The 60,948-nt window shown below is 40.8% G+C and overlaps 1 protein-coding gene across 2 annotated transcripts; it reads left to right on the top strand.

The window, feature by feature from the left end:
- Positions 1 to 296: 296 nt before the first annotated feature.
- GXYLT1 (glucoside xylosyltransferase 1) lies at positions 297 to 34,157 on the top strand. 2 transcript variants are annotated; one of them, XM_077338571.1, is made up of 8 exons: positions 297 to 678; positions 11,840 to 11,932; positions 15,675 to 15,849; positions 17,669 to 17,794; positions 18,556 to 18,807; positions 28,980 to 29,103; positions 29,224 to 29,396; positions 30,948 to 34,157. In XM_077338571.1, exons 1-8 carry the CDS (start codon positions 461 to 463, stop codon positions 31,107 to 31,109), a joined length of 1,323 nt encoding a protein of 440 aa, XP_077194686.1. In that variant the 5' UTR covers positions 297 to 460; the 3' UTR covers positions 31,110 to 34,157. The 2 variants fall into 2 exon arrangements, with proteins under 2 accessions (XP_077194686.1, XP_077194687.1); XM_077338572.1 differs by lacking the exon at positions 11,840 to 11,932 and having other exon boundaries at positions 300 to 678.
- The last annotated feature ends 26,791 nt before the right edge of the window (positions 34,158 to 60,948 follow it).

Raw genomic sequence — 60,948 nt, 5'->3', positions numbered from 1 at the left:
AAAAACTGGATGACACCGCGCGTCCGAGTCCTATTTCTTTTTTGCCCCTTACAGTCGCCCTGAGTTTCCAGCTCGGTTGCTCAAACTTGCGCCTCCAAGGAGGGGCCTTTCGCCAGTCTCGCGCCTCCCACGCCGCTCCAGCAACCCAGCCGTCCGCCGGGAGCCTTCCCGGCGACGCGCCGCCAACCGCGGCCCTCGGCGCCTCCATGCCGCTGGGGGCGCCGGGCTCCTCCCTAGCCGGCCCGGCCCGCCTCATTTTGGCCGCCCTCCTCTTGCTGGGCCGGCTCTCCTCCTCCTCCTCCTCCGCCCCTCTGAGGCGGCCGCGGCGGCGTCTTCCTGCCTTGCCTCAGCCACTGCTGGCGCGTCGTGCTGGGCCCGAGCGCACGCTGCGGCCACCGCCGGCATTTCCGCTCCCGGTTGGGCCCCGGCTGCAGCCTGCTGCTGCCGGGGCCGCGGGGCGATGCGGCGCCTGGTGCGAGTGGCGCTGCTCTGCCTGGGCTGCGGCTTGTGCTCATTGCTCTACGCCTTCAGTCAGCTGGCTCTGTCGCTGGAGCAGGAAGCGCCGCGACGGCGAGGAGACCCCACTTTCCCCGTCCGGAGGCAGCTCAGCGGCGGCGGCGGCGACTGGAGGGCCGTGGCGGGAACCACAGGCCGGCGACTGCCGTGGCCGTCCCAAGGGTATGTATGCGGGCCTTGTATGCGGAGGCACACAAGCCCCCCGCGTGTGCGGCAGGAGAGTCACTTTCAATTCATTGGGAGAACGAAGGAAAATTCGGCCTTTTTGGAGTAACTTCTGTCTTCCTACCTGTCTTCCTGCCTTTGTAGTGGCAAAAACAGGCAATATATTTTTGCACTTTGCGTGTAAAAAATATTTGGAAGAGTGGAGAAAATACCTCTTTCTGCTTTCCTCCACTCGTATGAATACCACCGAAACTAGAAACTAACTTATGCTGGTCAGTTATCAACGTCTTGAAATTCAGCAGGCTGTTTTACTGAGCAGGAGCAGTTTGTCTAAAGGCATGCTGAAGTTCACCGGGCACTTTCAGGTGACGCTGGAGAGTGGCTTGTGGTTTGCCATTTTAGCCTCTCTTGAAGCTATCTATCTTCTTTAAGATTTGTCCTGGCCCCTCGCTTATTATCTTGTCTGTTTCCATTTTCAGTTTGTTCTCCCCAAATACTTGACCATAGTGGATAAATGTTGTCCGAAAGCAAAGAGAGCAGGTTCTAGAAACTTAACATGAATAGATATATAGTTAGCTGTTGTTAGTATTTTGATGATGATACCTCATTCCAGCGCTTTGAGCTGTCTTTTTCAGTGGTTTTCCATAAATACTGAAAAGCATGTGTGGGTGAGCTCAGCTTGGTGCTCCCTGCCTCCCCTGCCACCCGCCTCTGCAGACCTGCCTAGGTCTCTTAAGGCTGTGGCGAGGCTGTTTGGGGTGGGGGCAAGCTTGGCCAGGTGCTGCCTGCCTCCCCCCACCTGCCTAGGGTCATTTATAAGATAGTTACCTTCATGGACCTTTTATATTAATAGACCCAAGTTATATGGCTTAAAATATAAGGTAGTGTGTTGAAGACTTTGTTAGTATCCCTGAAAAAAACCTATTAAGAAATAAGTTAACTGACAAAGTAAAATACGAAAATGAGGTTTTATACCTAGGAACTCGTTCTATTGTTTGAATAAACTTTTTGTCACTGCCAGCTTGGAAATGTATTTCTTATCTACTTCCCATGGCAGCAAGGCTAGTTGAGGCAGGGTGAGCTCAGGCAGTTGCTCCTTGCCTTCCTCCCTACTCATCCACCCACCCGGGCAGCCCCACCGAGGCGTAGCAGGGCTGCTCAGGCTGGGGCCATCTTACCCAACTGCTGCCATTTCTTGCATGAATGTGGAGGGGGAGGCAGTCAGGGACAGCATGTCCCCCACCTAATTGGTCCCACCTGATTGGTCCTCTGGTGGTGGAGTGCCCCCTGAGGAACAATCAGGGAGGTGTAGGTAGTTAGGGACAGGACATCCCCTGCCTGGTTGGTGCTCCACAGCGAGTGACTCCCCAGGGGCCCAGTCAGGTTTGTAAGTCCTAGCTCTTCCCACCATTCATGTCCAGTTTTATTTATGGTACAGATAAGGAAAGGGGCAGACAGGAATAAATATATTTTGTGAACAGGCAATAGAAGGGAGGTTAGAAGGAAGACAAGCAAAGTAAAACACTATGTGTGTATCCAGCATTTTCAAATGTTTCCTAATGAACAGTTAATTTGCTTAAGGGAATTTTAAAATAAACAAAATCCAGTGTCATATAGGTAATATTCCATGGTAATTAGTCTGTTATAATGCCTTTTATAAGCCATATTGGATTTATAAGTATTGGTGGAATTGCATAGCCTTATTATACTTGTTCCTTAAAAATTATTAATTTGCTTTACATGTTAGGTTAGTAATATTCAGTAACTCAGGAGCTGCATATGCCTTTTTGACATGCCACCTGTTGCTGTTCTGAGCACTGTCCCCCAATATAGCGCCTATCCTGTATTTCAACAAAAAAAGTGTAAGGTCTTATGGGACTCTACCTGTCAGGTGGATCCTACTTTGGAACATTTACATTGATGGAAGAGGTAAGCTACGAGGTTTCATAAGGTTCGGGCTCCTGCCAAAAGTGGAGACCAATCCGTATGAGGAAAAGCTGAGGGAACTTGGTCTGTTTAGCCTGGAGAGAAGACGACTAATAGGTGATATGATAACCCTCTTAAAATACTTGAAGGGCTATCATATAGAAGATGGAACATAGCTGTTTTCTGTTGCCCTAGAGCGCAGGCCATCAACCCCCGGTCTGCAGCCCGCTACCGGGCCGTGAAGGCCTCGGTGATGGGCTGCCACACCTGCCTCTCCCCCCCCCCGCAGAGAGAAGCTCACCAGGCTGTGAGAGAAGCGGCCGCTTCACTCGTGGCCCGGCTAGTTTTCTGCTGTGAGAGGGGAGGAAGAGGAAGGCGCAGCCGCCGGCATGCCGGCAGGCACAATCGCACATGCATGCACATTTTCACCACCAGGGGGTGCTAATGCACATGCACAGTGCCCAGGCCGCCGGCTCTTCGCCATCCCCGGAGGCAGTCCTCAATCTTAAAAAGGTTGGGGACTGTTACCCTAGAGGGTCAGACCAGAACCAGTGGGTTGAAAGTAATTCAAAATAATTTTTGGCTAAACATCCGGAAGAAGTTCCTGACAGAGTGGTTCCTCAGTGGAACAAGCTTACTTTGGGAGGTGGTGGTTTCTCTTTCTTTGGAAGTTTGTAAGCAGAGGCTGGATAGCCATCTGACAGATATGCTGATTTTGTGAGCTTAGGCAGATTGTGACTGGGTGGGCTGGAAGAGATATGCCAATGTTTGTCTCTTACGGCCCTTCCTTGCATACCGAGGGAATTGCTGATCGCCACTGTGGAATGGTAGGGAAATTTCCTCCAGGCCCGGCTGGATTCTGTAGAATTTTGGGTGGGGGGATCACTTGGCCCAGGAAATTGGGGTCACTGTGGATGTGCAGGTAGTTGTGAGTTCCTGCACTGTGCAGGGGGTTAGACTAGATGAATCTGGAGGTCCTTTCCAACTCTATGATCCTATGAATGTAAATAAGGCTCTTTTGGTGTATAGTAATAGTGATTGTAGCTGTCTGTAAACTATGGAGTGAGTATCACTATCCTAGGTAATAATATGATACTGTCATTTTCTGATATCTTTTTAAGTCTAGAGTGAAGAAGAAATTTGCTTAAACTGTTTGAGCTGTTGATGTCTGATGAGCAAAAAGTCTATGTAGGCATTTCGGACTTGACTCCTAAAAGTTTGGCTAGTGTATTGTTGCTGGAATCATAGCAAACTATACATGGGAGTAGATTCAAGTGGGTAGCCATGTTGGTCTGAAGTAGCACAACAAAATTAGAGTCCGGTAGCACCTTTAAGACTAACAAAGATTTATTCAAGGTGTGAGCTTTTGAGTGCAAGCACTCTTCCTCAGACTATGAACTACTTACCATAAGCTTGTGAATACTCATAGTGTTGTAAGCTGTATTTCTATGACTGTATGCTTGCCCCCTGTACAGAAGCCATTTCTTTTCCTTTGCTATATGCCTGAGTGACTTTACAAAAAATGAAAAAAATGGAAATTAAATATACCCCCCCAAAAGAAATAGAAGTTGTCATTATGTTATATCTGATTCAAGGCCAAAGTCATAACAGTTGATACTCAGACATTCACCACTACCTCTGCAAGGCATGGGAAAAAAACACACTTGGGTGTTGACTCAAGAAAATACAAGTGTTAGGAGTCAGTTGTTATCTGCTCCTGTGCTGTGCCTAGTTCTTCCCTCTTTTGGAACAGGAGTGTTTTTCAAAGTGACAGAGGAGGGAAGAGGGTATTGAACCTTTCCATCCTTGTACAGTTCAACTAATCAAAATAATTTTTCCTGTATTTCCAAGTTTTCCAAAAACTGGGGAAAGCCCAGGGTGTGGGAAATGTGGGTATGTGTATTTTCTGAGCCTTCATGTCTCTAGTATGAATCCATCTTTTCAGGATGTTGTGAAATAACATATCCTTGCGCTTTCAGAGGTGTATGGAGGATGTTTTAGTAAATCATGCCAGTATTGGGAATTCCTATTGAGACTGATAGTCTGTGCTCATGGGTTTAAGAGTAGCAGATTGGTAAATTAAATGAATGTCTAAAAAGTGCTTTTAAACATGATCTTAATTTAAACAATGTCTTTGTTTTTTGGTAGGAGCTACAGAAAAGAAATCTTTTCATGTAAATCAAAGACAACTTAATCCAGATTTGTAATGAGATTTCCCCTTCATAGTGAGGATTTTGTGATAACAGGTACTTGGCAGAAAAGGATAAAGTTTTCATGTCTCTGGTCTAGAAGAAAAAGCAGTTAAGGGAGGATATGATATTGTTCTGTAAAATCTGCTTGGTGTGAAGAAAATTGATAGAATAACTCAATCTCATAATACTAGGTCAGGACAAGCAATAAAATTGATAGGTTGTAGATTGATGGCAGATGAAAGAAATAACTTGTAAGGACGAGGGGATTTGGAGGGAGCATGTGATCTTATAACCTGATTCCAGTGTGTTAACAATAGTTAAAGGACAGCAGAATTATATTTAAGTTAACCCTTGGTTATCATTTAGAATGTTTCTACGTTTCCCTCCTCTTTTTGTTTTCCAAACAATAGTGCTCTTTTGGGGGACCCACGACCCAATGTTATGATCTAATAATCCTTTCCCCATCCTTAGAATTCTATTTACCAAACTTGCCTTGATGCAGACCAAGTCCAGTCTAATTGTATTACCACATTATTGGGACATAAAGATGGGCATTTTCACGGGGCCCTACCCACATCAATGCTATTTTCCTACTGGCAATCTCTTGCAGGCACTATATCCCCCATTGTAACACTCTAACAATTACCATTTATTTAAAATTAGTTTAAAATTTAAAGCCCTCTGGTGGCATGGCAGGCAAAAACACAGGGAATTGTCGTTACAGAGAAAAGTGTACAGACAACTCCTGTGTGGATGTTTCTGTGTTTATGCACATTCCTTTATATTTGCAGAGTGGTGACTGCAAAAAGGAGACTCTTTGTTTGTGGAAGCAGCCTGAGATGATATTTGAACAATGGACTTTGCAGTTTATCAGCATGTTCTTATCAATATGTTTTCTAGTCCTTTTAAAATAAGGTCATAATAAAATATAGTACTAATTAATATATTATGTAAATTGCACAAGAGCCTCTTGTAGCACAGGGTGGTAAGGCAGCAGAAATACTGTCTGAAGCTGTCTGCCCATGAGGCTGGGATTTCGATCCCAGCAGCCGGCTCAAGGTCGACTCAGCCTTCCATCCTTCCGAGGTCGGTAAAATGAGTACCCAGCTTGCTGGGGGGTAAACGGTCATGACTGGGGAAGGCACTGGCAAACCACCCCGTATTGAGTCTGCCATGAAAACACTAGAGGGCGTCACCCCAAGGGTCAGACATGACTCGGTGCTTGCACAGGGGATACTTTCACCTTCACAAATTGCACAACATGATTAAATTCTGCTTCATAGCTAAAATATGGGGTTTGGTAGAAATTAATGTGCCATGAGCAACTTCATGATATTTTGGGGGATCAGTTCTTTCCAATACTATTAGTCATGAGTCACTTCTTGCTGTCCTGTGATAACATGTTAGAATGTTAATGACTTCAGTGTAATGTATTTTGCATTTAAACATTTATAAATAAGGTAAGGATTGAGATTTAATTTGCTAAGATCTCTGGTCATGCCTATACCAATCTTTTCTGTTGCCTCAGTACTAGATGAAAGGTGTGATGCAATACTGTAACTGCAGTTAGTTATTTCAGCTGAAAGAATCTAATACAGAAGCATTACAATGATCACAGGAAACTTGCCTCAGGTGATTCTGACTTCATAGTTTGCTGTACAGAAAGCACACTTCTGCCTCTTCAGAAATCTGTTTTCAGTTGGCTTTGTATTGATTTGCCTGAACCCTGTAATTAGAATGGATGGAGGTTCAAATTTAAATAGGAAAGCTGCTGGTTTTTGTGACTCCCCCCTTCTTCCCCCTCCCCCAAAAAATAGAGTATGATTTCATTCACTTCTCCATGAGCTCAGCAACTTATAAGATTGGAAAAGAAACTTCAGCTCTGGCACAAGGCGTTGCCTTGGCTTCAGTACAAGGATTGCAGCAGCTATTCTTTGTAAAGGAGTTTCAATTTAATATACATTAACTGTCTGGTTACACATACATCTTAATTTGATGATCACCTTTCAATATATATAATTATTAAATTTCAGGAGGAACAGTAAGTCAGAGAAGGGTTTTTTGTGTGGAGATTTTTTTTGGGAAGTTACTGACTAGGCAGTGACATAGAAACACAGACTGTGTTTCTGTTACTGTAAAATAATAGAAGTAAACGGTGTAAAGTTGAGCTGAAAATTCATGTAGCATCTTTTCCCCTTTCAGTGTGCTCACAGTTGTGTTTAATATCAGTTGTTACAGTGTATATTCCTGTTAAACTGTTAGGACATTTTTGACTTGAATAACTAAATTCAGTTTCTCCATGTTAATACGATTGCCAACTTTGGGGTACCTATTAGTATTGATAGAGTGATTTCATGAGACATGGCTGCCTTGTAGTTAAAACAGATGACTAGTTTTCTATCAATTTAGAACTGCTGAGCATCTGCCTATTGTGTGGTTTTCATTACAGATTAAGTGCAAACATATTTTAACTGCTTTAAATTATTGAATTATAGAAGGCCTTGCAGTTAATTTTAAGACTTAATTTTAAAATATATTCTATATTTATAATTAGGAACTGTTCAACAGAGCGAGTCAGTGCTCATTATAGATGAATTTCCTAGCTCAGCCTCTATCTGCTTCCCTTCACAAATGCAGTCTACCAGTAATTGTGGTTCCTAGAGGGAAGAAGGCAATTTCAGGGAATATATTTATTATTTATTATATAGTCCACTTTCTCATTGAAACTTAGGGCAGTTACAAAAATTTAAAGAATTCAGCAGAAGTAGCAGAAGACATGATGTAAAAGAAAGGCAAAAAGTGTATTATAGGAGTTAAAACACAATGCAGTAAGAAAATACATAGTAAAAAGGGCCAGTAACTATAGCCCATTGTAAAAGTATCCTCCTGAATAATTCCTTTTTTCTCTTAATAAAAATTATAATAGTATTGGGAGCCTTCCTGACCTCCTCAGGGATGATATTCCACAAAGTAGGATCCACAATAAAGAATGATGGGGTGGGGACAGCTGCTGAAGATGAAGTGGGCTCAGGCTTACACACACACACACAAGCTCTGCTGGCTAGCAATTTTGTACTGGCAAAATATTAGAATAGAAGCAAAAAAAAAAAGAAAACCCAGAAGCAATAAGAGAAAATGACAGCAGAGAATTCAGTTTATTTTATGGAGCACCTAATAGTGATGTCAAAATGGTAGTTACATAGCTTTTTCTGACGCACATGAGAATACACTCTGAGTACAGAACTTAATGATAGCGAAGAGTGGTGACTTTAGGGACATAACATAGGAATTGGTCTCCAAAAAGGATATAATTTATACATATTGGTTGGTACAGTCCCCACTCAACCATTCAGCTACACATTATAGAGAGTACTATATTGTTGTTGTTGTTATGTGCGAAGTCGTGTCTGACCCATCGCGACCCCATGGACAATGATCCTCCAGGCCTTCCTGTCCTCTACCATTCCCCGGAGTCCATTTAAGTTTGCACCTACTGCTTCAGTGACTCCATCCAGCCACCTCATTCTCTGTCGTCCCCTTCTTCTTTTGCCCTCGATCGCTCCCAGCATTAGGCTCTTCTCCAGGGAGTCCTTCCTTCTCATGAGGTGGCCAAAGTATTTGAGTTTCATCTTCAGGATCTGGCCTTCTAAAGAGCAGTCAGGGCTGATCTCCTCTAGGACTGACCGGTTTGTTCGCCTTGCAGTCCAAGGGACTCGCAAGAGTCTTCTCCAGCACCAGAGTTCAAAAGCCTCAATTCTTTGACGCTCGGCCTTCCTTATGGTCCAACTTTCGCAGCCATACATTGCAACTGGGAATACCATAGCCTTGACTAAACGCACTTTTGTTGGCAGGGTGATGTCTCTGCTTTTTAGGATGCTGTCTAGATTTGCCATAGCTTTCCTCCCCAGGAGCAAGCGTCTTTTAATTTCTTTGCTGCAGTCCCCATCTGCAGTGATTTTGGAGCCCAGGAAAATAAAATCTGTTACTATCTCCATTTCTTCCCCATCTATTTGCCATGAATTGAGAGGGCTGGATGCCATGATCTTTGTTTTCTTGATGTTGAGTTTCAAGCCAACTTTTGCACTCTCCTCCTTCACCCGCATCAACAGGCTCTTTAGTTCCTCTTCACTTTCTGCCATTAGAGTGGTATCATCTGCATATCTGAGGTTGTTGATATTTCTCCCTGCAATCTTGATCCCAATTTGTGACTCCTCTAATCCCGCATTTCTCATGATGTGCTCTGCATAAATGTTAAATAGGCAAGGCGACAGTATACAGCCTTGCCGCACTCCTTTCTCAATTTTGAACCAGTTAGTGATTCCATGTTCAGTTCTCACTGTTGCTTCCTGACCTGCATATAAATTTCTCAAGAGACAAATAAGATGCTCTGGTATTCCCATCTCTTTAAGAATTTGCCACAATTTGTTGTGCTCCACACAATCAAAGGCTTTAGCATAGTCAATGAAGCAGAAGTAGATGTTCTTCTGGTACTCCCTAGCTTTCTCCATGATCCAGCGTATGTTGGCAATTTGATCTCTAGTTCCTCTGCCTCTTCGAAATCCTGCCTGTACTTCTGGAAGTTCTCGGTCCACATATTGCTGGAGCCTAGCTTGTAGGATTTTGAGCATAACTTTGCTAGCATGAGAAATTAGTGCAATGGTGCGGTAGTTTGAACATTCTTTGGCATTGCCCTTCTTTGGGATTGGAATGTAAACTGACCTTTTCCAATCCTGTGGCCATTGTTGAGTTTTCCAAATTTGTTGGCATATTGAGTGTAGCACTTTTACTGCATCGTCCTTTAAGATTTTGAATAGTTCAACTGGAATGCTGTCACCACCACTAGCTTTATTGTTGCTCAGACTTCCTAATGCCCATTTGACTTCACATTCCAGGATGTCTGGCTCCAGGTCAGTAACTACCCCATTGTGGTCATCAGGGATGTTAAGCTCGCTCTTGTATAGCTCTTCTGTATAATTTTGCCACCTTTGTTTAATCTCTTCTGCTTCTGTGAGGTCCCTACCATTTTGGTCCCTTATCATACCCATCTTTGCATGAAACGTTCTCTTCATATCTCCAATTTTCTTGAAAAGATCTCTGGTCCTCCCCATTCTATTGTTTTCTTCTATTTGTTTGCACTGTTCATTTAAGAAGGCATTCTTATCTCTTCTAGCTTTTCTCTGGAATTCTGCATTCAATTGGGTGTATCTTTCTCTTTCTCCCTTGCCTTTCACTTCCCTTCTCTCCTTAGCTATTTGTAAAGCTTCCTCAGACAGCCATTTTGATTTCTTGCATTTCTTTTTCTTTGGGATGGTTTTAGTTGCTACCTCTTGTACAATGTCGCGAACCTCCGTCCATAGTTCTTCAGGCACTCTGTCTATCAGATCTAATTCCTTAAATCTATTTGTCACCTCTACTGTGTATTCGTTGGGGATATGATTTAGTTCATACATGAGTGGCCTAGTGCTTTTCCCTACTTTCTTCAATTTAAGCAATTTTGCAACAAGAATCTCATGATCTGAACCACAATCAGCTCCTGGTCTTGTTTTTATTGACTGGATAGAACTTTTCCATCTTTGGCTGCAGAGCACATAGTCAATCTGATTTCTGTGTTGACCGTCTGGTGATGTCCATGTGTAGAGTCGTCTCTTGGGTTGTTGGAAAAGAGTGTTTGCTATGACCATTGTATTCTCTTGACAAAATTCTACCAGCCTGTGCCCTGCTCCATTTTGTACTCCAAGGCCAAACTTGCCTGTTATCCCGGTTATCTTTTGGCTTCCTACTTTAGCATTCCAATCCCCCATGATGATAAGCACATCATTTTTTGGCGTTGCTTCTAGAAGGTGTTGTAAGGCTTCATAGAACTGATCAACTTCATCCTCTTCAGCAGCAGTGGTTGGGGCATAGACCTGGATCACTGTGATGTTGAATGGTTTGCCTTGGATTCAAACTGAGATCATTCTGTCATTTTGGGGATTGTATCCCAAGACTGCTTTTCCTACTCTCTTATTGATTATGAAGGCTACTCCATTTCTTCTGCAAGATTCTTGTCCACAGTAGTATACCTGATGGTCATCTGAATTAAATTCACCCATTCCTGTCCATTTTAGTTCACTGATTCCTAAAATGTCGATGTTCAGTCTTGTCATTTCTTGTTTGACCACGTCCAGCTTGCCTTGATTCATGGATCTGACGTTCCAGGTTCCTATGGAATAAAAATCTTTACAGCATCGGACTGTCTTTTCGCCACCAGTTACTTCCACAACTGAGCGTCCTTTCGGCTTTGGCCCAGGAGTACTATATAGTGTGTTATTATAATTTTGACCACTGAGGAAGACCCAGAAGGGTCGAAACGCGTTTGGTCCTATGTGTTGTTAGTTCGGTATAGTTTTTAAGATGTTTTTATTCTGTTTTTAACTGTGCACTATAATAAATAATTAACAAGTTTTACATTATTTTTATTGTTTAGCTCAACTTTTGAGTTCCTTCCCAAAATGATAGTTGCAACCACAGCCAGTGATTGGGGATCTCTTTAAGTTAAGATGTCTTTAAGTAATTCAGCAGTATATGATGACAGTTTTGATTCAGAATTTGGACTTTGGAAAAGGTTTTAAGTATCTGACTTTTAGAAAATATTTTTAAGCTTGCTATTTTGTAGCCAACAAATAATCTGATATATTTAAGAAATTCTACTATGAGCCAACAATTAAATCATGTTTCAGTAGAATTAGGCTCCATGCTTAGGATTGCACTGTGAGAATCTTGAGCAGAGTTACACCCTTTTTAGTTAGTTGAAGTCAGTGAGTATTAAAAGGGTGTAATTCTGCTTAGGCTTGCACTGTTAGTTGTGTACAATTACTCTCTGGTTACAATTGTCCTGGAATGTAATAAACTTAAACTAATAATATACATTCTATGAAGTTCTTCCTTCAGCCACTAATGATTAATTAGTGACTTAATTTTTCTATGAGCAAGCAAAAATATTTCATTAGGGATTAGACCAATAATATTTACACAGGATTGTTTCTATCTTATCCTGTTAGGTGTAAGAATGTATCTGTATCTTACTGGAATTCCTATTGGATGCTGCCCTCTGATGTTTGTGGAATGAACTGCTTTTGGGAAGCTGCTTGTAGGTAGGCTTTGACAGAATCTTAATTGCTCAATTAGCTAATTTTAGCCATGCTAGTAACTATTGGAAAATTTAAGAAAATGTTGAAACAATGATGATTCTTTTCCTTTACATTTCTTATACCATATCCCTTAATCAGAGTGGATTTAGTTCCACTAATTTAGTTCCAATAATTCAAACTATTGACCACTACCACCACTAGAATGTAACATTTCCAGGAATGGAAGGCATGGAAGACTTAAAAGATGTATAAGTAAACAAGAGTTAACAAATGACACTTAAATCCAGTGGCAACCCCAAGGCCAAACAAGTTCAAGCAGGGAGGCTTAGCATATGCAGATACACACTCCTTCAGTTACATTGAAACAGTTTCCCTTAAATGTTGCATATAGGTGTGTGCGTGCCGGGGGGGGGGGTAGTTGCCAAGAAAGGCTAATTAAGAGTAAAGTTGGAATCAAAAGTAAAGTTGGAATCAAGCAATGAATACAGCTAATAATTGCACATTTAGTTATAGCAAATTGGCAATCTCATCTATAATCACCCTTAACTATGCATCTTGACTCTTGCTAGCCCTACCTATATGGAAGGGTTAAGATAATTCTGCTTCACTGTATCTGATGGAGTGTGCATACGGCACAAAAACTTATACCTTGAATAAAACTTTTTTTGTCTTAAAGGTGCCACTGAGCTCAAACTTTGCTGTGCTGCTTCAGACTAGGACTGTTTCTGCACTAGGGACTATTTGGATTTGCATTTTTAAAGGGTCAATTTTTTTGTCAATTTCCACACTGAAGTTTGCATTTTCAGGCAGATACCTGAATTGCACCCTCACTTGCCCCACAGCAAAGGAATCCCCATAAATCCATTTTTCACTTTTGAAGCAGGACCTAAGGGGGTCTATTTCAGTTCAGTGTGGAAATGCATGCATTAGTTTTTCATGGCGCTGCCATTTTGAATGTTTGGGCACACCCTGTTCCTTGTTGCTGGCTTTCTTCCCCCCTCCCTTAGTCCCCCTCCCATGGGAAAGGCCCTAGCACTCCCCTCCTCCATATGCCATGTCTCTTCCCCCCAATAGTGTACCTTCATTCCACATTCCCTTGTCTCTCCCCTTCCCCCAAATGTTATCATGTGACAATGCTGTGCTGTTGTAACAACCAAGACTGATTTTTTGTCCCTGGAGGATTGGAGAAGGCAGCAGGCTTCTCTGGTCTGCTCTCACTGTAGGAAATAATGAAGATTGGATTGAAACCCCTGGTCTAATCTTTTTGAAACTTTAGGGTTCTTTTGAGGAGAGGCTCCTGCAGCCACACTGTAAGTGTCATGCATCTATCTCAATCCCCCATCCCCAGAAAAGATGAAATGGGGGCAATTCCCATACATTTGAATGGCACCATTGGTTTCAATGGTGCCAAAACAATTTGGCTTTTTCCGAATTGATTCAGCCAAATCAAAACCCAGTATGGGTGATTCAGACAAACTCATTCAGTCTAAACAGAAAATGATCCGAATCTTCTTTTCTTTGCACATGCCTATTAGAAAAGCAGGTTTTGTTTTGATTGGTGATCATTAATCCAGAGATCTCTTCAAGAAAATTGGAGATATGAAGAGAACATTTCATGCAAAGATGGGTATGATAAAGGGCCGAAATGGTAGGGACCTCACAGAAGCAGAAGAGATTTTTAAAAGGTGGCAAAATTATACAGAAGAACTATACAAGAGCGAGCTTAACATCCCTGATAACCATGATGGGGTAGTCACTGACCTGGAGCCAGACATCCTGGAATGCACTTCTTGCACAGAAATAAAATCCAGTTGGTTTAAAGATCCAAATAGAGGTACCTGGGCAAATTGGACTTTGTCCTCCCCAACCCAAGCTAGAATTCTAAACTAGTTTGGGGAAAGCAAATAAGCTCCAACTCTAGCCATGTGCCTGAAGTGTGATAACAGAGTTAATTGGCCTTAGTTTAGCTTCTGAATATGGTCTGTAATTTTCATTTCAAAATGTTATTTGTATAGAAATATAAAAAATACCTGATTCAAACTTGTAAAAAATCAAAATTTGTTTAAACAAATATCAAGTTATCTTGTAAGTTAAACTAAATGGGATTCAGCAGCTACAGGTTTTGTATTTCTTTTATGGAAATAGAAAGGAATGTTTGCATGCTTTCTGTGCATATGTAGTAGTCTCTTTTACAACAGAATGTGAAGCTTCTGTGTGCATGCAACTCTGAAGTTATTAAGAGTAAAGAAGACATGCATATTTTGGTGTTACTGGATTGTTCTTTAATAGCGAGTCATATTATTTGTGAAAAACTAGTAAATATTGTTATTTTTACAGTGTCCTCTTCATTAACAAACCTTTGGCCATGCTAGTTATTTGAATACTCATTTTAATCTTTAACACTTGTCACTAATACTGTTCGCTTCAGCGCAGAGATGCTAGTTCAAACTGGTTAATAAACGGAACAATAATGCGACTTCCTTTGGCTGGGCCTTCAGTATATTTTAGATGTGTATATAGGGACAGTTCAGGAAAATCAGTGCAGTATCTGATTAGTATTATTTCCACTGTTCATGTCTTGTCGTTCTGATTATTAATACTCAGGTGAGATTTCCTAATTTCCTTTATACACAACGTTGAGGCAAATTGAAGTGGGATGGAAGAAAGCTGAACACAGTCCATCCTAGGTCTCATTAGCTCTCCCTCCTTTCCACTGAAGATTTAAAAAAAAAGAAATAGGAAACAAAAATGAACTGGGATCCTACTTGGGAGGAGTGATTTATTTATTACATTAATTCCTGCATCCAGAACTCCAGTTATCTGAACAGGCAAGATAGAGTTTAACTACTGATTTCATCCTAGGTTATGCCTTGTCATCCAGACGGATACCAGCACAGCTATAATGATCATTCCTGTCCATGCTAATATTGGATATTCAAGTTCATTATACTTATCCAGTTTACAAAGTAACCAAATACTTGATAGTGGTAGTACTATATTTGATAATAGGGTTGGAGACTGATTATCAGACCAGTCCAGTGTCTCTGCCAGCTTCCTGGTGTTCAAACACAGTGATATGACCTCTTATTTTCAAATTGGCTCCTTCCCACCTGTCGTTTTTGAACCCCAAAGGACTGGAAATAATCTTGTTGAGCTTAGTATTTGGGAGCCAGTGCACACAAAAGCACTTGCAAGTGGTGGTTATTTCATTAAAGTGGAACTTTCTTTTTCTGTCAGAGCATATATTGATGGCTGAACATAATTTAGGCTTACTGTTTGCATTGCCTTTTAATTTGAGCTGGTTTTGGCAGGCCAGAAAGAAAGTGGTAAAAGGTGAATGGGTTGAACATCTGTTAGGTAAAATCTGTCTTGACATACTTTAACTGAATAACTGTCCTATCAAAGGGACCTAGGCTGCAAAATAAAAATATATTTAAATACTCTCAGTGCATAAATGATGCCATCAGAAGGCCATTTGTATTACCACAGTTAAATTATCAGCTGAAAATATCAGATTTCCTTTTTCTGTCTAATCATAATACTACATCCCTTGAATTCCTTTCAAATCACATTCCTAGTAGTTCAATATTCATGTGCTGTAAATATTGTCTGGCAAATTGTTTTCTTGCATAAGTATTTTACTACATAAAATATTTACAACAGTAACAAAAATGTTTCTTTTTTGGACAAAATGTTCATCTTTAGCATGATAGGAACTATTACTACCTGTATTCTTTTGTATTAGATATGATTCTATGAACAGTCGGTCTTCTGATAAGATACACTTGGCAGTGGTAGCCTGTGGTGAAAGATTGGAGGAGACAATTACTATGTTGAAATCAGCCGTTATTTTTAGCATCAAGCATCTAGTGTTTCATATCTTTGCAGAGGACCCACTACATAGAAACTTCCAAGCAATGGTAAGTAGATGCTGTGTGTTAACTGCTAACATGAGCGGTTAAAGGTGACTTTTCCCTTGTATGAATCTGTTGTTGATCTTTAGGTCTCTCAAACCTGTTTTATTTTTGGTAATAGGATTAAATTACAGTATGAGTTATAGATTAGTGAAAAACATGTTTTCTTTAATTCATTGAGCATATCTTCAGTGCTCTTATTTTTAAAAGCTGTAATATTGAAATGGAGGGAGGACTTTAAAATTTATCCTTCAGTGTTTTTAGTAACTGTTAAAGTTGAATTTTACTTAGTGAAAGCCTTGCACCTGTTTATACAACATTACTTAGCTTTCAGGGAGATGTTGATGTAAAAAAACTCCAAAACAACAGCTTCCTTCTAGTCTGTTCTCAGCATTGCAATTATAAGTAGCATTACATGCTGTTGATTTATTATGAAACTGGAATTAAAGCCAGTTGTAAATGGGTGCTAGAGTGGAGGGAAGGGGGGAGGGGAAATAGCAAAGAGAGAGAGAGAGAGAGAGAGAGAGAGAGAGAGAGAGAGAGGTAGAAAGAGAGATAAAGAGAGAAAGGATAGAAAAAGAGTGATAATAAGAAATATAGTTAGAAGGAAAGAAAGTAAGAAAGAGAAATAGAAAGAACAGACACAAATAAAGAGAGGGAGGGAGAGAAAGACAGAGAGAATTACAGAGAAAGAGAAAGAAAGAGATAAAGAGTGAGAGGGATGGAAAGAGAGGAAAAAAGAGAAAGATAGAAGGAAAAATGTAGAAAGAGAGAGGAGAGAGTGAAAAAGTGGGGAAGTCCTGTTGTGGTATCTCCCAGGCTGGCTGGGGCTTTTTGTGCCTGGTGAGCCTAGGAGAGGTGGCAGCAGGTGGCAGCCCTCCCCGCCCACCCTGATTGGAGGGTCAAAAAGCCCACAGGTGGGCTCTATGAGGCAGTGGCAGGGCTTTTTGGCCCAGGGGGGAATGTAGGTGGGAACTCCATGCCTCCCGCTCCGCAGCACCACCAACGTCTGTCCGCGGCGGCAGGCAGGGGCATATAGGAGCTAATAGTGCCGGAGTGCCCCTGGCTGGGTTGGTGGGGCCAGGAGCAACCAGTCTGCGGGCCAATTGGGACATGCTGCACGCATCCCAATTGGCCCGCAGACTGGAAAGTAAAGTCTGGACAGGGCTCACGTAGGAGGGGCCCTGCTCAATTACATAGGCGAAAGCTGTTACAGTTTATCCTTGCTTCCTAAATTGTGGTAAACTGTGGGATTTGATCTGTATAATTAAAATGTAACCAGTTAATTTTTTATATTTTATCCATCTCTTGTCTAAGTTTACAGTTACAATAAGTCCTTGTCAATATAGTAATTTTGGTTGATCAGAAAATTTGTCCCAAACTTATTCTTGTTAAGTCACTCATGTCCACATACAGCTAAGTCAGTCATGCTCTTAAAAGAAGGAGAAAACAAAGCTACAACATAAAAACTGCTTTGAAAATACGCTTGCTTCAGTGCCTTACATGTTAATTTATTGTGTTGTAGCCTTTTGTATTTATTTTGTTTTATCATATTTCTGAAAAAGCATTTTGCAGAAATCTGACTGTTTACAAATTATTGTTCTAAGAGCACAAGATATCCCTACAATGCCATAAATAGTACATATGTTGAGGCCCTTTGCTGATGATATTAGCAAATCTTTAAACATGCTTGCAATTTTTAAAAACACTTTTCTATTTAGTGAAGAAACAGGGAAACATAAGCTGATGCCGTACTGAAAATTATTTACTTGAACAGTTGCTTATAGAATTTCTTTTGACATGAAATGTTATTTGCTTTTTTCAGCTTGACAGTATGGCATATCAAGGAAAATTTAATTATACTTTGTATCCCATCTCATTTCCAACTGAAAATGCAGCAGAATGGAAGAAACTATTCAAGCCCTGTGCATCTCAAAGACTTTTCTTGCCTGTAAGTGGGTGTTACCTGTGGCAAAATTCTTAATATTCTTTTTAGAGTAATGTAGTGTGCTCCATTAAAGGTACATACAGTTAGGGCTCCCAGCAGCTGAAAACTTTAACTGCTTCGCTAAACAGAAATTCTTCTGAACGATGAACGCTTAGCAGTTTATATTCAATTTGTTTATATACAGAAATTTTTCCCTCTCGTATTCAAGTGAGAGAAAAGTCAGGTCTTGGTTACACATTGGGCCTCTGGGGTCTCTATGCAAGGAAAACGTGCATGCCGGTATGTAAGGCATATGCTGAATACTGTCTGCACTCAATATGAAAACAAACTTCTGTTGATTTATTTAGCAATACAAATGTGTCTCTGAATGGTTTATAATAATACAAATTATAGAAGAGTGAAGCAATAACATTTCACAATAAGAAATAAGTAACCTGAACATATCAAATATTGTTAGCATTGTATAAGATCGATAAAACAATTATCATTCTGGGAAATGTTAAACTTTTGTACATGGTTAATATCCCAAATTATGCTTTGTATTTGTTATCCTTTGAATTTGCATGCAGCAGCATTGTTGTGAAAAACAAATAATTGAAAGCTTTCTGTTGTGATGAATGCATGTTGCACTTCTACAATAACTGGGCAAAATGGGTTTCAGAAATTTATTTATTTACTTATTTATTTATTTAGATTTATATACCGCCCTCCCCGAAGGCTCAGGTTTAACCTAATACATGTTTCTGAACATCTTTTGTTTACAGTTAATTCTCAAAGATGTGGACTCTTTGTTGTACGTTGATACAGACATCTTGTTCTTAAGACCTGTTGATGATATTTGGTCTATTTTGAAAAATTTTAATTCTTCTCAAATTGCTGCAATGGCTCCAGAGCATGAGGAGCCTCGTATTGGATGGTATAATCGCTTTGCTAGGCATCCATATTATGGAAAAACTGGAATAAATTCTGGAGTAATGTTAATGAATATGACCCGTATAAGAAGAAAATATTTCAAGGTATGTATACACTATCATTACCATTTAATATTCAGGCTAAAAAGGTATGTTAACTATCACTTTAACTATATTCTCTTTCATTGAACACTCATAGTTAGGAAAGGAGCATGCTGTGTGATTGTGCATTAAATAAGACTGATGTAACATGGATTATATCCAGTCCCTTCAGATCCTCTTGGTAGAACTGCCATCATTTTGGAAGAGAAGGCTTGATTATCTGCCCCAGAACATATCTGAGCAGCTACACTGTGAGGTGTATAAAGGTAAAGGTGTTTGATCCTTGGGGTGACACCCTCTAGTGTTTTCATGGCAGATTCAATACAGGGTGGCCTTGCCAGTGCCTTCCCCAGTCATTACCGTTTACCCCCCAGCAAGCTGGGTACTCATTTTACCACCCTCGGAAGTATGGAAGGCTGAGTCAACCTTGAGCCGGCTGCTGGGATCAAACTCCCAACTCATGGACAGACAGCTTCAGACAGCATTTCTGCCACTTACCATTCTGCGCCACAAGAAGCTCTGTGAGGTGTATAGGACGTCCCTTTTCTGCCATGAAGGGAAAATCAATAAGATGTCTTCCATATATATTCAGTACTGTGGGCTAAGCAGCCAGCTTGTAAGGGAACTTTAGCTTAAGTGAAGAACTAGGATACAGTTTCATAAAGATTATACTAAGTACACACACATATAGTCAAATAGGAAACCGAAATCAGAACTTTGAAAATAAACTTAACTATACATTTATTTATGCCCTGACCTGGCTAACCTAGGCGCTCTGATCTCATCAGATCTTGACAGCTAAGCAGGGTCAACCTCTGGATAGTATTTCGATGGGAGACCACCAAAGAATACCAGGGCTGAGATGTGGATTCAGGCAACAGCAAACTAACTAACGGCTCTTGCCTTGAAATCTTTATGGGGTTGCCATAACTCAGCTGTAATTTGCCAGCAAAAAAAAACGCAACAACAAACACATACTAAGAAAATCTAATCTTTCCCCCTAGTCCCCAGTCTTCTGCATGCTAGTCAGTCTCCTCTGTGAAGCTCCTTTGCTTGTGGGGTAAATGTAGATGACAAAAAGACCAGAAGGTGGCACTACTGGACCACTTACTACAAATCTTCAATTTCTCAAAAAAACAAAACTATGCTGTAAAGTGTGTGAAACTTTTCAAAATTCTTATTCAGTCAGTTCAAATAATCTATTCATAACCCAGCATTTAAATTATGAGAACTATGCTTATTCCCTGTAGTAGTCATTTATAATACTTCACATACTGAAATTTCTAAGAATATGCAAGACCCATATAGTTCCTGATTATTATATTCGAACTGGTAGTTGGCTTATAACATCACAGGAACTTTTGCAGGGGAAAGCAAGAAAAGTGCCAAGCATTACATTTTCATATATTGCTGCTTATAATCTGTATCATGATTTAATGACATTTTCTGTCATTTGAAATAAGCAATTCCAGATGAAGTCTATCACCTAGTAAGAACAGTGTATCCAATCATATTTATTAATCATCTGCTGATTACTCTTAAGCACAATCAGTGATTCAGTTCTCCCTGAAAAAATCCTGTTTTGTTATATAAACCAAAATTTTATTTAGACATTCTACCTAAATTACATTATTTTAGTTTCTTCTGTTTCATCATTTCTTTACACGTTAACTGTCTATCTTCCTTTTAATTTCTTGCTATTTGACAACTGTAAACTTAAAAGTGATCAAGCAGCTTTAGAACAGAATGAATACCCTCCTTAGCCATTACCTCATGAAATACACTATAATACCTTATATTCTTTATTTCTGTGTGTACAGAAATTATTGCTTCAAACTGAGGTTAGTTGGCCAATGTGTGAAATGGTGGTAGAACTGCCTTTATAGGTCTTCTTGAACCAATAGTCATTTCTTTTTGTTACCTGGAATAGAAAACAATCAAAGATTAACTTTGGTTTTAGTAGAGTACCTTAAGTTGCTGCAGGAGTTTCTTTGTCATGTTAACCTAATTCTCAGCAGTGCATCACCAGCTAGATTTATTCTTTTTAAAAAATAAACAAATCCTATTTCTGGCAGAGGGACCTGTTTAAAACAATGTGGAAAATTAGTTGTGTAACCAATATAATGGAACCCTGTAAAACCTAGAAGGTAGAATCTTTAACAAATTCCTAAAATGAGATAGTGACTATCTTCTAATCTAATGTAGTGACAATTCCAGAGACATAGTTCTCCTTCGGTGGGGGAAGTCATCCAAACTGGTTAGGTCATGCCTCCATCCAGTCTGGTAGGTGCACATCTTGAAAGGACCTGTATTGGAGAGATTGTAGATGACCCTTTGAGTAGCTTTACTTCTTTGCTAGGATGTTTAGGCTTTGCACAATGCCAAAATTTTGGAAAACATTAAAATATATATTTTAAAAAGCTTTTGAATTTTTGACCACCTTTAAGACCAACAAAGATATATTCAAGGTGTGAGTTTTCAAGTGCAAGCACTCTCCCTCAGACTATCATCATGACAGTGGGAAGGCTTTAAAACCTGGAAATCTACATTATGGAGACAGAGCAAATATGGCTGCCAAGAAATCAACCACTGTGGCAAGCAGGAAAAAGAAGGAAGCCATGGAGAGGCCACCACTGCCTGAAGCTGGGGGTCTGGAAAAACTCCTGGAAGAGTTAGTCCAGTGACACCAGGAGAGCAACCTGAAGTTTCAAGCTTCAACCTCCCCCCCCCCCCATGCAGAATAAGGAAGGCCAGATACGCCATTCCAACCAGCCCATCTGCTGCAGCAGGATACACAGGATACATAGGATGCAAGCAGTGCCATCCAGCCTAGCAGCCTCCCATCACCACAGTGTGGCATTGCAGAAAACAGGAGACCATCACAGGTTGAATGCCAGGCTAGAAGGCACTTTGTAGTTAGGAACTGGGGAAACGCAGTCAAACCAATACTGAATTTCCTCCAGGGGCAAAGGGAAGCTCAGGAATAAATCTCCCATGGAACCTGGCAAGCTTCCTTTCCTCTAGATATATGGCTATGCAGGCAGACTGAAACATGGTGCTCAGCCATGGATGAGCCAACCCAAGCATGGCACTGGGGCTGGTTTCCCCCCCCCCCATGCTGTTCCTATCAGGCACAGGGCAAATGATGCTGACTCCTTTGGCCAAATTCTTGTGGAACAAGGCAATTGGCCCCACTTGTTAGGCACAGGTTTCCCACTTGTAGCTTCTCAACAGTGCTGCAAGCTATCATGAAAGCCCCTTTGAACCATTAAAATCAGTAGAGCTTAGGTTTCTGTCATGGAAGTTCACCTTCTTGGTAGTGTTAGACAGAAATGTGTCAGAAATGGCAGCACTCATCCAGTAAAGAATTCTACATTTTCCGGAAACGACTGAAGATGGCGCCGTAACAGCTGGGCTTCTGTCCGGCTCTTAAGCCATGCTGAGGGTCAGGAGCAACTGCACCTGGCAGACCTGAGCAGATATGCAAATCTACTCACCGGTCGCCCCAGGAACCGGGTACGGCATCCTGAGGGTCCTACAGATCCGTGGAGAGGGAGGGAGACGAAGCTCTCCGGATCAACCGCGGCATGTGCTTAAGGTCATGATGGCGCCCTTGTCGTAAATAACTTTCTAAGCCTGAAATGACCAGCTGACCCTACATTCTTCCCAGATCATCTTTTACTAGACTGACAGGAGCTGAAGTCTACAACAGTAAGGATTGAAAGCTTTCTGGCTTTTCCTTTTCTTTCCCCACAAGGTCTCCCCCCCCAACCAATTTACAAGTGAATTCCTTCTTTCGTCGAGTGAGAGGCTCCCAGCTAATTATACCCACTAACCAAACAAAGAGAGAGCTTAAGAAAAGAGAGACTTTAAAGTTTTGCTGGAGAGAGTTCAGTGGGGGAAGCTGACTTGATACGGAGATCGACAAACTGATAATTTGGGATCGCTCGTGCTCCCGCGAGACCTCACGAGACTCTGTTTATACTTTGTGACTGCCTAGAACTATGGAAGAATTAACTAAGGCACAGCTTTTCCATTTGTTATGCGAAGGGAACTCAAAGATACTGAAAGCAGTCAATAAGGTGGAAAAGGAAATCCGAGGGACTAAGGGGGAGCTTTTGGACGGAGCCGACGGTCTGGAGAGAGCAGCTGATGAGGACACAGCTCAGTTAACAATACAAACGAGAATTCAATGTCTGGAAGTTAATCAACAGGAGGGGGAGAGAGTTAGGGACGTAAAAATCCAAAGCACCTTGGAAGAACTTGGGAAAACAGATTTAAGGAAGGAAAGCACCGAAAACCTGGAAGTCTATTTAGAGCAGGAAGTGATTTGGATCAGCAAAATAAAAAGAGTCTATTCAAAGGCGACAGCACGCAAAAAGCTATCAGGAGATATCTCTGTGCGACCAGAGGAAGAGATCCAGATTGATAAAGTATACAGAGCCTACTTAAAGGCGACTGCAAGCAAGAATCAAGCAAGAGACTTCTTTGGCCCTGACAGAAGGACAATCAGAAATACTCCACTATAGAAAAAAACACAATTTCATTTTCTGTGACCACCTGAAGGATGTGTTGAACAGTGGAGCATTCTCCTGGTTTCCTGTGGGGAAGACAGCGGCAGTAACTCTTAGGACAGGACCAATATATGAAGGGAACTGACTTTATATCATCTAAGACAATAATAGAATATATTCTTATAATAGATTATACTCTTATATGTATCAACAATTACTCTGCTAAGAAAGATGGTAATAACTTCTAGATCAGGATCAATATGTGATGGGAACTGAATATGTATGCCAATATGTATGCTAAAAGAAGATGACAAACTATACTTCATATGTATTAACAAGACAGCAGCAGTAACTCTTAGGTCAGGGCCAATTTATGAAGGGACTGACCGTATATCACTTAAGATAATAATAGAATATATTCTTATAATAGATCATACTCTCATATGTATTAACAATCATTTTGCTAAGAAAAAAGGTAAGAACTTCTAGATTAGGATTAATATGTGATGGGAACTGAATATGTATGTTAAAAGAGGATGGCAAACCATATCAGCTGGTCGCTTTTTTCTCTTTACTTTTCTGTAAATGCTTCATATAATAATAAATAATAAAATTATATAAAAAAAAGAATTCTACATTTTCCCTAAAGATTCTGTGTCTGTAAGAACAGACATTTCTTTTGTATTCAAAATTAACTCAACATTCCATATCAGTTACTGATACTACCATCCTTTGCAAACCCAAGGCATCCAAAGGAGAAAGTGTGGTACAAACTTGAAGTGTGCAGAGTTATGTGCATTAACCTGAAGAGAACAGTTGCTTTCAGACTCTGGTTCCATATTTGTCTCTTGTAGTAGCCAACATTTGTTTTAAAAAGTGGCAAAATCTGCTCTACCCTAATGGGTAAAGTAGTGCATATTCATACATGAAGCATATGTCTTAACACTGGTCAGGGTGGTCACCACTCATTCAGTTACAACCGCAGCAACATCTTCACAAGAACCTCAGTGGAAATCTGTAGAGCAGCCAGTTGGACATCCTTCTATACCTTCCTCAAACATTACAGGATCGACTAGATGGATTCAGCAGAAGCAGCCTTTGGCAGAAGGGTTCTTTAACAGGTAGTGGAACCTTTGACATTTTAGGAACCCACACTATAGCTTGGACAAAGATAACCTGCATGGATGACTTCCTCTACTGAAGGAGAATGAAACATTGGGACCTACCTGAAGGTTTCTTCTCTTCAGTGGAGCAAAGCCATCTACTTCCCAGCTCCCCCCAAAAGAGAGAGAGAACAATGAAGAATATAATAGCAATAAAGGAAAAAGGAAAGGAAAATACCCATGAAGGTCATATGGAGCAGGGCTTGCACACAACTGGATGGTCCAATGCAGTATCTTGTAGGATTTGCATAGCCCCACGAGAGCAAGTGGAAGCATGACTTAACCAGGTTGGATGACTTCATTGCACTGAAGGCACGTCCCCATCTGGTAGAATGAGCTCCTGGAGATCATCGGGACCTTGACGGAGCTAGCACAGTTCCTCAGGGCCTAGAAGATAGAGATCTTCCAGCAGGCATCCAGTTGAGTCCAGTGTGCCTGGAAGATCAGAACACCCTCTGTGGCTCCCTGACTGGTTGGGATTTCCTCCCACATTTCCCCTTTATGGGGAACCAACAAGCAAAGATTCTGCAGGGATCTAATGGTAGCTTTCAGCAATTTTAATGTATTTATATGTTTTTTACTGGATTTATTTATTAGAGGCAAAGCCCACTGTGATAGGATCTCCAGGTGGGGAAGGAGAAAGGGGTAAAGGAGGGGGAAGGAAGATGGGAGGGAGGAAGGAAAGGAAAGAAAGGGGTAAAGAAGGGAAGGGGGAGGGATGAAAGAGGCGGGAGGCTCGAAGATGGCGCAAGCAAGATTGGGTCTGTTCCCTCCTTCCCGGCCACCAGTGCAGCCACCCAAACAGGAGGCTCAAAGGCAGCACGGGCAAGGCCTGGGCTGTACCCCCTCCTTCTGCCCACTGGCACACCTGCCCCAGTCACTGGCTGGGTGACCGCAGTCCTAGGCCCCTCCCTCCCAGCTTGTACTCATTGGCTGGTTTACCATTCATCGTCAGTCCAGTAGAGCAGGCTGGCACTCTTCCATGTGGAAGAAGTTGGAGGGGGATATAGCCTGGGTTGGGACCACAGCATACATGATTGGCCATTAATTGGATGGACAGCCAATCAGGTACGCGATGAGTCCCAACTCCTCTCACCACTCCAGTCCGCTTTTAGTTGTATTACAGATGTCCACTTTTAGTTGTATTTAGTTGTATTACAGATGTTCTGCACCACCCTGAGTCTATGGGCTCAATAGGGGTGGCCTGTAATCTGTAATAATCTTTTTATCCGTCCGTGATAAAAACTCTGAGGGGCGAATCAAGAGCCACTTTGCGGCTCCTGATTTGCTGCTCCGAGTGTCACCTGCGGTCCAAGGAGTCTATTGCCTGCTTGGCCCATCCTCCCGTCTGCGCTCCGCCGAGCTGGCCAGAAAGCCTCCCGACTTGCCCCCCCACCCACAACCGAGCCTGCCGCGCTTTCCCCCTCTGACAATCGTCCCTCCAATTCCCTCTTATGCCACCCCCCCAGAACTCCCCCGCCCGCGGACCCCTCATGGCCACACCCCTTCAGCCGGCGACGCCCATTCCTCCGCCCCTCTGCCGGGAACACCAGCTGCGTTGCCGTGTCCAGGAGCCGCGGGTCCTGCCTCCTCCCCCTCTGCCTACTCTCCGGTAAGCTGCCAGGAGGGGGGCCGCCCTCTGCCCTTTCCCCCTTTCAAAGCCCATTTTTATAAATGGGCTTTGAGACTAGTTTAAATAAATGACACATCCAGTGTTTCATTTCCTAATGCAGAGTGCTCTGGTCCACATTCTCATCAATTCAGCATATTGAAATAGTGCATACACATCACCAAAAGGAGACAGAGTTCATACTGTATTACAGCATGCTACTCTTACATCATGTAGTTAATAAGCACAAATCAATTACGCCCAGAAAATTAGAATATAATATAATATACATGCACAAGAACTAGCCTTGCGTATTCATAACAAATTACTCTCACCAGGGTACAGGCCGGTACAGACATTTACTAATAGTTTCTTGATAGTGTTTCAGGGCACTTCTGCATAAAGGCATTATGTAATTAGTTATCAGACATTATCAAAATCTGTGATGGTAGCCAGATTTCTGTTCTCCAAGAAAAAGCTGCTATAGCAGACCAGGTGTAGCTGATCAAAAATTGTTGTGGGCTGAAGCCAATAGTTGAAAATCTTGTAGGAATAAGTCTCAGGTCACCTCCAAGCTATAAATTTAGTCTTTCAATGTGTCTTATACTGTCAAGGATAGGTGCAGCTCTTCTGCAGATCTACAATAATTAAATACCTACAACATGTAATGCAGGGCTTTACAAATTTTCTTTGGATCTGGGAGCCTGCCCAAGCATTCAAGAGCTAGACCTATTGGTAACAATGTTTACATTTTCATGAGTCACCTTGAGCAGGTCTCTGAAGAGGGGGGAATGTATGCTTACTGAAACTGCCTTGAAGTCATCCTGAATGACAAGATGCAAGCCTTGGTGGGGGGAAAAATTGGTCAAAAATCCATTATTAATTATAATACTAGAACTGTGGACTGTATAGGAAAACAAAGAGAAATATTCTTAATCTCTCCACTTTAACTATTTCAACTAGTGTGGCATAGCAGACAGTGTGACTTGGGATCACTTACATTGAGCCACAGGCACAGGCTGGCCTTGGATCAGTCCTCTCTTAACTGACCTCATGGATATAGTGGGGATGAAGAGACCCTGTCTGCTCTCTTGAGCTCCTTGACTGAAGGGTGTATGAAAAATATAGTAATTACATCTGAAGAAATAAGCTCTGACTCACTAAAGCTCATGCTGGAATAACTGTTGCTATCTTTGCTCCTACTTATCATTGCTTTCCCCTTCCTGGCTGCTCTGGTTTTGGCAGGAGGCAATCAGGAAGCTGGATATCCAGTAACTGCCAAGCCAGAGCAGCCAGGGAAGGGCTACCACAGACCAGAAGCATGCTTTATCATTGCTGTGACGAGCCCAAGGTCACCCAACTGGTGGGGCAGTGGGGAATCAAACCTGTCTTGCCAGATTAGAAGTCTGCACTCCTAACCACTACAGCAAACTGGTTATCTGTTTGTGCCCTTGAAGTATTTTCTCATGCAGATTGGAATTTGCACTTGGGAACAACAAATGGATCCCTGCTTTCTTGTGGGAAAAATGAGGGAGAACCATATTTTCTGTAGTGGTCCAATAGGATGTAGAGTGATTTAGAGGATGTGGGGCATTAGAATTAGAAAGGTTTTGGTCTTCGAGGCCCCACAGCAATTACTGGATTACTTGATGGCGTGCAACTTGCATGACTCACCCAGCCCCAATTGCTTGTTACTGTTTAAAAGCAGCATCCTCGTTCAAATGAATATGGTATAGTGGCTAGAGTTGCAAACTAGGACCCTGAATCCCCATTCTGCCATGGAATCTTACTGGATTACCTTGGGCAAGTTATACATTTTCCAGCCTGATTTCTCTCACATGCAGGTCAGATTGGCCATTAAAAGCAGTGGGATTTTTCCTCCTACAACCTGAGCCTGCAAAAGAAGGGCTAAGTTCTGTGCAAGGCAAGGTAGCAAGGGTATCTAGCCCATCCAGAGCAGGGAAGGCATTGGCAGGGAGCCTCCACAGGCATCCCCCCACACCGCCTTTCTCCTGCTAGCACCTGCTACATTTTTGCATGCCACAGGCTTAAGTACTTGTTTGTAATATTTCTGAATTGCTGAAGAAAGGCTCTTTCCTTATGTCATCAGAAATGCAAAACGTGCTTTCAAACTCCTGTTATTTAGCTCATGTAACTGAATTCTGAATATTGTCATGCTTGTTTTATTTGGTGCTTTAAAGGTAAAGGTAAAGGTATCCCCCTGTGCAAGCACTGAGTCATGTCTGACCCTTGGGGTGAAGCCCTCTAGCGTTTTCATGGCAGACTCAATACAGGGTGGTTTGCCAGTGCCTTCCCTAGTCATTACCGTTTACCCCCCAGCAAGCTTGGGTACTCATTTTACCGACCTCAGAAGGATGGAAGGCTGAGTCAACCTTGAGCCGGCTGCTGGGACTGAACTCCCAGCCTCATGGGCAAAGCTTTCAGACAGCTGCCTTACGACACTGCACCACTAATTTTATATATGGAATCCATACAGTTCACTACTTACCTGGGACATATTACTGGTGCTTGTAGGAAGTAGTTTGTTTAGCCATTACTCAAAACAACATGTGACATAAAATTCTATTGTGAATGGATGACTGGTAACCTTACTTGTTCTTCTGCATGAGGTAGTTCTTAAATAGCCAGGATGTGCTTAGGTGTTCTGAATTTTAATTATAGTTAATTTTAGTTTAGGATTTATATGTTCTTGTTTTTGTTTCAACATAAGACTGTGAAATACTTACTTTTTGTAATTGTTGTAAAGATGCAACACTGCATATCTTTGAACAAAAATTCACAGATCTAAATATACGCAAATATGAAATTAAAGATTTAGAGTATTCTGTACTACAACATCTTCTATTGTATTTATTTTGTACGATGAAGAATGATATGACAACAGCACGATTACGTTGGGAAGAAATTCTTATGCCACTGCTAAAAAAATACAAGTTGAACATAACATGGGGTGATCAGGATCTTCTGAACATCATATTTTTTCATAATCCAGGTAATTTATTTTCATAATCCAGGTTTCTTATTGAGCCTTTACATTGTAATGAAACCAAAGAAAATAGTTATGAGTAACGTTGCCTGAATCAAGGTTTTTGTGTGTGTGTGTTCTGTACAGAAAGCCTGTTTGTGTTTCCTTGTCAATGGAACTATCGTCCTGACCACTGCATTTATGGAAGCAATTGTCAGCAGGCTGAAAAAGAAGGGATATTTATCCTTCATGGAAATAGAGGTGTTTATCATGATGACAAACAACCAGCTTTTCGGGCTGTGTATGAAGCAATAAAATATGTAAGCATTTGAAGTTTCATCTCTATAGTAGTATCAACTACTTTATTAACTTTTTATTATTAAAACCTCCCTGTGAATTTGCTCTTAAAGCCTCAATTTTCTGTTTAACATGCAAGTAGGAATTCCAAAACATTTGTGCTGAAATCCTAGCCTATTTAAATTTCAATGTAATGAAGCTTATTTAAACATTGGTGTACTGAAGCACACAATTTCAGGAGTCCCTAGAATTTCCACAGGGCACCTGGCATTGTCCTCTGGCTGCATTGTTTTAGACAAGGTGGTTGTAGTTGTGAGAACTGCACTGGCACACCACAGTGGGCAACTGCAAGAGCTGTGATATTTTTTTCACATTGTGCAAAAACAAGTAGGCAGTGTTTGGGTGCTGAAAGTTTAATTTTGTTTTTACTCCAAACTCTTATTCTGTATAATTTAGTTGATTTAATTTGTGCAATTTATCATACGTAAAAGCCTGTAGATATCTTTCAGGCTTGACATAATTGTTCAGCTTCCATGTTCTGCAAATAAGGTTTCTAATAAACTATTTATCAGTATTTCTGCATTCTCACTGAAGAGTTGTAAAATGAAGTAATGTTGCTTATTTTAATGGTGCATCCTATCTTATTTATAACCTTCAAAAATCAATAGTATATTTTAATAGTGCTTTGTTGCATCTTGTTGTAAAGGTATAAAAATGAAGAAAAGTACTATTGGGGGTCTGAGGATACACTGCACTGAAAGAAAATGTGGTCTCATAAAAATACAATTTCTTTGCTCCTTGGAGTATTGCCAGAAAAATATTAAGAAAAGAAAGTCAACTTTATTTACGATCAGTTTTTGTTTATGCATAAGGCGCAAAAAAGATGTAGATCAATATTAACCTGATGTGAACAAGATTATCAAAATTATTTTATTTTGAAATGTTGAGTTTGCATTTCACTTTAAAAATATTAAAATAACCTGTAACATTGGATTAATGGCTGTTTTTACTTCTGGTTTCCATTAAGTACTGTATGTGCTTGTTCATAATTCAGTTTAATGAAACTGCCCCATCTTTAATGGTACTATAGATTACTCTTTTTCTCCTGTTTCAACTCAATAAGAGCTATATATTATGTTAAAGAATGGCAGATGGAGATAATTATACCCATTTCAGGCCAAAAGCTGCAACATGGCAGGCATGTGATCATGTAAATTAACCCATTAATTTAGGTGTCTGACTCATTTTTAAATTTGCGTGCCTGAATGGTTATATGACGAGTCTTTTTTTCCCTAGGTGAAAACATTTTGCTTTCATTTTTAGTTGACAGTAATTGGATGTTTTGAGTAATGGAAATATATTATGAACTTGTCAAGAGAGGATTTTTTATATTGTGCTGTGTTAAAAACACTGTCAGGTTTTTACTAGTCCTGTCTATTAAACAGAGTTGAATATTTTGCAAAAATGGAAAGTATTTTCAAAATAGCTTTGAAAAAAATAGTGCTTTTGCAATAGCATTGTTAAGACCTTAAGAAATATATTCGTGCTATAATTTCTAATTTTTTTTCTTCCAGTATTCATTTGGTGATGACCCAGTACATTCTTTGCTGCTGCCCCTTGAACTGGAGCTACAAAAGACACAGCACACTTACTGTGGAAGAATATACAAAGTGTTCATAAAGCAGCTAACGAAAAGTATAAGGGACATTTATAACAGAAGATCTAAGGGAAGGTGATCATTATAGGCTCTCCAAACTGTTGAATTTAACAACACAGATGTGGGAGAGTACCTGATGCCTGAAGGATGTTCATGCAAGAAATAGAATAATGTTCTAATCATTTGTTAGTCATGTGCCCAGAAATATCTCCCAGTGTGGACAAAAGGAAGATGCTGTGCATAGTGAAAAATTCTCTGCAGGAAAAAGGGAATGTAGAACATTCAGGTAGTAAAGATATTCACCACAGTGAATAAGTTTCTCAGTTTTGTATTCAGGTTTATTCTACATAACTTATTTGTTTGTAAACCTCAAATGGATAACATAAAATGATAAAATGAAGGTCTTTGTAGTTCAGGTATGACTTCACACTTTAGTCATACCTAGTCTAAAAGTTTGCTAAACTGTGAATGACCGTTTACGCACTGGAGGTTTCATGCTGGGCTGCAGGCTGGAGTTTTAGTCATGGCAGGTTGCCCCAACTCTTCCTGCACCCACATGGGGGAGCATTTGGCCTGGTGCACCTCATCTGCCCCCAATTTGTGCTCCTGCACGGGAGCTGGGGCACTGAAGTTCCCAGTGCATAAACGGTCAATGTAGCAATAATAGGGATAGCACTAACCTCACTTTAAAATGTGAGATGAAATTGTTTACAAATCTCAGAAGCTATTTTGTTTTTAAAGGAATGTGATTTGTGTAGACAATCTATATGTGCCTTTTTGTCTTTTATATCTTCTATACTTTAAAGTATGTTGACAATCATATATATATATATATCCTGCACAATTATATCCAGGACTTCCACTTTAAATGAGAATTAGTGGAAATAAATGTATCCACCTTTAGTTGATGAAGGGTTTCTATGAACAGATGGTAGGAATTCAAAATGATAAGTATCCTCAAGAACTGGCATGTAGGAGTTATTACTATTTTTTCTTTGAACTGCAGACTTCCATGGCTTTAACATCCTATCAAAGCAAATGTTCATGCCATTTTTGGGGTGGGGGTGGAGGGAGAATCAGAATCATAAACTGCTATTGTTGGTGGTTTGGTCTTAATGTCAGAATGCACTTGGATTTTTTAAAGAACTGTAAGGTGAAATGTGATATGCATAGTTCTCAGTATAGTTTTATTCAGTTTAAATAATATGTGTGTGACTTTTCTAACTATTCTGGAAAAAATGAAATATACCATTGCTTATTATGGAATTGGTATCCGAATCCCTATAGTGACAAGTATCCCTATAGAGTACATTCTTCATCACAATCAATATGGTATAGGTTTAATCATATATATTATATGGATTATTGTGTTATTCAACTTCATGTGATATTTTTGTTTTGCTTACCAAATAGATAATGCATATTTGGCAACAAAGCTTTAAAATCTTAGCCAGAATTTTTGTTACCAACTTCCAATCTAGGTGGTTTCATAGTGATTTCATTGGCACTGTTTTGTAGCTTTGTGTTTGTATTGTTTGTCCAGAGGAGGAACACCCTGTCTAATACTAGTCATTGTGGTATCTTTTAATATTTGAATTATACTTCTATAGTGGGAATGAAGCTGGCAAGTTATCTTTAAGCACTTGAACAATGTTCAGTGCTATTGGAAGTTTGGGGTTTAAAAAGTTCGAGAAGTAGAAAAGGTTATTCCACTGTTATACAATTATACAAGTCCCTGTAGAACTATAAACTTCACACTTCCGTATGAATTGTCTGTTCAATTGCCAAAACTAATGTGACCAAACTTTAACCACAGTGCTTCATTCCTAGTTCATAAAAGTTTCTTGTATAGCAAGCAAGGCACACTTTACTATTTTGAAAAAAAATGTCTCATGACTTAGAAGTGGTCATTTTATGAGTTCCACTTATCATTTCTCTGGAATGTTGTTGTTCTTAATGGACAATGCATCAGAATGGTCTTAATGGCCAATGCATCTTTGTAGTTTTGAAGTTCACCTTTATCTTAATGAAAGGCATTAAATTATTTTCTTTGTGTCTTATTTTTGAAAACAGATTAAATCTAAGTTTCCACATGGAGCAAGCTTGTGGAAGCACTTTTTTACTACCTTCCCTCAGCATCATAGAATCTTAGGCGCTATAAAGACCATCTATTCCAACTCCCTGCTCAATACAGAATTAGCCTAAAGCATGCATGATAAATTTATGTCCAGCTGCTGCTTAAAGCGGTGGAATTCACCACCTCCTTAGGCAGCCCATTCCACTGCTGTACTATGACTGTGCATTTCCCCTCCCCCCTGATATTTAGCACCATACTTTAAACACATTACTGTGGGTTCTATCCCCTTCAGCAAACAGGATCTGTTCCTAGCCCTTCTCCAAATGACAACTGTTCAAATACTTAGAGAGCAATCATGTCCCCTTTCAGTCTTCTCCAGACTGAATATTCCCAAGTCTTTTATCCTTTCCTCAGGCCCCAGATCACCCTTGTCACTCTCCTCTGTACCCTCTCAGTTTGCCCACATGCTTTTTGAAATGAGACCTCCAGAACTGCACACAGTACTTCAGGTGCTAACCAATCTAACCAATGCAGTATACAGTGGGACTATGACATCTTGCAATTTTGATGTGATGCTCTCTGGTGAGCACCACCTACTGTGCCCTCTGGTCAACTACTGATGAGGGCTAGAGAATTTTCAGAAACATGGTCATGTGACTGGGCTGTTGTATCAAGAGGAAATCTGCTGAAATTTCCTTTGTTTGTGTGAGCAGATCAAGCCCTGCAAACAGGACAGTAGCTTTGTGCCAGATTGATGGGGGTTCCTGCGGAGTCTCCTTTCAGAATATATTTGTTCTGTAGGGATCCTGACCATCAGTAATGACTCCTCAAAGGCTGCTGCAAGAAGGTAGTAAAAATCAATTCCATTAACTTACTCCATTTGCAGAAGATTTTGATGCGACCCAAAAATACCAACCTGATTAATTGGAACTGACCATCATTCTGCTTGTTGCTCTCTTGCTTGAAGAAAAAAGAAACCTCATAAAATACTGTAACTTATATTTCTATGTATTTCAGATATTTTTGAAAATGAACATAATTGGATGCTGACTGACTTTCTTGCAGATCATTGTTATAATTATTTTTACATAAACTGGTTTTATATTATTGTCTGTTCTTTTCAAATCTAACCAGTGGCTTTTACTTTACAGCAAAAAGAAAAAGAAAATTTTGGTCTAAATAGAGGCGCTCATATTTCTTCTGATATAAACTTGTATTTTCATGTCACTTTGAGATATTTAGCTGTATATATTTGACACCCATAGAATCAGAGTGAATCAATTTCACCTTCACAGTAAATGAGAGAGCTGTGGGAAAGGTTGAAATTGCTTTGAGAAACTAGTTCAGAAGATGATATCGCAAGCAAAAGTTTTAAGAATTCTAACTAGAATAATTCTAATCAGTTTTATATAGTAGGAAAATATTACAAATGGAGTCCAGAAAGCCTGGTGAGCACCAGCACTTCAGGTAGATTTTTCTTTTGATGAAAGCAGCTTCCTTTAGCTCCTTCTGGCTTTATATTAGAATCTAGAGAAACTTAAAAATAATTTATCAGTAAAAGGAAATAAATTTTCATTCATCAAATAATTTAAAAAACTGAGAAACATTGGCTATGGATACAGTGATGACCACTAATACAGATAGCTTTCTAAAATAATTAAATTTATGCAGGATGTGTTCATCAAAGGCTACTAACAACAAATGTCAAAGACTTCAGACTCTCAACAGATTCTCAAAATTAGTTAAACTTTGAAAGCAAAGGCCCAGAAAAATTCAGAAAAACCTTTTCAGTTTTTCCGATAGAAAAATTGAAAATTTGGGGGATTAGTGGGAAAAAAACCTTCTGAAATATTTTCTTTTGGAATGAGTTAAATGTTTTTAACAACAGGGTGGCATGCTGTAAACATTTATAGTTCCTAAATCCAGAATGCATTTCTGTATCTAGAAGGATAAGTATTATGAGGTAACCATGCAGGGCTTTCACTGCATTCTAGCAGTTACCTGTCTTCTGTTAGCCTTTGGACCTGATATGGTTGTCCTTCAAACTGCTCCCTCAAACCACTGACATGAATATTTACAGATTGGATAACAAATGTCTTATTGCCGTCCCTTGCTGGAAAGAAAAAGAGATTAAAAGGAGGTAGGGCAGAATCTGCATGAAAGCCTGAGAGGAAATCTCTGGAAGTTCCACTAAGGATTAACCAGATAGCAAAAGTTAAGGTTCATGTGCTAATACAGAAAAGAGTGCATGAGACTGCAGTTTTTTCTCAAGTATTGAGTAAACTGGCAAAAAAACAAAACCCAAACCCAAGTAATATATAACTTCTCAAGTCTGTAAATATGTTCTGTTCCAATATAGTTTTCTTTAAAAACGACACCTTGTAACACCAGAAAATGTGGCAGTAACAAAGATTTGAGAAGAAAAAGGAATGTCGGTGCCTGGGATAGGGTTTGGAAAAAAACGGAGAGGGGAGAAGAGAGGCATGGGGTGGAGGGATGGAATATACAGCAATCCAGCCCCAGGGTTGATCCCACAATGGTAAAGCAGGTAGCCCTGGGCAGTTGACAGCATCTTGGATACCCTTACACCATCTCATCCGTAGTACCACAGGCAGGGCCAAGCAGGAAAGCACGTCAATACTGGGGCCTCCACAAGTAGTTTGCCAGATGGCACATCCTGTTGACAGCTGCCATGGGTACCTTCCTTTCCCACCATAAGGATGATTGTCTTAGCTGGTAATAGCTGCTGTGATGTTGAAGGTAGGGTTGCCACCTGTGCTCTTGGCCTGTAGGTTCAGAGTGCACTCCCCATCCATGTGGGATGATGTCCTGGATGATGGAACACTTCTGGTCCCCCAGTGTCAGCCCGTTCATAAACAGGTTGTTGTGGTCCTTTCTGATTTGGACTTTTGAAGCTCATCTGGCTCAGTTTTTAAAAAGCAATCCACCTGACCTCATTCTACTCTGATGCTGCTCATCTCCACCCACCCCCCAATCTGGGCTGCTCAGGATTGACTCAGGAGTCACACTACTTATTCCCTAGCATATCTGAGAGTAGATTTTCTCTGCTTCATCAGAGAAATGCTGGCCCATGGCAATCTCTCGGGTTCAGATGCACTGCCTCTTTTGGATTTTCTCCCCCTCCCACCCCAGCTGTGTCTCCAGCACTGATGTTGTACCGAAGTCTCTGCTGATTGGTTGGTTTCCAACAAAGTGAAAGTCTGAAGTCAGTCAAAACGAGTCCCTAGGTAGATTACTTGCTTTCAAATACCTTCCTTGGTTACATTTTGCGGACTTGAACATCTGGCTAAGTACAGATTAGGGAAAATGGACATTATGAAGCATTTGCTACGAGAAGCACAACTTATATTTCTCCTAATGGTCTGAAGTATAATTGGGATTTATCTTGTTTTTTATAAAACAACTGTACAAGTTTTATCAGAACACGGTGGTCAATTTCATTAGTGGAACACTCTCTCTTTAAGTCAAAAGTGCTGTCTCACAGCTCATGTTTAACTACTGGGAGGACTGTTGTAAACTGAGAGCACTGGATCCCCAGTTCTAATTTAATGTAAAAATCTTAAGGGTATAAGATTTTTAGGTAAGTTTGGCATTTTTTAGAAAATATATGGGTTGGGGAACATGACAAAAATATAATATCAGTAACATGATGGCTTATGTCTTTGTTGTTGTTATGTGCGAAGTCGTGTCCGACCCATCGCGACCCCATGGACAATGATCCTCCAGGCCTTCCTGTCCTCTACCATTCCCCGGAGTCCATTTAAGTTTGCACCTACTGCTTCAGTGACTCCATCCAGCCACCTCATTCTATGTCGTCCCCTTCTTCTTTTGCCCTCGATCGCTCCCAGCATTAGGCTCTTCTCCAGGGAGTCCTTCCTTCTCATGAGGTGGCCAAAGTATTTGAGTTTCATCTTCAGGATCTGGCCTTCTAAAGAGCAGTCAGGGCTGATCTCCTCTAGGACTGACCGGTTTGTTCGCCTTGCAGTCCAAGGGACTCGCAAGAGTCTTCTCCAGCACCAGAGTTCAAAAGCCTCAATTCTTTGACGCTCGGCCTTCCTTATGGTCCAACTTTCGCAGCCATACATTGCAACTGGGAAGACCATAGCCTTGACTAAACGCACTTTTGTTGGCAGGGTGATGTCTCTGCTTTTTAGGATGCTGTCTAGATTTGCCATAGCTTTCCTCCCCAGGAGCAAGCGTCTTTTAATTTCTTTGCTGCAGTCCCCATCTGCAGTGATCTTGGAGCCCAGGAAAATACAATCTGTCACTATCTCCATTTCTTCCCCTTCTATTTGCCAGGAATTGAGAGGGCCGGATGCCATGATCTTTGTTTTCTTGATGTTGAGTTTCAAGCCAACTTTTGCACTCTCCTCCTTCACCCGCATCAACAGGCTCTTTAGTTCTTCTTCACTTTCTGCCATTAGAGTGGTATCATCTGCATATCTGAGGTTGTTGATATTTCTCCCTGCAATCTTGATCCCAATTTGTGACTCCTCTAATCCCGCATTTCTCATGATGTGCTCTGCATACAAGTTAAATAGGCAAGGCGACAGTATACAGCCTTGCCGAACTCCTTTCTCAATTTTGAACCAGTCAGTGATTCCATGTTCAGTTCTCACTGTTGCTTCTTGACCTGCATATAAATTTCTCAAGAGACAAATAAGATGCTCTGGTATTCCCATCTCTTTAAGAACTTGCCACAATTTGTTGTGCTCCACACAATCAAAGGCTTTAGCATAGTCAATGAAGCAGAAGTAGACGTTCTTCTGGTACTCCCTAGCTTTCTCCATGATCCAGCGTATGTTGGCAATTTGATCTCTAGTTCCTCTGCCTCTTCGAAATCCTGCCTGTACTTCTGGAAGTTCTCGGTCCACATATTGCTGGAGCCTAGCTTGTAGGATTTTGAGCATAACTTTGCTAGCATGAGAAATTAGTGCAATGGTGCGGTAGTTTGAACATTCTTTGGCATTGCCCTTCTTTGGGATTGGAATGTAAACTGACCTTTTCCAATCCTGTGGCCATTGTTGAGTTTTCCAAATTTGCTGGCATATTGAGTGTAGCACTTTTACTGCATCGTCCTTTAAGATTTTGAATAATTCAACTGGAATGCTGTCACTACCACTAGCTTTATTGTTGCTCAGACTTCCTAAGGCCCATTTGACTTCACATTCCAGGATGTCTGGCTCCAGGTCAGTAACTACCCCATTGTGGTCATCAGGGATGTTAAGCTCGCTCTTGTATAGTTCTTCTGTATAATTTTGCCACCTTTGTTTAATCTCTTCTGCTTCTGTGAGGTCCCTACCATTTTGGTCCCTTATCATACCCATCTTTGCATGAAACGTTCCCTTCATATCTCCAATTTTCTTGAAAAGATCTCTGGTCCTCCCCATTCTATTGTTTTCTTCTATTTGTTTGCACTGTTCATTTAAGAAGGCATTCTTATCTCTTCTAGCTTTTCTCTGGAATTCTGCATTCAATTGGGTGTATCTTTCTCTTTCTCCCTTGCCTTTCACTTCCCTTCTCTCCTTAGCTATTTGTAAAGCTTCCTCAGACAGCCATTTTGATTTCTTGCATTTCTTTTTCTTTGGGATGGTTTTAGTTGCTACCTCTTGTACAATGTTGCGAACCTCCGTCCATAGTTCTTCAGGCACTCTGTCTATCAGATCTAATTCCTTAAATCTATTTGTCACCTCCACTGTGTATTCGTCGGGGAAATGGTTTAGTTCATACCTGAGTGGCCTAGTGCTTTTCCCTACTTTCTTCAATTTAAGCCTAAATTTTGCAACAAGAAGCTCATGATCTGAACCACAATCAGCTCCTGGTCTTGTTTTTATTGACTGGATAGAACTTTTCCATCTTTGGCTGCAGAGCACATAGTCAATCTGATTTCTGTGTTGACCGTCTGGTGATGTCCATGTGTAGAGTCGTCTCTTGGGTTGCTGGAAAAGAGTGTTTGCTATGACCATTGTATTCTCTTGACAAAATTCTACCAGCCTGTGCCCTGCTTCATTTTGTACTCCAAGGCCAAACTTGCCTGTTATCCCAGTTATCTTTTGGCTTCCTACTTTAGCATTCCAATCCCCCATGATGATAAGCACATCATTTTTGGGCGTTGCTTCTAGAAGGTGTTGTAGGGCTTCATAGAACTGATCAACTTCATCCTCTTCAGCAGCAGTGGTTGGGGCGTAGACCTGGATCACTGTGATGTTGAATGGTTTGCCTTGGATTCGAACTGAGATCATTCTGTCATTTTGGGGATTGTATCCCAAGACTGCTTTTCCTACTCTCTTATTGATTATGAAGGCTACTCCATTTCTTCTGTGAGATTCTTGTCCACAGTAGTATACCTGATGGTCATCTGAATTAAATTCACCCATTCCTGTCCATTTTAGTTCACTGATTCCTAAAATGTCGATGTTCAGTCTTGTCATTTCTTGTTTAACCACGTCCAGCTTGCCTTGATTCATGGATCTGACGTTCCAGGTTCCTATGGAATAAAAATCTTTACAGCATCGGACTGTCTTTTCGCCACCAGTTACTTCCACAACTGAGCGTCCTTTCGGCTTTGGCCCAGCCGCTTCATTCATTCTGGCGCTACTCGTACTAGCCGTCTGCTCATCCCCAGTAGCATATTGGACACCTTCCGACCTGAGGGGCTCATCTTCCAGCGTCATATCGTTATGCCTATTGGAACTGTCCATAGAGTTTTCATGGCAAAGATACTGGAGTGGTTTGCCATTTACCTATACCATATACAGATTCTCTGTTTTGTATTTTGCTATCGATATAGTCAATACTGAAAAAAGCCAAAAATATTCTGGAATACTGAATATTTTTGGCTTTATTATAAAGTCAATGGGAAATGTTGGCTGAGTCTGTTCAGTGGTGGTAATGGTTTTTTTCATGTAATGGCACTAAATTTACAGTGTAGTTACTGAAGTCTCTCCTTAAATCAACTTGCAAGTTTCAAAAAGATTGGACCAGAGGTCCAGTTCTATGGACACCAAAGAAGGTGCCCCCATCCTCCATTGTTGCCAAAGGGGAAAAAATAGCTAGGCAGCAGGACAAGCTCAACAGAACTTCCCAGAGAATCTATGCAGTGAAAGTGAAGGGTGGGGGCCATTTTTTAGCTAAACTGTATGCCAGGGGTGGCCAAACTGTGGCTCTCCAGATGTCCATGAACTACAATTACCATGAGCCTATGCCAGCATGGGAAGGATTCATGGGAAGGATTCGTGGTAATTGTAGTCCATGGACATCTGGAGAGCCACAGTTTGACCACCCCTACTATTCACTCTCAGTATTTTCCTATGTTTGGTTATGCTCTGGAAATCCTTAATGTTATTAAAAGAGAGAAAATAGTTTTTAGAACCGTCATATCAATAAAATCCCATGAAATTGTATGACCTGGTGTCTTAAATTCTTTCTTTCTTTCTTTTTCTGGAAGTGTTATTCCCAAAGTAAGATTCAAAATTTTCCTCTTGCAACACAGGTTTGACCTGGAAAACATGCATGTCAACAACTCCTTGCTTAGGTGTATCTACTGCTCAAATGAGATAGAACTATAGAAAGAGGAATACAAGAATGAATCAAATGTGTGATGGTATAGTTAACAGTGCTGAGGTTTCACTGATAGTATGATGCCCATGGGAACAAACTCTATGATGCAGTAGCTAGAAGTCTCCAATTAAAGTCACTGGGTATGTTTAAGAATATAACTGTATATTACCAGAAAATTCATATCAAATACTTTGAATATCAGAAAGAACATTAGATCAATCTTATATAAAGGCTAGTGCAAGTATAATTTTTTGCCATGGATACATTGGTTGGCCAGTGCTGCATGTGCTGTTTTTATATATGAAGGAAGGAAACACAAACCCCATCATGGTTAATTTTACTTGCTGCTACTCATTCATAAACATGATCCAAGTTTTTCTTGCCAACAAAGGATCACTGCTAGACCATTCTATCAAATCACCACTTGAAAAAATCAGCCATCTTCCCCTGTAATGTTTTCGCTCATTTTATCTTCATTTTTTTCTGTTAATAAAATCACTAAACCAATGAAGATGTGCCACTTATAAAAGTGGTTTCTTGCAGTTTTCTCTACCATCATGTTCTGGGGAGGTCAATTTGTGTCTCATTCTTCCTTCGGTTCATTAACATCATATCCTCATTCACATAATTACAGACTTGGCTACAAAGGATTCATTTTTTTCTTTATGTTAATCTCTTATGAATCTTAATGTTCATTCAGCTGTTCATGTATACATCTTAACAGAGCAATTCACATTAATCAATTTATATTACTCATGCTAATTTTAAAATTATATATATAGAAAAGAGAATATAGACATTTTGCCTAAATTAAAATAAAATAAAATGAGGTGATGGAATTCATAGTTCTTTAGAACATGGTCCCCCCCCCCCCCAGAAAATGGAAGATATTTAATCAGTTTTTACTCCCTAATTTGGGAGTGTAGGAAATTAAAAATTAATTAAGCTAGATGCTTTATCTTTATATTTCTATCCTACTGTGCCTCACTGAGCAACTGTATCTAGAGACCCATGCTGCTTGAATGTTATAATCTTGAAAAACTTCAGAACTACTGAGTAAGAGACAGCACAATGAGTCCCTAGACTTCATATTTCTTTTGCATATTTAAAATGTTTCCCATCTGAGTACTTTTCCATCCTCCAAGGTTACTGGTGTGCTAAATGAGGGCTGATTGCAGATAGAAGTCAATATCACAGTGTTCCTTCTTGCTTGAAGATTTCTGTGGGCTTTTAGGTGTGTTAGTGGCATAGAAATTTGTATTAGCTTTTTGGAATGCTAGTTGACTGTCAGTCACTCAGTCAGTCAGTTAATAAACCTTTATTAGCATATAGAACCATCATTTTGTGAGGTTAACCAGTTGACTTTCATATATTCTGAACATATGTAGATTTTTTAACGTGGTTGAGAAGAATTCATTTTATTATTAGCTCACAGAACTTTTAGAGATAAGGATTTTTTTCAGCATCAGGTAGGTAGCTTCAACATCTCCATTATCCACAAAACCGCTCAGAGCCCATAATCCTGGGCTTGTGATACAGTATGTGTGCTAAAGCTAAGCAGGTCTGGGTCTAGTTATATCTCAGGGAATGCTACTCAAAATGCTCTTAATTGGAGGAAATTAACAGAGCAAGAGGTAGGAGTAAGTGAGACCTTTTCCTGTGTGCATAATGGATTCCAATTCCTTAGGGGAAACCCTCATAAAGAACCAGTCCAGAAATAAAAATAAAATGTCTTTATTGAAAATAAAATAATGATAATGAAATAGAAGAGTAGGACATTTATTACAAACACACAAATACCTTTACTACACACTAATTTCTAAGGGAGTTTTAAGGAAAAAGGGGGAAACAAAATTTACACTCTACCTATCCTGGAGATAGATGAATCCAGAGAGAAAGAGAGAGATTAAGCTGGCATCCAGCACTTCAATAGATGATGTCGGGTGGTCAGTGTTCCAAGAAAGCACACTGAGAACACACCTCTTTGGGGTTGTGCCAGGGTTGATATACTGTTTGAAATTCCTTGGTCAGCCCCTGGACTGGCTGACAGGGAGGTACAATGTGATGTAAGTGATTGGTGTTTCGTTATAGACAAATCTGATAGGTGAGTGGGCATGTGAGGTAGGTGAAGTGGGAGGTTTAAGGTTGTGTCATGTAAGCCTATCAAGACAAACAATACCTCGACTGGGTGTATCCTGAAGAGATTAGATTTATCTATGACTTGGGATCTGAAAAATGTGGTTATCAATTCTCTACTAAAATCTTCTTAATGGCCCTCATTGTCCAATCAGGAAGGGTTCCTGGGAGAACACAATAGGAATAATTGAAGCAAGAGAGATGCTGCTAGACAGAAGATACATCGAACCAAGAGACAGTTTGGGGTAAGGAGATGGGACTGGGGATAGGCAAAAGAAGTTCTGGTTAGTTCCTGAGGGGGTGTTCCTTTCCTACTGACAGTCTGATGGTTTTGGCTAAGTCAGGCAAGTTTAAGGAAGGAAGAGGGGAAGAAAAGATATGTTTTTTGTTTCTAGTAAAGGTAAAGGAAAAGGTAAAGGTATCCCCTGTGCAAGGACCGGGTCATGCTTGACCCTTGGGTCAAGCCCTCTAGCATTTTCCTGGCAAACTCAATACAGGGTGGTTTGCCAGTGCCTTCCCCAGTCATTACCGTTTTTGTTTCTAGTCAAGCCCAAACAAAAGGAAGATCTGGCCTGGCTTTCCTAGATCTGCTTAGAGAGCCCTTCTAATTCCATAGTCAGTCTCTGCCAGGCTGGTTTCTGTGTGCACCAATCTGCTCAAAGTCCAATCATGGGCTTTGCGCATGAAAGCATCTCTGTGTGAGGCACCCTTGCATAATGGGGCTACCTTTTGGGATAACAGGAAAACATCTGGGAAGCCAGGATTGGATGGATCTCATGATCAGTCAGAAGTATAGCTGCAGACCTTTCTTATGTTCCCCTCATCCCAGAATTCTTTCTCACCCCAAAAAGTGTGTTTCTTACAAGAAAGTATGAGACTATCAACATCCAACAGGCCCATGGATTGGGGGAGAAGTTGTGCTGATGGGGAAGTAGAAAAATTGCACCCTCTGTTCCATCAGCAGAGCTTTATAATCCTCGATGGTTACTACTAATATAGCCAATGTTTTGTTTTTAAATTTATGGATTTAATTTAATAGTTTAGTTGCTGAGAGTTTTGTTAAAGGCAAAGAAATAAATTGTTGAATATAATTTAGGAACAATGAAGTAGTCATGCACTCTTTCTGTTCTAATGAAATGCAATACAGCGTTGAGGTACCTGTTGTTATTTGTCCAATATTTACTTTTCTATCTTCCCAGGAATATTGTGGCTTCTCTGTAAAAATATTTCATACTGAGTGTACTAAAATCTGTTTTAGCTAATTATTACTATTAATAATTATGGTAGTTAAGAATATATGAATAGTTATTACATAAAGGCTTTGCAATAGTACCAGCTAAAATGTAAAAAGCAATTTTAACTTGTTGGCTGATGGCAATGCTGGTTCTAGAGACCCAGAGGGGCATGCATCAAGGCATAAAAGGTAACGGTAAAGGTATCCCCTGTGCAAGCACTGAGTGATGTCTGACCCTTGGGGTGATGCCCTCCAGCGTTTTAATGGCAGACTCAATATGGGGTGGTTTGCCAGTGCTTTCCCCAGTCATTACTGTTTACCCCCAGCAAGCTGGGTACACATTTTACTGACCTCGGAAGGATGGAAGGCTGAGTCAACCTCGAGCTGGCTGCTGGGATCGAACTCTCAGCCTCATGGTCAGAGATTCAGACAGCATGTTGCTGCCTTACCACTCTGCGCCACAAGAGGCTCTTTGCATCAAGACATACACACTCCCAAATGGATCCCCATTGATATATTTGTATCCAATATTTTCTGTAAGGAGTTTAAGATGGTGAACATGGTGCTCCCCTTCCTGATTGTATCTATACAACTTTCTTCTAAAGTAGGACAATCTTAGAATGAGCATCCCTAAGGTTTTCCTGCAAAGTCATCTAAGTTATCCAGTAAACGTCATGGCTGAGTGGTGAATTCAGTTTAAATCTTCTCAATCCCAATCCAGCACTCCAATTGAAACTGGAAAACTACAAGAATATCTACAACAGGAGACTGGCTGTTGAAGATGACAGAACCTGCAGAAATGGCTAAACTTAAATCACTGCTTATAGAGAAAAGAACTTCCTTCATGATGAACTGAAAACCCCTTATAAATTTCTTGCAGGAAAGAGAAAAAATGATTTGATGACCTGCAGTTTTAGAGACTAAATAAAATAATTGTTTAGTTAAATTAAGATGGAAATGATTTCATCTCTTTATAAATTGATAATTTTTCCTTTTTCTTTTTTATCTGTATCAAAACCTTTAACAAAATCTTTGAAGAAAAAAAAAACAAATCTAGTGTTCGAACCACTGCATTTGGTTCTGGGAAATCCTGACATTGCCTTACCTGTACTGGAAAAAGTATAGATAAGAGAAAAAATCAGCAGGCCAAAATGATAAGTCTCACAGCCACTCTTGTTTCGTGTATAAATCATATAATTTCTGGGCAATCAAAACAGGCTCCTAGGTATATTTCCCCCCTTTTTAAATACTTCTTCAATGATTGCCACTGCAGAGTCTGTAATCCATTTAACAGTAAATTAAGACTTATCTCTCGGCTTTAAGCTCTCTATCTTGAGGCAATTTTACTCCTACGTGCATGTTGAAAGAGCCTGTGAACATTTTTAGTCCTTACATGCATTAAGCAAAATTTCATCATCAATGAATAATGTGTTTAGCTGGATGTCTGGGGGAAAAAATCTCAAGAACGCCTAGCAGGCTCACAACATGCTAAAAAGCTTACAAATTACATCACAGCTTGTGGTATGGCAGGTTTCTCATGAGGAGACATATCAGTTAGGTGTATTGCCAGGCCAGGCAGGGAAGGTTGCAGAGGTGGGTGGGAGTGTGCTGCTGCCTTCTCACCCACCCCCACATCTCACAATGGCTAAGATGAATGGGGTAGGCCATGGGGGAGCTGCCTGTTTCTCACCCACCACCTCATCTCTCAGAGGCCATGCTGCTCCTGGAAGGCCATAGCAGATGGGCTGTCTCCTTCCCTCCCACCCTATCTCCCAAAGGGCAGGACAGGCAGGGAGGGCCATGGGGAGTTGCCTCCTTCCCACTCCCCACATGTCTCAAAGATCAGGCAAGGCTGTAGGGGAAGGCTGTAGGGGATGGGCTGCCTCTTTCCAGTCCCTTCCACATCTCCCAAAAGGCAGGGAAAATTGTGGGGGTGCTGCCTACTTCATACCCTCCACATTTCCCAAAGGACAGGCTGAACAGATAAGGCTGTGGGGGGTGGCTGCTTCCTTTCCATCCCCCACATCTCCCAAGGGCCAGGCTGGGTGGTGAAGGTTGCTAGATTTTCCCAGCCCCTCTGAGGAGAGGGAGGATACAGGGGGGTGGGGTGAAAGAACACTCCAATGGCCAGCTGCAGAGCCATCAGGAGGTACTGTGAGCCCAGGTCCTGTTACTGAGGACTCCTCAGAGGAATAGCATTGTCAGGAGCTCCCAGCTTTACTCAAGCCTCAGCTGGATGAGAGCTTAGCCCAGCCAGATGTTCAATAGGCAGAGATCTCTGTCCAGCAGGAGGGAATAGAACTATAGACAAACCAAGGCATAGATTCCAAAGTTGTTGCTCTCATTCCTCTGCCCAGCCTCCAGCTGCACCTCCCTGCCTTGTCAGTCCACTTGGTTCACCTGACTCAATTAAGCAATGTCAGCTATGTGCTGGAAGAGAGCTCCAGTCTAAAAGGCACCACACCACATTAAGCTGATAGTTGCTGACTACAGAAAACTGTGAGTCATCACAGAGTGATGACAGCAGCAGAGCCTTTCAGAAAGGCTGGCACCTCTTCCACCTAGCAAACAGCAGGAAGAGGAAGAGGAGGACCAATAACCCCTACAATTGACCCTAATTGGAGCACCCCCAAGGAGAGCAATCAGGTAGAAAGTGAGTTGTCAGCATGCAATTTGAACTGATTAGCCCAAATTGGGACAGTGCTCTCTTCCTATCTGCACACAATTTGAACTGATTGGCCCTCATAGGGATAGATAGTGCTTTCTCCCTGTCTCCATGCAATTTGAACTGATTGGCCCTCATTGGGACTGTACTCTCTCCTTATTGGTAGCATACCCTCAGGGAGGGCCCATGAGTTCGGGAGTGAGTTGTGAACTTAAGTTTTATGTTTAGTGATGATGATGATCATGATGACGATGATGATAATGGTGATGAGACAGCATTGTGTGTTTTATTGCTTATGTGGGATGAGCAGTATCCTTTATTCTAGCAACTTTTTCAAGAAGAGGGGAGGAAATGAGCTTGCGCAGCAAAAGCGATAGTTATTCATATGCTTGTTTCAGTTGGGGGATCAATAGGTCATTGGGGCCATTTTACACTGAGAAAATGGTGTGCAGAAAAGATTTATCCCATCTCCCCTTACTCCACCCATTTAAATCTGAGTTGGCCCCCTATTTTCCCCTAGTGTCAGTGAGATCAGGACCCTCACTCCTAATGAAAGAGCTCCTTGACTGTAAGCTGGACAGGGGAGGGCGGGAGTGGAACTCTGACATCTTTGAATGTTTTAATATGTTAAGGGAATTTTAGGGGTTGCATTGTTTTATTGTAAACCGCCGTGAGTCTCTTTAAGAGTGGTGGTATACAAGTCCCTAAATAAATAATAAATAAATAAATAAACAAACAAATAAACAAATAAATAAACAAACAAACAAACAAACAAACAAATAAATATTTTCCTGATAGCTGATTTTAGAAATCACTGGGAACTCTAAACATGGAATCTGCAAAGTACCATCTGGTTTGCCTAGGGTTTCATGCTGAGCCTGGCAACCAGCAGGTTGTTTTAGTGGCAGGGAGATGGAGGAGCATGCTACACTGGCAATATCACCATTATTGTGTTACTTCTGGATAGAACCTAGGGCTTTCTGGAAACACTGTGGGTACAGAGGCTGAGTCCTGCTGATGTTACCTGTTAGCACTGGTATTCAGAGGTTTACTATCTTGTTTTAAAGCCATAAATGCCTGTGATCATCATTACATAGCAGTAAATTTCTTGAATAAAAAAAGTTTGTTGAATAAAAAAGTATTTCATTTTTTCTGTCTTGAATCTGTTGCTCATCAACTTCATTGGTGATCCCAAATGCTAATGCTATGAGAGACACCAATCAAGTTCTCCCTATCCACTTTGTCTTATAAAACCATAATTTTATAAACCTCATTCATCTTTTTTCTAAACAGAATACTCTTTAGCCTTTCCTTATATGAAAAGTACTCCAACCCATAATAATCTTGGTTTTCCTCTTCTGTACTTTTTCCACCTCTGTAATATCTTTTTCGATATATGGTGACCAGAACAACACATATGAGAAGCCTCACCATAGATTACAATACATTACAATGTTTTTCATTTTTTCATAGCCACATATTGAATCCACATTTTCATGGTAGTATCCACTTTAACCCGAAGGTACCTTTCCTTCTCAATCTAAGCCAGTTTAGATACTATTAATGTATATTTAAAGCTAAGAAGTTTTTTTTGTTACAATGTTTATCTTGCTTTAGACTTGTCTTGATGTGGTGGTTAGGAGTGCCAACTTCTAATCTGGCAAGCCGGGTTTGATTCCGCGCTCCCCCACATACAGCCAGCTTGATGACTTTGGGCTCACCACAGCACTGATAAAGCAGTTTTGACCGAGCAGTAATATCAGGGCTCTCTCAGCCTCACCTATGTCCCCTGTTGTGGGGAGAGGAAAGGGGATTGCAAAATGCTTTGAAACACCATCTGGTAGACAAAACCGGTATATAAGAACCAACTCTCCTCCTCCTCCTCTTCCATCTTGTCAACCAAGGAGGCAATGGATCTTTTTATTTGGATTTGGAAACAATAAGCACACTAGTGGAGAGGTAGACTTGTAATGTATTACTTATAATTAGCAGGCAGTTGTAATATAAATGTTACAATATCACAGCATTCATACATATTTATTTATTTATTTGATTTCTATACTGCCCTGCCATATGGCTCAAGGCAGTTTGCATACAATATGGGGGATACATGGAATGAATTAGTACATAACATAAATACAACAACAACAACAACCCAATAACGCAATTTCAGTGATCATAAACAATACAACAGGAACGGAACCCAGCCAAGGCCCCCAAGAGGACAGACTGGTTCAGGCCATGGAGGGATGTCTGAAGGGGGACCTGTTGATGGTCTCAGGAAAATACCTAGCAAGACAGTTCTAATCTCTAATCAGCTACTGGGAGCCCCCCCACTGGCAATATCAGAGATGGACCCCTGGCCACAAAGTGTGCAGCATCGGGTGCCAGATCTATACTGAGCTCCCCTACCCAGCTAACAGCTACCATTTTATGCTTAAAATAGAAACATAAACAAAGTTGGATAGATGACATCTATCTCTCACTTCTCATTACAGGGATCCATCATCCTTGGATTCCTTATTAAGCTTGTGCGATTCGGCCGCTTCGGCGGCCGTTCCCTCCAGGCGCAGCCAGTGCCGCACCATGGGGGGGAGGGTGGTGCCGGCAGCGGCATGACAGCAGACGCAACCACGCAGGTGCGGAATTCCGCGGCACTGGCTGCGCCCGGAGGAAATGGCCGCCAAAGCGTCCGAATCGCACAAGCCTACTCCTTATCTTAGTGAGAACAAGAGCCTGTGAATCTTCCAAATTATAAAAAGCCACCTGTTTTCTCATCTCATTAATGTGATGAGAGCATGTGAATCCTAACCAAAATTCAGTTTCCTCCTTAATTCTCCCAACTGACTGGGATTAAGATCAGTGGGTCCTGCCTGTAGTTGCCCTATATTGAACCTGTGGGTCAATATTGGTGTTACACCCGTGAGCCATGACATCAGCCAGGCTGGATTAGCTGAATTGGGGGGTTTGGGCCATCTGGATATTGTGCATACTATTGATTTTTTGGTACTGATATATATTTTCAGGGATTTTAATGTTCTAAGGGGTTTTATGGGGACTTTGTGATCATGTTTTATATTGGAAGCCGCTTCAAGACGACATTGTCATGAGTGGCAGGGTATAAATTAAAACAATAATAAATAAACTTCAGAAGATTTAGATAAGCATGTTTATATGAGCAATACTCTTTCCTTAATACTGTGTTGCAGCAAGAAAACAGAACAGCATAAAACTAAAAGCAATACATATCTTAAAACCGCCCGTGGCGCCACGGGCGCCGCGGACTAAATAAAACTGTAAGGGCTTGGGGGGAGGAGTTAGGGCGGGCTCTGTCCGGGATAAAAACTCGGAGGAGTGAATCAGGAGCCGCAAAGCGGCTCCTGATTTGCTCCTCCGAGTGTCAATCCTGGACCAAGGAGGCAATGGGGAGGCGCGCATAGCGCGCCTCCCCATTGCCTCCTTGGCCACCATTGCCTCCACTTCGATGCGGGGAAAGGAGCAGGGCCGCCGCATCTTTGACGCGGCGGCCCTGCTCCTTTCCACCCGCCCGCCCAACTCTGCCTTCTCCCGGCCGCTCCAGCAGCCGGGAGAAGGCTGCCGTGAACTCCCGACCTTCTGCCGACGCTTCCACGCTTCCCGACCGCGGCGACAACTGACTTCGGCCGCCCGAAATGGCGGTGCCGACTCCAACGCCGCCACCCAGCCGAGGCACGCTCACAGCCCCGCCGATGCCTCGCTACCACTACAGGCCGCCGCACCATCGCCTCTTGCTCCAGAGCCTGTGCTGCCCAGCCATCGCGCCACGGCCAAAGGCCGAGGACACGCCTGCCGCGCTGTTGCCACTGCTGCGCCTGGCCCACCGCCGTCCCCAGCCACGTCGCCGCCCGCCTTGGAGCAGCCCGCCATCCACCGGTGCCTCACCAGCCACGGCCCGACACAGACGGTAGGCCCCCTTTCCGTGCTGAAACCCAGGGCCTGCCCAACGCTTCCCCAGTCCGGGGGGAGCCATGCAAAAACGCTTCTGCCGCCTCGCGCACCCGCCCCAAGCCATCTAGCACCCATTTTAAATGGGTTTTAATTCTAGTATATATATATGGCAACACAGGAATGGAAGAAATACACACACATATATATGATGCGAGAAAAGACAAAAGCCTGTTACTAATACTCTTCATGACAACATCTTCCACATTTTTGTCCATATATCCTCCTCCCCCATGTTGTTGCCCATTCATGCAGTTTAGAGAGATCATCATGGATATTTTAAAAAATCGTTTTTGGTTTTCACTATCCTCGGGGGAGGGCAGTATACAAGTATAATTAAATAAATAAACAAACGTCTAGTTCCAGATTTCGGGACTATTATTTTCAATTAGGAATGTAAATGAGGACCTGTGACAGCTGTTTATAAAGGTATGTCATTAAATTTGCACAGAACATAATCCTCACTACAATCCCGCCCACCCAATTTTTTTTCTTTTAAAATAAATTTTTATTAAAGCTTTTTTGGAGGCTAAAGACAAAGATAAAATCTAACAAAAACTACAAAAAAAGTATTAAAAAGTAGAACAAATAAAGAATGTCACAATCACATTTTGAAGTAACAGGTCTGTCAGAAAAAAAGGATATGATGGCTTTTTAATAGCTTACTGAAACTCTCCTTCAGATATTGGGCAAGCTAATATAAATTAAGCTTTTAATTTAAGTGAAATCTCAAATATTTGGGGTCGTTTTTTCTCTCCCACGGATGGAAGTTGTAACTGTTCTTACAATGCAGGCCCTGCAAACTACTTGATTTCAATTAGTAGAGTTGAAGCAACTGAAATGTCCCTAATTCCTAAGAGTGCTTTCCCCTGAATTTAAACACTTTTAAAATATATTTACAGGGTATAGAATTACTCCAAATACATTCCTTAATCCAGAAGACTTTAAAGATTAGTGTACAAAGAAGCTTCTCTTTGGGGGCTAATGGGCAGACACCTAGAAAAAAGTCACGGAACTTTGTTTTTATATGTGACATCAGCAGCAATATGTGTAAAAATGGAAATATATGACATAACCCATGAAAGAGGAATTTTTTTATTAAGATGATAGAATTTGCAGAGATGGCCAAGCTTACTTTCTTTGAACAGAGGGAAAAAAGCAATATCTGTCTTTACAGACTTTTGCATGAAATGGGGAAAATGAACTAATGCTTTGTGGATTTGATGATTAAGAGAAAAATAATAATTCAAAAATAAAAGAGATTTTTCTTTTTCATTTTTGTAATTTTAAGTGATGCGTTCATATTTTTTTCCTTCTCAGGTCTACTAGTTAATCCCACCCCCACCCCCACCCCGTGATTGCTGTAAAAATCCTGGATCCAAATACAATACCAATATTGGGATCTTTGATTTTTGGGAAAGCCCAAAATGTTGGTGGTCCAATAGACTCAAAACTGAAGAAAAAAAGCATACCCCCAGTGGGAAGGACAATGGCAGATTTAATCTGGATCCAACCAAATGGCTTGTATCCAGCCACAAAGTTCCAAAGAATTATGGACACTTTTATATTTGTGAAGGGAGATGGACATTTATGCCAATGTCCATTCCCATTGTAGTCATCTGCCTTTCCTCCTCTTCTGGACCTTTGGAAAAAAATTTGACTTATTAGATATTAAGTGTTACAATTATATTTTGAAGTAACAGGTCTGTCAGAAAAACACAAGGATATGATTGCATTTTAATTGCTTACTCAATCTCCTCGTCAGTTATTGGGCAAGGTAATGCAAATTAAGCTTTTCATTTAAATTAAATCTCAAATATTTGGGTCAGTTTATTTCACCCACAAATGGAAGTTGTAACTGCTCTTAAAATGCAGGCCTTGCAAACTAATTGATTTCAATTAATATACTTGAGTTGAAGCAACTGAAATGTCACTAATTCATAAGGGTTCCTCTCCCCTGTTCAAATACATTTTAAATACATTTACAGGATATAAAATTACTCCAGTAATATAAATGAGGGCAAGGGAAGCAAAGGAATTTACATGTATTTGCTTTCTAATGCATTTGCAATTCTTTCTGCTGTATTCATTTTCTTCCATTTCACATCCATTGTTCCTGTCTCACTTGCATTGGTTGCTCTGCAATTAATATCCACGATAAGTGTTCCAGTATTGTGAAAACATCAAAGTGATTGTTCTGTAACACTTTAACGCTCTTCATCTTTATATCATCATGGAAGAATTCATTCAGTGATTTCTAAATAGGAGAAAAGTGATACAGTATGTAATTACAATACAATCCTTTGGAAAATGGATACACAACAATAGTGGATTCTGCTGGTGAAAAAGGAAGATGTTGGCTATGATCACCCATAAAGGCTATACTCAGAATCATGGGGACTGTGGATACATAAACTATGGGGGATGGAGACCATTGTTTCGAGACAAATTCAGTGAGACTGAATGAAAATGCTGGCTGAATTAGTATATAGTACAGTATCTTTATTGGCATACTAAACATAACATTGAATGGTGAATACTAAATACCAATTATTGCTAAGTATATTTTGTATACTTGTTTACCATATATGAATAAGTATTCAAAATAAAACTTAAGATATATAAGATAAGAGTAATATATAATCAAGGTCTCAGTCAATGTAATTGAATCTCTCCTAAAAATTCCACAATACACTCTGTTATTTCAGGGACCATATCAGCTAATAAATACTGTGTCACATCTACAGTTAGATCGTTTTGGGCTCTCAAAATGAGCCTGATTAGGCATGACTGCTGTTTGAGGAATAGTGGGCAAATTAATAGGATTTGTGTAATTGTTTTGTGGTTCACCAGGATGGCAGACACATATCCTTTGTTCCATGGGTAAGTTTTGGTATCTCCCTTTAACCACAGCTATTTGAAAAACATTAACCCTGGCCATTATGAACGCACAATGGTGAACTGGATCTAATAGATATGAGAAATATTGGGCCACAGAATTCTGACTAAAAGAGGGACCAAAGAAATGGGGAGAGTGTACCTGATTCAACCCCGCTTCAATGAGCTGTTCCTCAGTTTGCCATATCTTCTTATATTCTGGAGAATATAACTCTCCCATGAATTGGCTAGGGAGTTGACGTTTATACCAACAGTATTAATTTTATGAAGGATATATTGAGACCATTGAAAACAATGAGGGTCAGCAAGTAAATTAGCTATTAGCCTGGTATGTTGTGATTGAAAATGAAGGCGTAGCCAGTATTTAAACATAATGATCCATTTTCTGGATTCAAGCAAGTGCAGTCCCAACTCGGCATACAAAGTGGCATATCCAATAGATTTTGGACAACCTAAAATATAGTGCAAAAAAAAAGGCACAAAACTGTTCAGTCTTTTCATTGTGCTTGGAGCAGACAGGAACCCCTTATAATAATTGCAGAATCACGTTAACCTGGAAAATCTGGATTGCAGCTGACACAAATTGATAGTGGAAATGAGGAGTGGTGAATACTTGATTTTTTGCTACTGACATAGCACACTCCTTATGCAAAGCCCAGCTTAATTTGTAATGAAAGCAAATATCTAAGTATCTAAAGGTTTTTGCCTGTTTTATAGTTTTCCCACCAACCTTCCATTACCTATATTTCCAAAATTTAAAGAAAAGCAGTATCTTTGTTTTTTCATGATTAATAATTAAGGAATTCCACATACAATCAGAAGCAAATGATGTTAAAAGGTGTTTTAATACTACTTGAGCGATGGAAATTAGCACTGTGTCATCTTCTGTGTATAATAATAAAGGAATGGGCTGAGAATTTAATCTGGCTGCCTGCCTATCAACCTTATGACTAGGGAAGGCACTGGAAAACCACCCCGTATTGAGTCTGCCATGAAAACGCTAGAGGGCGTCACCCCGAGGGTCAGACATGACCTGGTGCTTGCACAGGGGATATTTTTACCTTTACCTTTACTATCAACCTTGGAGGTATAAGGAAAAAGATCTGAAAGGAACAGATTGAATGGGGCTAGCAAGCAGCCTTGCTTCATACCTTTAGTCACCACTATCTTTTGAGCTAACGATCCATTGGAATCAGTTTTTATTTGACAGGTATTCAATTAATGTAATTTACATATTAAAAAGAGAAGCTGTTCCTCTATGACTAACTGAGATAACTTTCTCCACAATAGTTGTCTATCAATAAAATCAAAGGCACTACACAACTCAATTGCAGTGCCTGGAGAATGTCTTCATAGATTGCATGAAACATGATATATGCCTCACTAAGGCCGTTATGTACGGCCGCCAAAATGGCGATTTCGGGTCACATGGAAAACGCGGAGGGGAAAGATACGAAGCATACCGCTTATGCATGGGACGGCGTGCGACAGCGGCAAAACCCAGAGTAACCGATTATGCACGCGGCGACCCTGGTTGCGCCCCAGTCACCCGGAAGCTGCGCTTTCTTCTGCATTTCGCTAACGCGCCTTTTTCGGCGGCATGCACCGAATCTGTGGCTGGTTGCAGCCGGCACCGTGCGTTAACAGTCTGAAAAAATTGCATGCTATTTCTGCAGCTGCATGATGCTTTTGAGTCTTTATTTGATGTCTCATTTGGAGCATTTTGATCATAACATGAAATGTATGCAATTAGTTCTGAACAACTAAAAACACAATAGGTATGATCACCTATTTATTTCGGCCACATAATCAAGGCGTACAGCAGATGGTGCTGTTCCTCTCTTTCTTTCACCATCCAGAAATATATCTTTGCTTTTCAAACTAATGCTGCAAATTCTTCAGTAGGGGCTCCTTAAGCTAGTGGAACAATTGAAATTACACATTTGGAATCATACTTGGTTAATTGTTCTCTTAGTTTGCTTTATGGGACATAAAATCTGCACAATCCTTCTAGGCAAAGAAGGTGACTTTCCTAGTGCAGCTAAACCCTTCACAGATTGAATATTGATTCACAGAATGCAACTTTTTGTAGTTGTTCAGTAATGATAGGCTGAAAAACCTCATCAAATGAAGAGAAGAATTAATGCTCTTACAAAGTCACTTGTACTCCAAAAGCATGGAAACACTAGGTTCAGGCTTCTGCTCACACACTTCGCCTTGGGTCTTTCAGGTCCAGCAACCTGGAACAGGGGGCAGCTATGAAACTTATGTCAGTGCAATACAAAAGTTTAATAATAATTTGTTCCTGCAAGTGAATGAGACAGAATTGCTACTCTTGTTTGCAGTTTCATGAAGCGACTGTAAAACAATACAATGAAGATGAACATTTGATCCTGTGAAGGTGCCTTAAAATTGTCAGTATTGCCTACTCTGACTGATTGCTATTCTCTGGGATCTCAGGGAGAGGTCTTTCACACTGACTCCTATTTAACACATTAGCAGCAGATACTAGGAAATGAACCTGGGACCTGTGAGTGGCAGCTAGCAACTTGCTCTGCCACAGAGGCCTCCTGCCACAAAGCTGGCTTGCAGCCACACCTACACCAACATAGGACTTGCACTCAAATGGAGACACACATATGTAGAGAGTGAAATAATACCTGGCATAATATGTATTAACAATGTTTCCTTCATGCTATGTATAGCGTGAGAGAATGCTTAACACATGTGTAAACACCTGAGAAAGGTTTGTGCTTCTTCCAATGACATAATGTGGCATGATTTTAAATTATCACTCCCTCTCCTGTCACTCTTAGGATGCCAGCCAGGTATGTTAGTAGGGCAGGAGCTCTTGCCACTCAAGTGAGTGAATGCAGTGGACAGAGGAGGTAAGCCTTTCTTTCCTACTTACCGTATATACTTGTGCATAAGCCAAGTTTTTCAGCACAGTATTCACATTCTACACTGGTATTTGAACTAACAGCCTGTTCCCAGTCAGCCAATCATTACATTGCTTCTGCAAACCTCCTGCAAGCTGAAGCTTTCTTGCTCTGGCTGCTTGTAGGACAGCAATGGTTTGAGTGAGGAACTCTGATCTTTTTTTCCCTTTTGTCTTCACTTCTTCCAAACTATTCTTTTGGTTTCTGTGGGTGGGGTGGGGTGAGGTGGGTTTTGGGGGTGCTTTGGGATTTACTGTTTCTCCTAATGTTTATTTCTTCTTTTTTCTGAGGGGCATCATTGTTCATCTTTTCTTCTTGGGGTTGTGCTTTTTTTAAAAGTTGATTTTTACAGTTCTTTCCTACAGTGTTGAGTTTTACAGTTCTTTATTTCAGTGTATTGTTCTGGGGGGGCACTATAGCTGTAATTAGAGTAGTCCATTCTCCCAGTTTGGTAGCTGTTGTACTTGCTGTAGGAGGCTGCCAACTTCGGGTACTGTTGCTCTGCTCTGGTTTGCTGGCCTTCTTTTGCACTGACAGAGCTAGCTAGTTTTTCTTTGAAATAAATATTCAAAAACATTTAACCTACTGGTGCCTCAATTAATGTAAATTTACCAGTAATTGCTGCATTTCCCACCCTCAGCTTATATGCGAGTCAATACGTTTGCCCAGATTTTGTGGTAAAATTAGGTCCCTTGGCTTATATGCGGGTTGGCTTATATGCGAGTATATATGGGTATTTAATAAATTCTTCAGGACTAGCACTAAAGCTGCACAGTCTCAGAATTGTAAACAAGCATTTCCTTTTGGGGGGCTTTTTTTTAAGTATGAAGGAATGATTTTTAACCTAGAAGTACATGCTTGATAGAAACCTTGAAATCATATTAGCGACATTCACACTGTATTACTAAAAAGTCTGTCCTTAGAAATGGTACTTTGTTAACAGTGATATGATACAAAGATACTAATATGACCAGGAGATGAGTTGTTAATTCAAATCCTCCCTGCCATCAGGGGGATTTGATTCTGTACCAACAAAAGGTGATTTCTTGAAAAGTGCTGAAATAAAATCCCTTCATATACAGTGTATACAATCTTACAATCTTAAATAGGTAATGCAGAAAGAATAGCAAGAAATCTTCCATTTTCAGATTAATCTTTTAAAATGCACAATAATCTCTGATGATAACACCCAGTTATCTGGGTGTCTCATCATAAATCACATCACAGTTTGCAAAATATAATCTAATTATTATTGTTACATAGTAGAGCAACAATGAACTCCTAGATTCCTGAATTTCATGGCTTATTTTTTAACCCTAAATATACTTTGGCATGGAAAATAAAAATAACAAGAGTTAAAAAGAAGCTGAAAATATTTTAGTTCATCCAGGACAGGTTTTGTGTAGACAAAACACTGCTGAAGGGTATCAGCAAGCAAGTAAAGTTGTTCCCTCCCACTCTCCATCAAACCTGTGTGTAGAGAGGTCTTTTGTGTTAGCATCTTAAAGAGGCAGTACAAAACAGTTACTCCTTGAAAGGGTGGTGGGAAGAGATAAGATCCCATTCTTCAGCAGCTTGTAGATCTCAGCAATAATTCATTTATTGCGTGCTTAAATTTAGGGTTGCCAGCCAGCAGCTAACACTCTCATTGGGATACTGGGAGTTGGGGACATGAGGTACTATCACATGGATGTCATGACATAATTTCTGGGTTGAACCTGGAAGTGACATCATGATGCTCTAGGATTCAGTAGAAACACTAGATCAGTATGATTTCATTTCTGGGTTGAAAGGCTTTTTTTAAGTGAAAGGCAGGATATAAACATTTTACTGAATATGTATTTTGGGTTCTAGTCATGGACAGCTAGAAGACACAATTTGTTATTCATCTCAACTGGAAACGGGCTACTAATCCATTGTCATTAACTGAAGAATTAGTTCAGGAATTCATTAAAACAAAGATTTATAATTTTTGATCAGGGATTATTTTGAAGAGTGATACTTTCCATGCTGTCTCATCTGGGAGGTATCTGAAATAAAATTGGGGTTTTGATTCATCAGATGCCCTTTTGCTTTACTGTGATGCACTTTAAGAAATGCCAGCAGCCATAAAAAGCAGTACCAAGAATGTGTCTGTCAACACAGCCCATGCTTGGATGACAAGGAAGGCAACTGTCGCTGATTACTGAGAAATAACTCGCTGCATCCAGATGACAACCCTTTATTGACAGATTAACAGGTACTATTGCAGTCTGAAATGTCAGAGATGGGAATAGAACTGGTGTGTTTGATTCTTTCATTGAACAAAGTGCAAATCAGTTCAGTGAGCAATAACTGCTTACAAAGGATTTCAAAGAATATGGGGAATCATATTCATATTCTTGAAACAGTTAATGATTTATCAATTACTTTTTTGCTATTTGAAATAAACACCTTCCTCAAAAGCTTATTTCAATATATATTATTCATAAAAGCTGATTCATGTATTAGATTTGTTTTGGAGTTTGCTGTGATTTTAAAATACGTTGGTTGCATTGTTTATAAACTTGTATTCTAAACCAGAAGAAATTGCAATCTGGAATTTTTGTTTGGAGGCAACATAGAAAATCAAAGACCATTACTTCTCCCAGTTTAGGGCATCACAAGATAATTTTTTTCCAAACTAGGAAGACTCTTGTCTCCACACTAAATGTGAGAGGAGGAGGAAAAGGCAGCATGCAAATTTAGGTTTTTTATAGACTCACAGAATTGGAAGGGGCCATACAGGCCTTATAGTCCAACCCCCTGTTCAGGATCAGCCTAAAGCATCCAGGATAGGCATCTTTCTAGCCGTTGCTTGAAGACTGTCAGTGAGGGGAGCTCATCATCACCTTTGGCAGTTGACTCCACTACAGACCTACTCTGACTGTGAATCCCCCCCTCCGATATCTAGCTGACATCATTCTACACATAGTTTAAACCCATTACTGTGGGTCCTATCCTCTGCTACCAACAAGAACCTTTCCCTGGCCTCCTCTAAGTGACAACTTTTCAAGTACTTAAAGACTGCCATTATGTCCCCTGTCAACCTCCTCTTCTACAGGCTGAACGCTCCCAAGTCCCTCAGCCTTTCCTCATAGGACTTGGTCCCCAGGCCCCTGTTCATTCTCGTTGCTGTCCTCTGAACCCTCTCAATTTTATCTACGTCCTTCTTGAAGTGAGGCCTCCTGAACTGTACACAGTACTCCAGGTGGGGTCTGACCAATGCAGCATATAGTTGGACTATGACATCTTGTGATTTTGATGTGATACCTCTGTTGATAAGACTGCATTTGCCTTCTTTTTTGCCACATTATACTGTCGTATTAAAAAATATCAGCTACATACATTGTTGGTGTACTGTGTGTGGGGTGTGTAGTCCACCCTGGGCACAGCACGTGAAATGCCTTTGAAGAGGACCCTTAAAGTCCAGCCTAACATCTTTCCTCTCATTTTTAAAATGTAGTTCCGGCTACAGTCACTAGGTGCTCAGGGAAGCATGAGCATTACCAAAAGCACTATAGGATCAGCTAGACTTCCCTTTCTCTAAGATCTGCTCTTCCTGAAGAAAGAGGAAGTGGGTGGGAACCGACCTTTAAAACAGGAATCCCTGGAGCACATGCTGGGGACTTTCCACTGCTCATGGCTACAATTCCCAGCACTGACCACTTGGTACCATTAGTGAGCGCACAGCTGTAGCGTAGCTGCTTAAACTGCCTTCAAGGCTGACTTCACCATATACCTTGCTGATCGAAATTCCAAAAGTGACTCAGTAGATATTGCTTGACAGGGACCTAATCCAACCACAATAATTTAAAGATATTTTTACTAAACAGAATAATATTACTTGGTATTTCTGGACACCGTGCAATTTTCTGCTTATCATTGCCCTGCTTTAGCAGTTACCTTTGGCAGAAATTTCTGATTGCCTATCAGGGGGACCTGTTTCCACATGTTAATGAGGACACATAACGTTTGGCATAAACTTTTGGCATAAACTTTACCAGCTTTTATTAACATATCAGAGCCCCATGAACAGATCCTGACATCTTATGGCTGGCAGACTGCAAGGAACCCCTTTATGCCAGCAGACCATGGCCAAGAGGTATCCAGTGATGCACCTGCCAGACTCTCTATGCCCTTGCATCCTGCTAGACCCACAGGAGGTGGCAGCCTGGCTGGAACTCAATAAGCATTGGCCTCTACTGGGTTCCCCTGCCACTAAGAAATGCAAGTCAGCTAGCCCCCCCCCTCCACAATCAAAGGTGGCTCCATGGCTCTGGATCTATACACACTGTTATGGCGACCCCTTATAATGAGGAGGTTGGCACACACGCTCAGCCACCCCACATTTATTGTTCTGTCTCTATGCCCAGTAACCACAAG

Source organism: Paroedura picta, chromosome 5, assembly GCF_049243985.1.
Source record: "Paroedura picta isolate Pp20150507F chromosome 5, Ppicta_v3.0, whole genome shotgun sequence".
Classification (NCBI taxonomy): domain Eukaryota; kingdom Metazoa; phylum Chordata; class Lepidosauria; order Squamata; family Gekkonidae; genus Paroedura; species Paroedura picta.
Note: the sequence above shows the minus strand (reverse complement) of the source record. Positions and strands in the feature narration are given on the sequence as shown.

Coding starts and splice junctions, on each gene's coding strand:
- GXYLT1 (XM_077338571.1), top strand. CDS start 461: ATGCGGCGCCTGGTGCGAGTGGCGCTGCTCTGCCTGGGCTGCGGCTTG. Junction 679..11,839: donor CTGCCGTGGCCGTCCCAAGG/GTATGTATGCGG, acceptor TTATCCTGTTAG/GTGTAAGAATGTATCTGTAT. Junction 11,933..15,674: donor TTTTGGGAAGCTGCTTGTAG/GTAGGCTTTGAC, acceptor CTTTTGTATTAG/ATATGATTCTATGAACAGTC.